This window comes from Perissodus microlepis, chromosome 13 (genome assembly GCF_051167445.1).
Source record: "Perissodus microlepis isolate ML-2025 ecotype Zambia chromosome 13, ASM5116744v1, whole genome shotgun sequence".
Lineage (NCBI taxonomy): Eukaryota > Metazoa > Chordata > Actinopteri > Cichliformes > Cichlidae > Perissodus > Perissodus microlepis.
This window is the reverse complement of record NC_140473.1, coordinates 29,523,844-29,595,932: the sequence shown is the minus strand read 5'-3', so window position 1 is coordinate 29,595,932 and position 72,089 is coordinate 29,523,844. Positions and strand designations below refer to the sequence as shown.

At 42.7% G+C, this 72,089-nt stretch overlaps 2 protein-coding genes and 2 long non-coding RNA genes across 12 annotated transcripts; 2 read left to right on the top strand and 2 right to left on the bottom strand.

Annotated features, from left to right (window-relative positions):
* Positions 1-1,399: 1,399 nt before the first annotated feature.
* On the bottom strand, positions 1,400-4,892 carry LOC146375325 (uncharacterized). 2 transcript variants are annotated; one of them, XR_014801953.1, is made up of 3 exons: positions 4,212-4,892; positions 3,328-3,485; positions 1,400-2,894 (listed from the first exon to the last, which is right to left on the bottom strand). It is a non-coding gene; the product is annotated as an uncharacterized LOC146375325 (long non-coding RNA). The 2 variants fall into 2 exon arrangements; XR_014801952.1 differs by lacking the exon at positions 4,212-4,892 and having other exon boundaries at positions 3,328-4,205.
* A 6,777-nt stretch (positions 4,893-11,669) lies between these two features.
* On the top strand, positions 11,670-19,437 carry LOC146375324 (uncharacterized). 5 transcript variants are annotated; one of them, XM_084948353.1, is made up of 5 exons: positions 11,670-12,135; positions 12,234-12,726; positions 13,216-17,300; positions 18,571-18,692; positions 18,835-19,437. In XM_084948353.1, the coding sequence occupies exon 3, from the start codon at positions 13,698-13,700 to the stop codon at positions 15,201-15,203; it is 1,506 nt and encodes a 501-aa protein (XP_084804479.1). In that variant the 5' UTR covers positions 11,670-12,135; positions 12,234-12,726; positions 13,216-13,697; the 3' UTR covers positions 15,204-17,300; positions 18,571-18,692; positions 18,835-19,437. The 5 variants fall into 5 exon arrangements, 4 of the variants coding, with proteins under 4 accessions (XP_084804479.1, XP_084804480.1, XP_084804478.1 ...); XM_084948354.1 differs by having other exon boundaries at positions 11,670-12,726; positions 13,216-13,346; positions 13,599-17,300; XR_014801936.1 differs by having other exon boundaries at positions 11,924-12,726; positions 13,216-13,346; positions 15,393-17,300.
* A 36,368-nt stretch (positions 19,438-55,805) lies between these two features.
* Positions 55,806-59,649, top strand: LOC146375323 (uncharacterized). Of its 4 annotated transcripts, none has more exons than XM_084949099.1 (3): positions 55,807-56,018; positions 56,117-56,609; positions 57,099-59,269. In XM_084949099.1, the coding sequence occupies exon 3, from the start codon at positions 57,581-57,583 to the stop codon at positions 59,084-59,086; it is 1,506 nt and encodes a 501-aa protein (XP_084805225.1). In that variant the 5' UTR covers positions 55,807-56,018; positions 56,117-56,609; positions 57,099-57,580; the 3' UTR covers positions 59,087-59,269. The 4 variants fall into 4 exon arrangements, 3 of the variants coding, with proteins under 3 accessions (XP_084805224.1, XP_084805225.1, XP_084805226.1); XM_084949100.1 differs by having other exon boundaries at positions 55,807-56,609; positions 57,099-57,229; positions 57,482-59,269; XR_014802017.1 differs by adding an exon at positions 59,276-59,649 and having other exon boundaries at positions 55,809-56,609; positions 57,099-57,229.
* Positions 59,650-68,259: 8,610 nt separating this feature from the next.
* Positions 68,260-71,862, bottom strand: LOC146375322 (uncharacterized). The gene is made up of 3 exons (XR_014802123.1): positions 71,108-71,862; positions 70,224-70,381; positions 68,260-69,790 (listed from the first exon to the last, which is right to left on the bottom strand). It is a non-coding gene; the product is annotated as an uncharacterized LOC146375322 (long non-coding RNA).
* Positions 71,863-72,089: the final 227 nt, after the last annotated feature.

The following is a 72,089-nucleotide window of genomic DNA, read 5'->3' as shown; positions in this document are numbered from 1 at the left end:
GGTTAGGGTTAGGGTTAGCAATTCAGACATATGTAATCAATATTAAACGTCTCTGACGTGGGCCACTGTCCGCAGTGTTGGGAAATCCATACCAGGCTGGGACGAGTCAAGGTAGGTGAGCATCCACGAGAAGACACAGCAGATGCATCCTACTAATACTGACAGGACCAGGAGACTCCAGAAACCGAGCATCTTCTCTTCAGTGCCATCCTCTCCTGTCACCCTCTCTGCCCGCAGCTCTTTGAGTATGGGGTAGATAAGGGCGCAGAGAAACCCTTATTACTAATTTGTATTATAATTCAATTTTCATGAAATATTCATATTCAGTATTGGTCCTTATATTAATAACCACGTATCCACCCAGGCTCATGGTGGGGCAGGGCTCTGTCCTGGGATGCTTGAGTACAAGGTAATGTACACCCTGACCAGGTATCCAGTCTGTCAGAATTGTTTTCAATATTTGGTTCAAAAACATGAGTGACAACAAAAATCCAACTAGGATTCTTGCATATGATGAATGAAGTCTGTCTTTGACTGTATTGTCCAGCTGATCCATCAAACCCCCAGCAGGTGAACCTTATTCATGACATAACACGGCAACAATGTAAAAAATGAAACAGCAACAGTCTAAATGTAAAGTGCATTCTAAACTCCTCTTCAATAAATCATATGCAAAGAGTCATTCAGGACTGTAAAACGTGAACTACAGAACCCAGAGTCTTCATCATTAAATCTCTGGTTGCTTCATTTTTCTATCCTATATCAGATACTTTAAAGGTTAGGTTAGGTAAACTTGCATTCTCATGGTGAGGCAAAGTGCTTTATGTGTGTGTGTGCGTGTCATGAACGGCTATAAAAGGCCTATAATTAAAGAACAAAGCGGGGTTTGAGTTCGAGTTGCGGCAGACTGTCACTACTTGTAAATGGAACGCAGACTTCCTACGGCGGACAGCTAATAACAGGAATCGGACGCGGTCCACCCAAGTCCACAGCAACCACCATAGCAACCGCCTAGCATGACCTTAAAAACATATTCTGTCTTCATAACTATCAAACACGTGAAATGATTTGCAAAGTGTTTAAGTGTTACAGCTGCAGAGAGCTATGGCGGTATCTTTGGAAGCTGTTTACATAGCTAATAATATACGATGTAACCATGGAGACAGTCAGTCACGTGAGCTAGCGGTGCATGTTTACTACAGTGAATAAGGTGACTGCGTGCACAGCGTCCACACGCTGCAGAGGGTAAAGACATTACTTCAATATTGTTTTATATTGATATATATTTGCCTTCTGTTGACCATCACCTCAGGTTCACCATTACAGTTTCAGCATACAGATGCACACTGTCTAAATATGAACACATTCAAAACTCATGTCTCAGAAATAAGCACAGCTGTTCATGTTTGTCATTAGAGTTTTATTTGCAAGAAAATTATGAACTTCATATTGTGCATCAAATAAAAGAACATTTCACAACTCTGAGTCAACAGAAACAGGTAACAGAAATGTCTCTAATGTAGACATGTACAGTGTAGTGTAAGCATTAAAAGATCATAAAGGAAACACTAACATTTATGTGAAACTAATTGTAATAAAAAAATGAACAGGTGGTTTATAGATGTAAAAGAAAGAATCTGAAAACAACACTTTTTTGGTCTAAGTGATCAAAGTAGAAAACAGAACTGATGTTCAAAAACAAACCGTAGCTGCACTAATATTACACATCTCCATTGTTGTGGTGAACAGACATGTTGCTTTTAAAACCACATGCAGTGTGTGACCGTGACTGTTCACTGAGACCATGAACGCCACTTCGCTGAAGCCTTCGCCTTCTTCTTCTTCTTCTAAATTGGAAGCAGAAGGAGCACGAGCTGCTTTGATCTACTGAAAGGAAAAAGCAGAACATCTGAGCTGAAACCAGTCAGCTGAAATCATTAAGACAGGAACAATCATTCAATGCAGTGTCTCAGGTGGCTTAGCCTGTTACAACTGTTGATACAAGCTAAATACGGTTAACACACAGTGTCAGGGAGCTCCAGTGTGGGAACTAGTGGCTTTAGGTTTGTAGTCATTTAACTTTCATCCATTCATTCATTTAATTCAGGAGGAAGAAATGTCAGGTTGATGCAGGCTGGTTACATGCATTTGGTCCCATGCTGTCTTTAACTAAATGACTTGGTTCATTTTATGGCTGGGCTGTATGTGGGGTTATATCATGTTATTTGGGCAGGAGTACCTGTCCTCTGTTAGACTTAGAAAGTTTCTCCATAAGTAGAGTTTCTAACTCTTATAGCACATCTGTGGCTGACAGCTTTTTGGTGGCTCTTTTTACCCCACACTGGTTGTGAGTGTGTAAATAGCCCCACTAGTTCTTTTGGGTTGCAGTTAACTTGGGAGGAAGAGGTAGGTCTGCCATGACTAGATGAATAACAATGATCTGGGATACATAAATTTCATAATGCATGCATATATCTCTATAAACCTGGCCTGAGGGCTGCCATTTTTTACATTCAGTTATTTCTTTGTTGAATCTAAATAATGAATGTGTTACAGTTAAACTGACACTGATCAGTGTAAATGGCTCATTGGGACACAGAAACCTTTAAATTAAACCCTATCACCTGATATCGAGTGTCAAACAATATCAAAGCTGTAAAAGCTGTTTACAGTCAGAATTTATAAAACTATGATTGTAAATGAATTCAAACAAGTGAGCTTTTCTCTTTGTGCTGAATATCAACACTGTGATTTCTTAGACTGTAAGCTTTACTTTAGCACAACCAGTTGTAGAAGCTGCCACTCCAAATGTCTTTTGATAACAAGAAAAAAATACCTTTTCAGTCCACGGCCTGAAGTTCTTCTCTGACATCTTCTGCCATCGGCTTTGTCTGCTGGTTTGAAGACAATAAACCACAAAAAGATGATTTAGTCACTTTGTCTGCGTCATGCAGCTCGAATGTGTCGTGTAACGATGTTGAATAGCCGTCGTTATCCCTCTGCTGTGTCAGTAGGATTGTACTGTGCAGCATCTCATTGATATGTGAGGAATGCTAATGTAACACGATAACAGACGTCTGGTCTTACATCATTAAAACATAAAGGACAGGAGATATTTAGATATTTTTATATTTATATTACATTTTATAGCTGACGGATATTACTAAATAGATAGAATTTACTAAATAGCTGGATGAACATGAAAAATATGTCTATAATAACAAATGACCATGAGAGCCAGTAGAATTAATTCAACTGGACACTCAAAAGACGTCCTTAAATGCTCTTTAAGTGGCAGAACAAACGAACAAACAGTTAATTGCTTACTTGAGATGAAATCTGCTCAGCTACTTTGAAAACAGCTTCTAAGTGGTTCCTCCTTTAACAGGATGACTGCTCAGGGGTAAGGCCATCATGCAGTCCAGCAACCTTTATGGTTCTGCTTTGATTCACCAGGAACTATTAGGGAAACCTTCCAGCGCCTCCTGTGAAAGACACAGGCATAAACACACAAACATTTATTAACATGTTCCACAGTCTTCCAGTTTGATTTTCTCATCCTGTGGACAACAACGTACATGGATGCAGGTTTAGTGTTAACTTTTGTAAGGTTTATTTAGTGAACATATCCAGCTGCAGCTCCACTGTGATCCTGAACTGGATAAGCACTTAAGAAAATGTGTCAATAAATGGACATACATCAACTTACTATATTTATCCAAACAGACGGGACCAATAATGCTTCACTGAGTTAGAGACTTTAACAGTCTCTTCTATGTAAGAATGTCTCGTGCTGATATACCTGCAAACTTGACAACAAAGGTTTTTCTGACTGCATGTAGCTGTCCTCTATGTCAGCTCACACATTTACATTCATGTCACACTTATTTCTGCTTTCCCATTTTATAATTATTACTTACATTTTGATTAGATACCTTGAGTTTGTAAATGATCAGATTACATAATTGGAATACAATGTATCCAATTCAGGGTTGCGGGAGGATGAAGCCTATCCCAGCTGATACAGGACAAAGACAGGCTGCCAGTTTATTGCAGGGCTAACACAATATGTGTAACAGAAAATCCACTTAAATGTTTGATATTTCTTATAATAATCATAATTATGACTATTATTTAAAGGTTTCTTTATAAATACATTTTGATTTTTTATAACCTCTAAAATATAAACCTGAGCTGTTTCAGATTCTGACCTCTGACCTCAGTGACCTGGCTGTGTCCTCACTGCAGCTCCCTCTTGGAAGTACGTCTGCTTCTTGTCTACCCCCAGTGTTGACCGCCTGCCCTTGATATCACGTACTGTACCTGAGGAACAAAAAAGGACAAACACTTGCCTTCATTTAAGAAGTACATTCATACAGAGGTAATCTATGGAAACACACTAGTTCAACCTTTGGGAGAAATCAGTTCCTGTGAAACATTTCTGTAAATGAACATCATGTGGAGAATGAATGAAATGAGTTCTTCAGGTGACTCAGCAGTCCCACACTGACAAATGAAATCTAGTTAAACTATTAAGCATAGTTGCTCTTCTGAAATCTGTGTTAAACAACAACAAACATAAATTAGTAACAAAAATACAGCTGAGTAGAGGCTTTACAAGCCACCAGCAGCCACAATGCTAAATTTTAATCTTCAAATGTTTCTGAGCCGTCTTCAACCTGCTTTTAACACATTAAAGTCCCACAGTCAATGCAGCCTGACTCAATCCTAGATGTTCAGCACACAGAGACACAGAGGTACCGTTTAAACTTTAGTGTTAACCTGAGTCACTGATCATTTGCAGTATTACAGAGTCTGGCAGTCTTTGCATGATGTCCACGTCACTGTACGTTTCTAGCTGACTCTCAGGTGTGACAGGTGTGCCAGCAGGAAAGAGTAATAATAACCTGCATCCTGAGGTTTGTCATGCAGGATTAAAGGATCCAGGCTTTGTTCACACAGCTAGGATTGTATTTTACACTGACCCTGGGTCAGTATAAGTATCATACAGTTTAAACGAAGCACTGAAACTTGCACATATTTATTACAGATGCACTGAAGCTAATCGACATATTTGCTGTCAGTCTGTGGCTGCGATTAAACACTTTATTAACTAGTAACTTCATCAGTCATGACAGAAGCTAATATTTCTGTGCTAACATCGTTTAACCAGTAACAGCTTTCCTCCAATATAAGCTAACGTTTACACCGTAACTTTAAGCTAGCACCACAAAGACGGTAAAACACGTAATAATATCTACAAATGCATCTTAAAGCTGTTATATTAGCACTCGGTGTATTACTAAGATAACCACATTAACATTACTGACACTCGCTGACTTTTAATAGTCATTCTATAAATGCTGTCCGTTTAAATGGTCTTACCTGTACACACTGCATATCCACCGGATTCCAGCCAGAGTGGATTCTGGAGTCTTCCCACGCTCCTGTTAGTGATCCTCCATCTGGATGGATGAGAACAACCTTCTGAACAATCTAGCAGGAGATGGCCCATATCTATGGGACTGATTTGTGCTAATAACGCCCATTGTATGGACTGATAACAGCCGAAGCGGGTGAATAAAGTCACCCAGTAGCTAGCTGTGCCATTACCCAGCATACATCACTCCCTCCATAAATGCAATAAACGATAGAAAAGTATCGTTCTACCTGTTTTTCAGGTAGTTGTTTACATTATATAATTTATTGTGTTCCGTATACGTCACTACAATGTGATTTGGAAAATGTCTAAATATACCGACAACAGGCACTTCCGCAGCAATCTCTTCAATCGGAGGAGCCTTCACGTCAATTCCCGACGCGAGGGGGGTACCCTGCGCGTCCATAAGCGAAGCAGCGGGAGCCTGACCATGCGTCACACGTTTGACGAGTTGGGAGTGAGAACGTGTTGAATTAATAGTGAATTTAGACAAAATTAAACATCTGCTACTCTAACAGCCATCTTTCTATACACACACATCCCTCTTTACAATTTAGTCACAACAAAAAGTTACTTTGACGAGGTTTAAGCATTAAAAGCTCGCTGGTCAGTCATCTCCATGTGTTCTGTCCTTGGTCTTTCTCCCATTGCTCATCTTCTTAGCTTGGCCTGGATTTACTGAAGGGCTCCTAAATGTGGATTCCATTTATGTAAAATCATACTAACTCTTCACCACAATTACATATTTTAACTGTAGGCAACACTAACTAACTGTCAGAGAGCCTGACAGATGCTTACGGCACATCAGTTGACCAATCTAGTATTTGCCAAAGCTTCACAATGACATGTTTTTGTTCTTTTTGGTTTGTTTGTATAAAAGTCAACCCGACACACTGTTATGTTGATCACTCTGGACGAGTGTTTGTTTAAGCACCACACATATGGCTTTCATGGTTTGCCAACCTGTTCACCAACTCTCCGGTTGGTCTTCTGCACATGCTCCTGCTCACTCTGGTCTCCGGCTTGACTATATAAAAAGGAAAACCTCGTTAGGAAGATCATCACCACCTGTCCCTGCAGCCTCCCTGGCACCGCCCCCTTGAGCTCACTGCATCACTCCTCCCCTGCGGCTGAGCCAGGGACCACACCTCCACCACAGTTTGGATTTCTAAATAATATTTATTGGGTGTTTATAATTCATGTAACCATTATCAGTTACAATTACCATCAATCTGCATTTTGTTATTATTCAATTCAGAACTGCCCAGACCAGACACAGTGACATTCCACCAGAATCCCTTTGATCTCTGATCTTCTTTATGACATCAGCACACTAAAACCCTTAAAGAGGGGAAAGGTTCTCATTCTTGTCAGTCTTTCAAAGATAGTGGAAGAATTCACTAGGCAGTTAAACTACTCGAAACTTCAGTTTCTGACACAGTTGACCGTATTTTTAAAAAATCTTTTAGTTAGTACAGAGATTTAACATCAACTTCAATTTGAAATATGAGTCTGTCAAATCCTGTTGTGTGCAACCTGAGAGCAGAGAACGAAAAACTTAACCAGCAAATCAAAGAGCTGAAAAATGAGAATAAAACTCTCAAAGAACAAAACTCTACCATACGTGACCTTAAAGTCGAGAACGCCGACCTTAAGGAGCAAAAAAGAGAGCTCATAAATGAGAACAAAATTCTCCAAAAAAACATTGAAGTTCTCTTCAAACGAAGTGGGTTCTCTAAAAACAAGAGGAAAAGAGACCTGCAACTAGAGAATGAAAAAATTCACTTCAAAATTCAAGACCTGGAATATTGGAACCAAATTCTAAAGGATTTAAACAGCTCCAAAACCAAAGAGATCCAGCAACAGAAAGAGGTGATGCAGGAAATGGAGGCAGAAATCAGAGAGCTGAAAAGGGACTTTGAAAAGGAAAAAGATGACATGCAACAGGAAATACGGGCTGTTAAAGATAAACTCCATCAGGCAAACACAGCCTTTAAAGAGTTACAAGAGAGTGGAGAAAGAAAAAGGATCATGAATGAGGAAAACAAAACAACGGACAGTGAACAGCTCAGACAGACCCTGGAACTCCAATGCGTTGCACGTGAAATTGACATATCGAGGCATAACGAACTTCTTGAACAGGACCTCCAGGAGCTTTCCAAAAGGAGTGGTGATTCTCAAAAAGAACTGAAACCACACGATGAGGGTGTGAAAGGAGAATCACGGATCTTCAAAGCCACTGAGAAAGACTCCGAACATGATTTTAACGTGACCAACAGAGAAAAGGAGTTGTTGTGCCATGAATTTGAGGCAGTGAAAAGAGAGCTTGAAGAGGTCAAGAAAAATCTGTGTGATGTACAGGAAGCCTTGAAAACAGAAGACATGGCGTTGCAAACCCAAGCTCAGACTCCCAAAGTTTCACAGGAAGAACATAACAATCTGATAAACAACTACGATGTCCAAGTTGACATACTCAAACAAGAAAATAAGGCCTTAGAAAATAAGGTTAGTGACCTTACCAAAAAGATGTGGAATGGACGGGAAGCGATGAGACAAATGGAAAAGAACTTTCAAGAACAAAGGAAGCTACTCGAAAATCTCCGAGGAGAATTCGAGGAAATTTAGCACAACTACGACTTTGGCCCTCCCTATTAAACCTGGTTAACGCAGGTTCAATTCATTTGATTTAATTGGCCCAAAATGAGTGACTGCACCCAGACACTCAGTAGCAAAAAAATTACAGAGATTCAAGAGAGAAAACTGTTTCTGCATAGACTCCTATAGTACTGCAAGTCGTGTCATCACTTGGTGTCCTGCATAGAGTGCAGGTTTAAGGTATTTACGTATCTTTCAGAATTAGAAGCTATGCTGCGTCAGGGGTTATAACAGCTGTGCCCCCCCCCAACCGGTCGAGGCAGATGGCCGCCCCTCACTGAGCCTGGTTCTGCCGAAAGTTTCTTCCTGTTAAAAGGGAGTTTTTCTTTCCCACCGTCACCAAGTCTAAGGAGCTTGGAGAAAAGCGCCTGGACTTCTTTAACTTAAAGAAGTCCAGGCGCTTTTCTTTCCAAGCTCCTTAGACTACTATGGCCTTGATGACTGATAACCTTCACAGACACTGTCATCAAGGGTTTGCTCACAGGGGATCATCTGATTGTTGGGGGGTTTTCTCTCTTATATTGTATGGTCTTTACCTTACAATATAAACAGCCGAGAAGCGGCTATTTTTGCGATCCGGTGCTTTAGAAATACATCTTAGCTGAACTGAACTCCATAACATCTGGACTGAAATGCCTACACACAACGGTAGGCATTTCAATCAAGAGCTCTGTCCAAAACGTTCAATGACAAGCATCAGCACCAGGATTGTTTTTTAGCTCACCAACAGTTCATGTTCCATACCCAGTTTTTATTGTAACTGCAACTTTGTAAGACTGGGTTGGGAGATGTTCTTGTGGTGAGCTTTTATTCACATAATTGGCTTCTTTAATAGTGAAATAAAATAAATTTGTATAACTGGAAACAGCGTTCTCATGTCTGATTATCACATTGTATTCTTTAAACCATGGAACAGAATATATAATATATATAATTTACTCATAGTAATATTAATATCTAATGTGATTGAGTTTCCTCATCTCTACTTATGTGCTGATGTGTTCACTGAGGCCATTGTATGGTCCATTTTGGCTGCATTTCCATGTTTTAAACATGAAATTTGCTTATTTAAAGGGTGTCTCATGTATCTCTTATGCAGAAATATGTGTTGCCTAGCTGGACAAATGTAGCACAGGTCTACTATTATTGGCCTAATGTATTTTAACAATCATTTCAGCATCCAGATAATCTCTTTCATCATCTCTTTCGATGAATTTAGCCTGGTTGTCATGAAATAGGCATTTGAAACAATAACTACCAGTATCTTTGAATGTGTGTGATTTCACTAATCCTACACATTCTTTGCAAGACAACTGGGTGCTTTTATGTAAAGAATGATCTGAGAACACTGAGGCTAATGAAGTAACAAGAGAAACATAGTAAGTAGTCTTTCAGTTTGCATGATCAATTTTGATTATTGTTCATTTACCATGTCAACATGTTTTAGAGCAACGTTTTCTGATTTTGAGCTCTTTTAGGTGTACGTCATCGTCCAACACGTTCTCACTCCCAACTCGTCAAACGTGTGACGCATGGTCAGGCTCCCTCTGCTTCGCTTATGGACGCGCAGGGTACCCCCCTCGCGTCGGGAATTGACGTGAAGGCTCCTCCGATTGAAGAGATTGCCGCGGAAGTGCCTGTTGTCGGTATATTTAGACATTTTCCAAATCACATTGTAGTGACGTATACGGAACACAATAAATTATATAATGTAAACAACTACCTGAAAAACAGGTAGAACGATACTTTTCTATCGTTTATTGCATTTATGGAGGGAGTGATGTATGCTGGGTAATGGCACAGCTAGCTACTGGGTGACTTTATTCACCCGCTTCGGCTGTTATCAGTCCATACAATGGGCGTTATTAGCACAAATCAGTCCCATAGATATGGGCCATCTCCTGCTAGATTGTTCAGAAGGTTGTTCTCATCCATCCAGATGGAGGATCACTAACAGGAGCGTGGGAAGACTCCAGAATCCACTCTGGCTGGAATCCGGTGGATATGCAGTGTGTACAGGTAAGACCATTTAAACGGACAGCATTTATAGAATGACTATTAAAAGTCAGCGAGTGTCAGTAATGTTAATGTGGTTATCTTAGTAATACACCGAGTGCTAATATAACAGCTTTAAGATGCATTTGTAGATATTATTACGTGTTTTACCGTCTTTGTGGTGCTAGCTTAAAGTTACGGTGTAAACGTTAGCTTATATTGGAGGAAAGCTGTTACTGGTTAAACGATGTTAGCACAGAAATATTAGCTTCTGTCATGACTGATGAAGGTACTAGTTAATAAAGTTTCCAGTAAAGTGTTTAATCGCAGCCACAGACTGACAGCAAATATCTCGATTAGCTTCAGTGCATCTGTAATAAATATGTGCAAGTTTCAGTGCTTCGTTTAAACTGTATGATACTTATACTGACCCAGGGTCAGTGTAAAATACAATCCTAGCTGTGTGAACAAAGCCTGGCTCCTTTAATCCTGCATGACAAACCTCAGGATGCAGGTTATTATTACTCTTTCCTGCTGGCACACCTGTCACACCTGAGAGTCAGCTAGAAACGTACAGTGACGTGGACATCATGCAAAGACTGCCAGACTCTGTAATACTGCAAATGATCAGTGACTCAGGTTAACACTAAACTTTAAACGGCACCTCTGTGTCTCTGTGTGCTGAACATCTAGGATTGAGTCAGGCTGCATCAGCTGAAGCTGTTATTTGTATATATCAGTATTTTTTATTCAGGTGTGGGGAAAATACGTAAGACTGCAGTGAAGCGATGCACCAGATTAATCCCTGGCCAAAGCTATCGTACTTAAATCAGACTACTGATCCAGCCACATCAGCCTTTTGTGAGGTCTGTTTAAAGTTGACTAAAAGTGAACTGCAGCTTCCTGAGAGGTGGACTGTGAGCACAGAAACACATGTTCATACATACAGCTGCAGCAAACTTACATTAATTTTAAATAGATTTGTTACTCTGATGTCTGTCTCTGTGTTAGTCCTCTGACAGACTGGTGACCTGTCCAGGTGTGCTCTACCTATGACTACTGGGACAGGCTCTAGCCTTTTTAATAGAAATTTTCTGTTATTCTCATTTAAAGTATTTAAGTGCTTATGCATATGCTTAGTTGTGACACTGTTATAGACTGTTCAGTGAAAGTTTCTAAAACTAGATGAACTTACTTCAGCGTCAGCAGTTTGAGAAAACAACTCCCTTTACAGGTGCTGATAAGGCCAAGGGCACAAAACAGCTTAACCATTGATCGGTTAGGTTTCATAGCGAGGCACGTGAAGTGTGGTAGGATCAGTTTGTAACTTCCTCCCTCTTCCTTGGAATGCATAAAGGAGTAGGAGCACCACTTCTGCGGCAGCGCTGACATGACTGAACTGTGATGTTTGATGTGTGTTGGCGCAGTAATAAATAGCTTGATCACAGCTCTTTCTGTGTTGCAGACTTTATTTAAAAAATTCCACGACACCTCCCACCCTCCCACTGTGAACCTAAATTGAATATTCAGAAGACATTTGTTTAAATAGTTCTACAAATCTGAGCTGTTGGTGTGTCCTTGGATTGTGTGGTAATAATATTTGAGCCTGCAATCTTTCTTACTGAATCTCTACTATGAGTCATGTTACCTGAGATTAATTCTATGTTTACCTGTCAGCCTGGACGAATGTGCTGTGTGAAGGAAATTAAATTAAATCAGATCTGAACTGCTTACATTTGAGGAACCTGTTCATATTTAATTGAAATATGAACCAGTGATTTTTTTGATTGCTGATTCCAAGAGAGTCTTTGTGGAAATCCTGTTTGGCTTTTTGTTATTTTAATTCTCTTCTCTGTTTTCCAGAACAGTTCTCCACAGTCGCTGTCCACATGGGTCAGTGGGACCAAGAAGCACTCTGCTAATGTGTGGACTCTGACCAGCAACATCCAGCAAGACCCAGACAGCGTTTTCTATCTCCCAGCTGGAGGTTTTTGTTTGTCTGTGACTGGAGAGTCAGATTTTTGTTGAGCTTCACACTTGCAGAGGTAAGTCAGTTTGCAGAGATCCCTCCCACCCTGGCTTTTATGTGCTAGATTTCTTATCTGAAAGAGTAATATTTCAGTGACTGCTGCTTATACCACAGGTTAATACACGCTACTGATCCCTGATAGGAGAATCATCAATTTTGCCAACAAAGAAGCCTGGTGGATGTTTGTTTACAGTCTGATGATGGGACATCATGCTCTGCATCTTCAAAGTTTGCCTCCTCATTATTATTCATACCCAGTAATGTGAAGTATGCTTATATCTACTATAACTGAACCAACCTGGTGCTCTTCATTTATGGAGGCTGTTGAGTCTGAATGTTGGATGTTGTGTATCTCGTGTTCTCTGGGCTTTGTTGTCCTCAGTCTTTTCGCAGGATCAGAAAACAAAACCAGGAGGTGCGTAAATGTTTCTTCTCCATGATGTTTCTTCAAATGTTTCTTCTGGATGATGATAAGACTGTGACACGGGATGCCACCTTTGGTCTTGTGATGAAGCAAAGCTCAGGAAGAAGTGTGATTAAATGGTACCCACATGTGTGCTGCTGAGAAGGATGTACAGGGGCACCTGCAGCCAAATCCAAGCTTCAGGTTAGTTGTAGTTGCAGAACGCTATAGGACTGAGACAGCTGAGGCATCAAATGTTTGATTAAACGGATGAAAAAGAGAAGTTTCTTCCCTATAATTATCACTTCTTAAAATCTGTAGCAACTTCAAGTCTGTCAGCATGCTGAGCATGCTCAGAATGTGACAATATATTTTTGTTCAATATTTAATTTCTTTCAGTTGCAATTGTTAAATGAAAAAAAAATAAAAATATATATTCTTATAATTTAGCAAACTAATTTATCAAAAAAAAATATACATATATCTGTATTAGTTTTAATAAATTAATTTGACACCTGTATTGAAAATACCATATTGTATTCATACAGAATCAGTATGGTATCATTGTTTGTCTGCTCACTGATTGCTGAAACTAAGAGCTACTTTGATCTGTTAAGATCTAAAGTATCCAAAGTTGAGCTCTGATGTTTCTTCACCCCTGTGTGTGATATGTGATTTCCTACATGCTGGCAGAGCAGAGCGGCAGTTTGTGCTCACAGATGGTGACGGTGTGGAGAGACGGTGGTGTTTCCTCAGAAGAACCAGCAGAGTCACTTGCTGACTGATGTTCGTCTGCACTGCACAGAGGAAATCAACTGACCAAGGTTTGTCCAGTGACGTGTTATGAAATGTATATTTGTTTTATGCTTACAGTTATGTTTTTCTTGACAGAGGCTCTGCAGAGGTTAGACAAAGCAGAGAAAATATGTGCTTTACATTTTACTGTGATTTATTGAGATATTTGTTGCCTGATGTTCAGCAGGAATGGAGAAATAGAATCAAAGGGAGATGTTTTTGCTGTTTTTGTAATGATGTAAGTAAATCTTCAATATTATTTATTTGCTTGGTTATATTAGGAGTGTTTCTGAGTGAGGGGGAGAGGAGTCATCATCCAGGTAAAGTGACGTAGAGCTACACACAGCATAGTGGCATACGTGAACTCACAAGCATTTAGTATGTCACCACGGGCACAACAGAGATTGAGCAAAGTCTTAGAGGCCCCAAATCTAACATTCACACATGAAGGAGCAAACATGGCAGATTTAATGGGAGCAGGGGAACCCCATGACTGCGTCAGAAGAGCACAGGTTGAAGAAAAAATTAGAGAGGACCTGAAGGCAGAACCTATACCTGGAGCTGAGGACTGGTTCACTGATGGATGTTGCCACAGAGACGAAGAAGGACTGAAAGAAGGATATGCGGTAGTCTGCAGAGTAGGAGAGGAGTATCAGGTCAAAGAAGCAGGAAGAATTGGGGGACAGCAGTCGGCACAGAGAGCTGAAGTGATAGCCCTAGCTCGAGCCTTGAGATTAGCTAAGAATAGGAGAGTGAACATCTACACTGACTCAGCGTATGCATTCGGAGCAGCTCATGTGGAGCTGGCTCAATGGAAAAGAGCAGGATTCAGAACAGCAACCAATGCACCTATCTGCCACAAAAGTGAAATGGAGGAACTGGAAAAGGCCTTGGCTGACCCAGATGAAGTGAGTATCATAAAATGCAAAGCGTACTCACAAGGAACCAGCATGGTGGCAAAAGGAAACCAGAAAGCAGATGAAGCCGCAAAAGAGGCGGCAGACTACAAAGGACGGAAACAAATGATACAGGTAACTGCAGAAGAGGAAGTATCCACTAACATGACGGAGGAAGTCAAACAGGCTCAGGAGGAGGCATCCCCAGAGGAAAAGGGGGTGTGGAAAAACAAAGGAGCCTGGCAGGATGGACACTTGTGGAGGGGGCCAGACGGGCGCCCCGTGTTGACAGCCAAAATGGCAAAACAGAAGGTGGAGGAGGCCCACGGACTTGCCCACGTGGGGGTAGCACAGATGGAGAGAAACTTGTGTCATTGGTGGCATCCTGAGTTGAAAGAAATGATAAGGGAAAAGGCCAGGATGTGTTTAATCTGTGGCGCACACAATCCCAAGCCAGCGGTCAAACCGGAAGTGGGCGTCACACCGTACGAGCTGCAAACTGGGAGACAGTTTCCGGCCCCTTGGACGGTGGGCTCGGTGGGACAGGACACCAGAGGGAACAGGTCTCACGCAGACTATTGGAACGAGTTAAAGGCGCTGGTGTCCAGTTTCACCAAACAGGTGGCTTGTGAAAAGCCCACAGGAGGAGGAGAGGTCCCGGACGCAAAGGCAGTGTGGCTGAAGGTCATCAAACGCAAGTGGAAGGAACCCCGTTGGACTGGTCCATACGAGGTGTCGGCTCGGACAGCTACAGCGGTTCAACTGAGAGGGAAAGGCGACGCCTGGTATCACTGGACGCAGTGCGCAGCGGCGCACGAGGACTTGGTGGGGAGAAATCAATCTCCACCCAACACAGGTGAAACTCAGAGGCAGAATAAACCCTCACACCTGTGCAACGGGCCAACCGGTGGTCTACCCGGGAGGTCGAAGAAAGAAGAGCAGCCTAGGAGGAAGTCGCCGCGCCAGCGAAAGGGAGCGGCACCAAACTGAGCATCTAAAAAGGGCTTTGAACTTTTTGCTACAACATAACTTACACACAACACCATGCCATCACAACAATCAGATACTCGTGACGAGAAAAGAGTTCAAAAGGCTATCACAATGTTCAATAATACCATAGGTTTAATGTCGATGATGTTTTTAATCACAGCTATATGTTTTTTGGTTTATTTTTTGCAGGCCGACAAGGGAAAACTGTCTGAGCACGGAGGTCAGGCCGGCCCGGCGCTGTTTGATACGCCACTTACACCACTCGTGATCCTTAGTGACTTCAGGCCGTGGGCGAGAACGAAGCGCGAGGTCTCTGGTAAAAAGGATGAGTGTCTCAGCACATACGGTGGAGTAGAATTAGATTATGTTAAGGGTTCCACAACTTCTTTCACGTTTGATCTGTGTGATGTTTTTAATTGTCAGGATGTAAGCAGTAGCTGGAGGGGATATAATGTGTGGGTCTGTTGGGACTATTCAGTGAGTACACACTGCGAAAGGGGAAATCGGCCTTATGACAGCTGGTGCCGTAATTGGGATCAGGTAAGGGGTTGCACTGGGGAAAATTGGGAACCGCCAGAATTAGGACCAGAAAATGAGCTTAAACTTCAAAGGGACTACAGCCCATCTAAAAATCTGTTAACCTTATCATTAGGTAATTGGCGTCGGGAAAAACCTGTATATCTAATCTTGGGGGTGGAAACAGCTGGGGTTGATCCAAAAGTGTTAATTAAAGTTAATTTTCTAGAAAAGACTAATCCCAGGTCGCCAGGTAGAGAAGAAATGACAACACACGTGATTCCCAATCCAATGAACTCTGTTGCATCTTTTACAGGGCAAGAGGGGAGCGGGTCGTCGGAGGCTGGACCAGAGGAACAGGAACCAAAAGTTAGACAAGTCGTTTCGGTGGACTACAGCACGTTAAAACCTCAAGATCTGATTGAACGCGCCACCGGGTTCAGTGACAGCAACATCTGGCTGGACTGGATGGCCCAAAACGCTAAAGAACAGAAAGTGTCTAACTGTGTAGCTTGTGCTTCCGCAAGGCCGCGTTTATTTACTGAGCCAGCACCGCTGCATCCAGAGGATCAGTGGGGCTATAACTGTATGTTGCGAATGACTAGAGAAGTTGTTAATACGGGGAACTGCACTGTGTTGTCCAGTCTATTTCCCCCTATTGACAAACTCACGCGAGCAGGACCGTTTATGCCCAGAAAAGATAACTATACGTGTTTTACTTTTTCCACAGATAAAGTTAAATATCGACTAGGGGAAATCGATCCAAATTGGTGTTCGGTCACCCGGACGGGTAGGACCACCAACAATGTGAGTGATGCAGCCACCGTAATTGGAACATGGGCTAGAAGCGGGCTGTATTACTATTGCGGGCATAGGACTCTTGTGGTTCGTGTTCCTGTGGGGAGCGTGGGTACATGCGCAATGGTGAGACTAGGGGCGCCACTTATGCTAATTGGAAACCAGGTAAAAGCGATTCCACAACACAACACGCGCACATTGGCAGCTAAACGCAAAAGACACATTTTAATGAAGACAGGCTTTGATGGCACACATGCATACGACCCTAGGTTGAATTCCCCCACCTGGATTGACTCCATTGGAGTGCCCAGGGGAGTTCCAAATGAATTTAAACTCGCTGATCAAATAGCAGCCGGTTTTGAGAATATTCCAATAATCTCTGCTTTCTTTCCAGTGACCCCAAACAAGAACGTAGATAGGATAAATTATGTTCATTATAATGTGCTGAGACTCTCTAACCTCACCAAAGATGGCATGGAGGGGTTGGCGGAGCAGGTGGGTCCGACCTCGTTAATGGGCGTGCAGAATAGGATGGCCCTTGATATGGTATTGGCAGAAAAAGGGGGCGTCTGTTCCATCTTTGGCGATCAGTGCTGCACCTTCATTCCCAACAACACTGCTCCAGATGGCTCAGTGACTTGGGCTCTGGAGGGCCTAAAGAGCCTTTCTGAAACTATGCATGATCACTCAGGTATTGACAATCCGCTGGAGGGCTGGCTGACCTCAGTGTTCGGACGATGGAAGGGGCTTATTGTGTCGGTCATGCTGGCTTTATCTGTTTCGGTATGTATTATGGTTACCTGTTGTTGTTGTCTCATTCCTTGTGCCAGAAGAGTGTTAGTGATGATGTTTAGGAGGGCAGTGGAGCCTAGAGTTATCACTCCAATGTCCATGATGCCAATGATGTACGTAGGACCTGCTGTGTAGGCCAAGGAGTGACATGACACAACTGTCAGTGTTGTGACCTCTGGATTCTCCAGAGGTCAACAGAGGGAACTGTGGGATAAAAGGGGTGTTCTTTTTCTTTTCTTTTATTATTTTGTTATTTTATCATCGGCATTATGGAAACCTCAGAATCATATAATCATAATCATATAAGAATCATATAAGCAGCCTTTAATTAACCTTTGATTAAAGCTTTTGACATTACATTGACATTTGTATTACAGTGATGGTTATAACCTCAGGTTGATTTTCCATTTACAAGTGCCAGAATAATCATATGCTCTTTCATTGCAGGTGTTACCATGATCATCTCATACATATTGCTGTTTGTTGCTCATTATAGAGTTGTGCTCAAATTAATAAGGGTTAAAAGCTACAGTCAGCGCGAATGTCTGGCTGATCTATGGAAGGGAAAGGCTTTGAGCATAGAAGGCCGCACGCGCTTACACAACACTGATATCATGTTATTCTTTGCGATTCTGTATTCAGTTATATCTTTTGTTATGTTTTAGTAGTGGCAATTGATTAAACAATATTCATTTAATATTACATACTTGATTTAGAGCATTACACACTGATCACCTTAACCAATCTGGAAATCCTTGTAGCTGCAATATTGTGTCTCCGCAGGGGACAGTTGGCTCCAGGAGATAGGCGGGAGTCAGTGCCTGTCCTCGGGAAGGAGAGAATGTTCTTTTTGCTGTGTTAAATAAAATGGTCAACATTGATTGTATTGCACCTGTCATACGCATGAAGGGGCGTTCTAATACCCTGATTTCATAAAACTATTGTGATGTGATTTTTGGGGTGAGATCTGATGCTGTCTGCGTACGGTGTCCATCTCCCACGCGTGTGATCATTAAAATCATCGTTTGACTCAACCCGGCCGGACCAGTGTTGTTATTGTGACTTTTCCTCTTGTATCCATCCCCAATATTTGAATCCGTAACAGTGGATACACTTGTCTCCCCTTTAAAGGAGACAATCCAAGTCATCCTTAAATGTTAGTGCTTTCAAATACACAAACATTTTTAAAGGACAAAAATGAACATCCAACTTTGACTGTAATACAAAATAAATCTTTGCATGTGTGTTTTCAAACTCTCAGATGGGCAGCATATCAGTCTTGGACTGTCTAACCTGCCGGAGCAGCACTGAATGACCACCACACATGAGCATGTTCCTGCAACATTCAGCATCTGATCCTTCATCTGTGTGCTTCTGCTTTTGGTAAGTAGAGTTACCCAACTCCAGTAACTCTAAACACATGCCATCCATTTCTAACGGCCTGGTTACTTCCTGTCAGTTACTTTAGAAACCATGTGGTCACCTGACCTAACACTGTTTCTTCTTCTTCCCCTTAATGTTCAAGTGTCACATGTCAAACAGCTGGAGAGGAAACTACACCAGTGTACTGAGATGTTTCACCAACACGTGCCAGATGCTGTTCCTTCATGGTGACATCACCAGAGACAGCCCCACCCACCTCAGGACCTCGCCATTGATCATGATGATTATAATGATGACAGCGAGCGGAACTAAGACTGTAAAAATCCACGACCAGAATTTTTCTTTCTAATTATTAATGAATACTGAGAGCCTCTTTCTGTGTTTTGTCTGTTTTGGGGTTGTTGTTTTTTTACCTCATTTGTTACTAACAAAGTTCACCAAACTCACACAGTTTACATTCTGTATGTTTCCATCTTTACCAGCCACACTCTAACTGCATTTAAGAAAATAATCCTTAGAAATCGTCGTTTTTCTCTTTTGTAATTGATGATAATTCAGTGAATATACTGCGCTGCTTCCTTTTATTGCGTCACACATTGCTTTAAGTTTTTCAGTGTCCAGTTATTTTTTACTGCTGTTTGAATTCTCTGTATGTTTGACCCTGTAGACTGTTTGATGGACTGCTTGTCTTCCTGTTTGTTACCGCCGCCTGTTTTTTAATAAAGATTTGGATTTCTGACTTCAACACAGCCTCTGCGTGTCCTCCCTTTGTGTCCTCTTCCTCTGTGAATGTGTTGCATGTGTCACAGATTCATTTTATTAACAGCTTTCCCACAGTGAGTTGCATCAGCATTCATTCGCAGCACATTTCAGAAGGATTCAGATTAATACAGTGATCTTACAGTCAGAATGATCCTGACAGAGTGCCACTGTAAATGATCTTTCATCAGGTTGTGAAGAGAAAAGTTATTAGAAAGGCAAATGAAGTCACACTCAGATATCTAATTTTTACATGCGCATGGGCGGTTACGGTCCGATCTGCTCTGCTGTCAAAGTGCGCACAACAGATGTGACAGAAAAACCGCCCAGGGCTCTCAGAGCATTCTTTATTTATACCAAGCAAGCTTACAGAGAAGTAGGAGTGTCATTTTCAGGATACGAAAACATTTCCTTAAAAGGAGAAAAACTGTTCGCTTATCTTCTGAAACAGGAGGTAGCTTAGTATGTATAGAAACTTAAACATTTCCTTAAAAGGAGAGTAAGAGAGGGGGGAGACCATTAGTTCAGGATGTAGTATGTATGTCACCACATTCCTCTATACATCTGGTTCCACTTTCCTTCCCTGTGGTGGTTCCAATCCACAAGCTCCTATTACCTTAAAAATGAAGCTACAACTTAAACATAATCACAATGCTAAAAAATATCTTAACATTCCCTCCTGTATGTAGCGAAATTTTAAACAATACATCAATGTGTTTCAGACACAGACCCTACATTGTGAATGCTTTCGGTCTGGTCGTCATAAAACGTGTATCATTCAAACATAATCATTCATCACATTAGTTTCATACTCATCGTCTTCTCCTTCTACCTCGTCTGGCACAGTGACATATGCAACAAGAGATTGAGATATCATTCTTGATACCATTCCTCTTACACAGGGGATAATGCATGTAGTAAAGATACAAAACATAATAAGTATTAGGCCAATAAACATTAAAACCTTAAACATCAGTGTTCTCCATGAGCCGCTCATAAACCAATCCCACCAATTACTTTGTGTATTTGCCCAATCGGTTACCTGTGCCTGTTGAACATTCCTAAGTAATTGTAGGGCATTTGTCATATTATCAGAATGCACATTGTCTGGAATATATGTGCAACAAGTTGTATTGAACAAAACACACAATCCGCCTTTTTCTGCTAAAATCATGTCCAGAGCAACTCTGTGTTGCATAACAGTTATTCTTATGGCATCAATTTCCTGATTTTGCTCGTTGTTGATGGTAGTCGATGCATTTAAAAATAGCCCAAAACGATAATCTAGAGTTTCAATACGCAGGGCATGTTTTCCAACTCCAATCCATGGAAATATTGCATGGACAATCTTTTGTCCAGTAGTCCATGTTTTGAATTCTTTCGGTACGTCACTGCCCCACACAGAATCATATGGCTTCACTTCCTGGGCTTCTCGTTTCCTTCTCGTAGGTTGAAAGCTCTCGATTGCTGTTATCTTGAATGTGTGGTCAGAGATGAATATAGGGGCGCATGTGCCTGTCCACTGCTCTGGGAGTACGAAATAGGCACGCTGTCCACATAACCATGCCATTCCCTGTACCCAATAGGTACCGTTAGATGGACCGTTGTTCCTCACTGGGCCACCAAGTGTATGTGTATACGTTCCTACACAGTTCCTGGTGGTCCCTAAAGTGATGTTTCCTTCTGTCTGGCGATAACATCTCATATGCTCCCATTTTGTTGGGTTGTCTAAGAATACCGGGAAATGCAGTGCTTCATGTCTTTGCTTAACCTTCAAGTTAACCCAAAACAATTGGTCACAGGTACCATCCCGAAGTCCAATAGTCAGGGGGTCGCTGTGGTTTAGGACAATTCCTGAATGTTGATATCCTAAACTGGCAAAGCTTGCTGCGCATGTCACTTGAGTCATGTTCATAGGTCTGCCATATAATGTAGCATGTTGTGTTGTAGCAGGCATATGTGAGCATATATAACAATCTTTGCCTTCTGTGCGATTATATATATATCTATACCAGGCATTGTTCATCCAAGGGTGGATGTGGTCCTGTGTCACTTCAGCCAGGTGTGAGTTATCATATGTCCATGCTCTTCTATGCAAGTTGACTGCTTGATCCTTTAAATGCATCAGGGTCCATGCTGTAAGCAGCAGGGCCAAGGTGGTAAGCAGAATAGTCTTCATGATGACCAGACACACCGATTTACTCTGGTGAGTAGACTGCAGGCGAGAAGTAGAAGGCGGGATATACCCAATCAGCCCTCCCTTCACCTGTAGATCACCAAAGAGTCGGGGTGGTGGCGTCTTTAGGTTGTGCTGTCACTCACTTCCACTTTTTTGCAATGACTCTGGTGGATCCAAGAGGGCCTCTCAGCGATTTTGCAAGCTGTTGGCGTTGTTAGGAGTACTTGGTATGGACCTTCCCACCGAGGTGAGTTCCAATTCTTTCTCTGAAGTACTCGTATAAGAACCCAATCGCCTGGTTTTAATCTGCAAGAGACTGGAGAGGAATCACACGGCAGTTTATTGTTTAACACGATGTCCTTGTTTTTTAGTAGCTTTGCCATCCATTCTGCTAAAGTTGTCTCTCTAACAGATTTATCTATTGGTTCACTTGTTATTGGTAGTGGAAAAGGTCTCCCATGAATTATTTCAAATGGTGTCAATTTTTGGGAGCCCTGAGTTAGTCTCATCCACATTTTTACTAGACCTATGCACTCTGGCCATGGTCTTTTTGTTTCTTCCATGCATTTCCTCAGTCTTTGTTTTATAGTGCCGTTAGTTCTTTCTACTAATCCTGCACTTTGAGGATGGTATGCACAATGATTTTTAATGTTAAAATCTAACACTTCTGAAACTTTTCTGATAACTTCGTTGACAAAGTGTGTGCCATTGTCAGATCTAATCAATGAAGGAATGCCATAAGTGGGAATGAAATGATTACATAAACATTTTGCAACGGAGATTGCATCATTCCTTTTTACTGGATATATCTCTGGCCAGTTTGAAAACACATCTATAATCACTAAAGCATATTTTGATCCTTGACATTCATTCAGTTCAATAAAATCCATGTGGATGGTGTGAAATGGATGAGGTGGTGTAGGGAACTGGCCTCTCTTAGGTCTTAAGTTTCCTTGTGAGTTGTGCTTTTGACAGATTAGACATGTTCTTACAAATTCTTTCGCTGAAGTTTCAAAATTTATAGTGTAGAAATGTGTATTAATTATCTTCAGCATCCCTCCTGTTGACACATGTGTTAATCCATGTGTCACTAAAGCTGCTGTTTTGTGTAGAGACTTTGGTAATATTGGCTTTCCAGCACAAACCATTAAATCATCTTTTAGTTGTGCTCCACATTTCAGCCACTTGTTCTGTTCAGTGGTTGTTGCAGCTTTTTGTTCGGCTCTTAGTACATCAAGTGGTATTTGTGTACAACGTTCGGATGTTAAAAGCGTTATCGTTTGTTGTGCAGCCTGCTTTGCTGTTTGATCTGCAAAGTTATTTCCTTTTGTGACAACAGAGTTGTCTTTTTGGTGTGCCGCACATTTACAAAGTGCCAATTGTTTTGGCAAGGTGATCACTTCCAATAGAGTCCTCAGTAGGTCACCATGTTGTACTGGGTTACCTGTGGATGTGACCATACCTCTATTTTGCCAAATTCTCGCAAAATGGTGTACTGCTGAGAAAACATACTGGCTATCAGTGTGAATATTTATTGACTGGCCTTTGTGTAGTTCACACGCTCTTATAACTGCTTTCAGTTCTGCACTCTGTGCTGAGTGTGAAGGCGTAAGAGGTTTTGCTTCAACCACACTGTCTGCTGTAGTTACTGCATAACCTACGCAATTTTGGCCAATACTATTTTTAGATGCTGAGCCATCTACAAAAATATCGCTGAAGCCAGGTTGTGGCGTGCTGTGGATGTCAGCACGTGGTTTGGTGTCCTCATCAAGTTTTTCTATACAACAGTGTGGGTCACCCTGTCCTGGCGTAGCTAAAAGTGTACTTGGGTTTAGCTGGCCACATTTTTCAATCTGTATATGTGACTGTGATAACAAAATGCCTACATAGGACAGTTGTCTTGCATGTGTCAGATACGATAAGTTGGCTTGCAATAGAATAGAGGTTACTGCATGCGGTACTCTAATTATTAGAGTGTGACCTAATACAATGTCAGCCGACTTTTTTACTGCTTCTGCTGCTGCAGCGCAAGCCTGTACACACGTAGGCAATCCTGCTGCAACAGAGTCTAATTTACTGGAATAAAATGCCAATGGGCGTTGTTTTTCGCCAAAAGCTTGGGTTAACACGGCTTTCATGTACCCTGCTCCACCAGCCACATGCAGGTAGAAAGGTTTGTCATAGTCTGGCAGAGCGAGTACAGTGTTTGTTTGTAATGCATTTTTTAAATCTATAAATGCCTTCTCTGCCTCTGGAGTCCACTGTATTTTATCCTTTAATGCCAAGTTTTTTCCATAAATCACGTCTTGTAACGGCTGAACTTCAGCTGCATAATTTGGAATCCAGGTTCTGCAGAAATTGCAGAGACCCAAGAAACTCATCATTTGCTGCTTTGTCAAAGGTTTTGGGGCATTTTGTACAGTCACTTTTCTACTATCTAGTAGTTTCTTCCCTTCTCCCGTGAGCGTATGCCCTAAATATGTAACCTTTGGGCTCCACAACTGCAGTTTGTGTTGCGAAACCTTGTGCCCCTGTTCAGCCAAATGTTTTAACACAGCCAAGGTGTTCACTTTGCATTGCTTCTGTGTGTGTCCTGTTATCAGGATATCATCTACGTAAAGCAGATATTGTCCCGGAGCAGGTAACGTACACAGTGACATAGATTGTTTCAATGCTTCGGCATACAATGTTGGGCTATTTTGAAACCCTTGTGGTAGCCTTGTGTATGTGTATCTTTCACCATTAAACGTGAACCCAAAAAGATGCTGTGAGTCAGGGTGCAGGGGCACTGAGAAAAAAGCGTTTGACAGGTCAATCACTGAGAACCACTGTTCTTTTGGTGTCACTTGGTTTAATATTGTATGTGGATTGGCCACCACTGGTGGTACCGTTTTTGTAATGCTATTAATAGCACGAAGGTCATGTACCAAACGAAATTTTCCTGTATTCGCCTTTTTTATTGGAAAAATGGGAGTGTTACATGTTACTTTATCTGACTTGATCAAAATTCCTGCTTGTTCCATATCCGTAATGACAGGTTTAATGCCTTCCATAGCTTCTTTAGATAATGGATATTGTGGTCTTACAGGTCTATGTGAAGTAGTTGTTTCCACTCTTATTTGATCTGCATTTTTTATTAAACCTACGTCGGTCGAACCTGAAGACCATAACTCATCAGGCAATTGCTCTAGCTCTGGGTACTTTTCTATTATTAAGGAATGTCACTCATTATCATTCTGTGTCATACAGACGTTTGCATCATCCGATAGATGAGTTGTGGGTATTGTTGTCATTACCCATCCTAATGTGTAGCGCATGCATTTTGTCCTTCTGCCTTGTAGCCAACCTTCCTGAGTTTCCCCTGTCTTCTCATATCTGTCAATTTCTACACTTCTGAGGACCCGCCCTAAGTCTCTCCAGTCTGTGTTGTCATTATGAGCCACTGACACATGTGGGTTTGGCATCCTGTTTACTTCCTGAATTTTCTCGCTCTGTATCACTGAGCACACTGCATTTCCGCTTTTTGTGACATAGAGGTGCTGCAGTGTTAAACGTTGTGGGCCCAGTCTATGGATTTGTGCATCATATTGAGAATCTGGGCCTGGGCTTAATTTATATCGTAGTGTATTGTGATACTCTGTATAAGGAAGTACAACAGATGTAGGTGGCAAATACATTTTGGCTTTTTGTTGTAATGGCTCTAATGAGGGGAGATCTAGGGTCCAGTAATAGTGGGGCTCTGGTCCCACTTTACAACCATTTGGGCGTGGTTCAATGCTTTCTATTTCTTCATCATTTAACATTAATTCTGCATGCATGCCTTGTTCTCCTGGTACTACTCCTATCTTTAGTTTTTTTAGTGCGTCTCTTCCTAACAGATTCACGGGGCACGACGGGTCATAGATGCACTGATTTTTGCATGACCTACCGCTGTCTCTTAACACTAAAAATAAGGGTTTTGTCAATCGTTGCACTGTAGTGTGACCTGATGCTGATTTTACTATTAAAGTATCTTCTGAGAATTGTACTTCCTGTGGTTTTCTGTTCAGAACGGTTTTACAAGCTCCTGTATCACATAACATCTGCACTGGCTTGCCATTCACATACACTGTCAGCGTAGGTTTGCCTTCTACTTCAGAAACTAATTGATGGACATTAAATACTTCTGCATCACTTTTGTCATTTTCATTTGGCTTTTTCCCATTTAGTCATTCATTTGAATATTGCCATTTGTCTGTTTTTTGCCTGCAATCTCTGGCGAAATGCCCTTCCTTGCCACAATTCCAACACATATTATCTCTTTCTTCACTTCTTTCGCGTAAGTCTGTCTGTCCTACGTATCTCTGGCCCTTTCCTCTAAATCCTCCTCTTCCTCTGCCTCTATTTCCTCTCCTCTGTCCCTGTCTGTTACCTCTAAATCCTCCTGAGAATGCAATAAACCCTGTTTCTGGATCTAATGTAAAAGTACCTGTGCTTGCATTTTTTTTTCTTTATTACACGGAGAGCGTGCTCGGCATGTTGCAATGCGTCGGATAATGGTCCCGTATTCATCGTGACCCAGTGTTTTTCAACATGGGATTTCACTGAGGGTAGCAGGCCATTCAGGAATGCATTTTTTAGCTGCTGTTGGTAAGGACCGTCAGGCCCTTCATTATAATCCATTCCTGAATGTTGCCTAAAAACCGGACGCAGGCGATCTAAAAAATCGGACGCTGTCTCATTTTCTTTTTGTTTCACTTCGCCAATTTTGCCATAGTCAGCCCTTGGAGCTAATTGTACTCTTACGCGATCATATAAATTTGTGACGGCGGTTTGTAGTTCTTGACTTGCAGGTGGTAAGGGTGTTCCATCAGCGGTGCTACCTGTGAAGTTTCCCCTAACCGTTCCCATTTTTAAACCTAGTACATCTTGCATTACTTGGAACATTTCATGACCATTTAAATACCACTGTCTTCTGATCATTTCTACCGCATCTCTCCAAGGTATAAAACCTTCATTAAGAGGGGGAACATCTTTTAACACATTTTGCCTATCTGTTTGTGACCACGGCCGGAATACAAATGTATATGGGTTATCGTCGCGTTGTACCTCTCCACCTTCTCCACCTTCCCCTGTGGGTTGGCCGTATCTGGGGTTTGATACTGCTATCATGGGAAAAATGCCGGGAGGACCAGGTGGATCAACATCACCTCCCATATCTAGTCCATAGCGATCTTTTCCTATGGATTTTCACCTAGTGCTATTTTATCTAACATGTTTTGTGCCTCTGCATAAGGACCAGGTTGAGGTCTGAACAGATCACAGGGTTGTTTAAGGGGGGTCGCAGCAGCGGAAGTGGGGGCTGGTTTCACAGCAACAGAAGTGGGGGTCGGCCTCGCAGCAGCGAGTGGAGCATATGGTGGGGGGTCTAATACCTCTGCCTTTTCTTTTTTCTTTTCTTGTTTCTTTTGTTTATTCGCACATCATCTATCTGCCTCTCGCTTCCATGCTTGGAAATATTCTAATTCTTGCGTGCGTTTTCCTTTTTTCTTTAAATTTTTTGTCTCTCCTACTTCCTTCAGTAATGCTTGTTTAAGTTGTAACAATGCAGATGGGCTACATTTTCCTTCCCACGTGGGATATTTGGTTTTTTTAGGATTTCTCCATCTTTGCACACTAATTTGTCCGGCGCCTGGACATTGTTTCTCTAGCCACTGTTCGTCAACAGTAAACTTAGTGGGCTGATTACCCATTAAAACAGAACTGCAGAGCCTTCTCTGGTATTAGACTGAAAGAGTGGTTACTGACTACGCCCTTCTACTCCACTCTAATTAGTGGAGCGGTGTCAGTTTTATGAGGCGGAACTCAACCGTTCTCTTTTGTCACCAGTACTTCAGCTACTGACAGGAAATAAAATGACAACAACAATGAGAGTGATTCAGCATCGTATTGTGCTGTTTAAATCAATTCACTCTCAACACACAGAAAACACAAACATTTAAACAGACATTTCACACAATCGCGCAGACCTTTTCGGAAGGCCAGTCCTAAAGCTTTTATTTTGAAAATCCTTTCGGCGGATCAGTCCAACGCTTTTATTTTGAAAATCCGTTCGGTGGATTACCCCAACGCGTTTATTTTGAAAATCCGTTCGGTGGATCACCCCAACGCGTTTATTTTGAAAATCCGTTCGGTGGATTACCCCAGCGCTTTTACAAATCCGTTCGGTGGATCACCCCAGCGCTTTTACAAATCCGTGCAGTGGATTAGACTAATTACACCCTTTCGGCGGGTGAGACCAAAGTTCGTTTTACGCGAGTGTAAATGAGTGACTTCCTTTACCTTCCCAAGATTCTCTGGCTATGTTGAAAGTCAGCCACTGGATCCCAGCGTCGTGGACCACTTGATAAAACACTGGCCAGGAATCGAATTTTAGCGTCCCTGGACTTTTTCACTCCTACCTAGAGGAGGCTCGTCGACTGATGTCAGTGCAGCTTTCCACGACGGCAGGACACAGCGGCCGATGCTTCCTCTCCGGCTCGGAGGACCAAGAAAATGTGAAGAGAAAAGTTATTAGAAAGGCAAATGAAGTCACACTCAGATATCTAATTTTTACATGCGCATGGGCGGTTACGGTCCGATCTGCTCTGCTGTCAAAGTGCGCACAACAGATGTGACAGAAAAACCGCCCAGGGCTCTCAGAGCATTCTTTATTTATACCAAGCAAGCTTACAGAGAAGTAGGAGTGTCATTTTCAGGATACGAAAACATTTCCTTAAAAGGAGAAAAACTGTTCGCTTATCTTCTGAAACAGGAGGTAGCTTAGTATGTATAGAAACTTAAACATTTCCTTAAAAGGAGAGTAAGAGAGGGGGGTGACCGTTAACTCAGGATGTAGTATGTATGTCACCACATTCCTCTATACATCTGGTTCCACTTTCCTTCCCTGTGGTGGTTCCAATCCACAAGCTCCTATTACCTTAAAAATGAAGCTACAACTTAAACATAATCACAATGCTAAAAAATATCTTAACACAGGTAAATTTTAAAGTTCAGTATTTCAAAGCAGGAGTTATGAAGAATCATATTGGCATTCGGACTAATAATATGTACTTACAAAGTCAAAGTTTTTTAGTTATGCTAGAATATTGGAAGACAATCAACTTTTAGTGTTTTCCGCATATTAATTATTCTGAAATAGAGACGGTGACCCTAACTGTACAGAAGCACTAAACAACTGACAATCTAACAGACATCATTGGCCTGAGCCGTCATGCACAGTGAGTCTGATCCTTTGCTGTGAGAGTCTGACAAGCATGTTTCTGGTCAGTTTGGAAGAAATAATATCACAATGTTGATCTTTCTTTCCAATATTCCTTCTCTTTTACAACATAAACTGTGATTGTTATGAAGGAAAGGAAGGCTCAGGGTTGAGTAATCAGCATCATGGGCTCATCCGATTAGGATAAGAATAAGCAGTCATCTAATCATTCACAGGGTTCTCCTTTTATTCTCAAATCAATAAAGCAAAGAAGGAAGGAAAGAAAGACACACATGGACTGCCAATGCTGAAAGAAAACAGAGAAGTTACTCATTACCTTAAACAACACATAAAATAAGAAAAACCAGAACAGAACAGAACCTCTGCTGCCGCCCCGTGTGGGAGTGAAGAAAGAGTGAGCCTAAAGTGAATGCAGTCCTTATATAATGTGTGACAGGTGAGTGCAATTAAGGACAAGCACCACACCCAATCAAAGGTGAGAGAACTAAACAAGGTGCATCTGGTGAAGTGAGTGGGTGTGCTGGGATGTGCTAAAAGGTGGGTCTCTACAACAGCCGCCCCCATATTTCTAGTGAGAAATATGTTGATATGATCAGGATCAGTCTTCGTCAGGAAGCGGGGGCAGGGGGATAAGACAGGAGACAGGGCGGATATAGGTTTTATCCTGTGCTAAGACTTCCACGGTTCTGATGCGTTCATCTGGGCTTTTCAGGAGGCATGTCACTCTGCCTATGGGCCAGAGGGCACGTGGAAGGCGTGAATCCATGATCATTACGACAGAGTTCAGTGTGAGATCTGGGTTCTCCTTCTGCCATTTGTGTCTTCTTTGGAGGGATGGTAGATAGTCCTTTATGAAGTGCCGCCAGAAGTGATCTGCCAATATTTGTGCATGTCGCCATCGTCGTCGACCTAGGAGGTCAGAATCAGAATAGGATACTAAGGGAAGTGACGAATCATGTCGGCCCATAATGAGAAGGTTTGGGGTTATGGGATCAATATCCGCAATGTCTGAGGATACATAGCCTAGGGGTTTTGAGTTAAGAATGCCTTCAATCTCAATTAGGACCGTTCTTAAGACCTCTTCAGTGACCATTTGTGCACCAATGGTTCTCTTCAGAGCATTCTTCACAGAACGTATCTCCCTCTCCCAGGCTCCACCGAAATGGGGTGCATGCGGGGGATTGAATTTGAAATGGATTCTTTTAGTCATCAGGACCGGCTGTAGAGTCGGAGCAAGGTTGTCAAAAGCAGCCCGTAGTTCCTTATCTCCTCCTTTGAAGTTAGTTCCTTGATCACATATAATTTCCAGGGGTGTTCCTCGTCGAGAAATGAATCGTTGGAGGGCCATGAGGAAGGAGTCGGTATCCATGCTGTTTAGGAGGTCAAGATGTATACACTGAGTCGTGAGACATTTGAATATTATTCCCCACCTTTTCTCCGATCTGCGGCCGGTCTTGACCATGTATGGTCCAAAGCAGTCTATTCCTGTGGAGTAGAAAGGTGGTTTGAATAACCTAAGACGAGCAGCAGGCAAGTCTGACATTTTTGGAATGATGGGCTGTGCTCTCCATTTCTGACATGCAACGCAGCTATACTGATGCCTGCGTACGGCTTCCCTTCCTCTGAGAATCCAAAATTTCCGACGTAGTTCAGCAAAAAGTCTTTCTGAACCAGCATGATGCAGTTTGTCATCATAATCTTGTATGATCAGTTTGGTCACTGGATGAGCAGGATCAAGTACTATTGGGTGAATGACATTCAATTCCAAGTCTGGGCTTTGCCGTAGTCGGCCTCCTACATGGATAAGTCCAGAATTCCTGCACAACACTGGTGACAAACACAATAGACGGCTGTCGGATGAGAGGGGTTTGTCTGACTGTAAACGGGCTAAATCTTCACCGAAACTGTCCAGTTGTGCCTGACGAAGGATTTCTTGTTCTGCTGTTAGATAATCAGCTGCAGAAGGAAATTTACCCTTTTGGTTGGAGAGTGAACGAGCCGTGAAATCCAATAGCTCTTGATAGATTCTGAAGCTGGGTGTGTATGTATGGGAGGGTATACTGACAATACCAAAAAAGTAGGATTTCTTTAACTCAGTCTGATCATCATCAGGATGGAGATCTGTAACTGTGGGCCAGTTATTCGGAGGTTCATGCAGAAACGAGGGACCCTCGGTCCACCTGTTTGGGCTAAGGAACTCTTTCAGGGATTTACCTCTCGTAACATCATCAGCAGGATTTGTGGCTGAATTGATGTATCTCCAGTCTTGACTGTTTGTGAGGTTTTGAATTTCTGAGACTCTGGCTCCTACGAATACCTTGAAATGGCAGGAATCTGACTGAAGCCAGTGAAGTACAGTTGTTGAGTCAGTCCAAAGGGTGGTAGTTCTGACTGGTAAGGTGAGTTCTGTTTGTATGAGCTCACAGAGGCGTGCGCCTAGTAGGGCTGCGCATAGCTCCAGTCTGGGTATTGTTAAATTCCGTTTAGGAGCAACACGTGAGCGAGCTAACAAGAAACTCAGTTCCACATGACCTTCAAGATCATCTGATCTCAAATATGCGACAGCACCATATGCTCGCTCCGAAGCGTCACAGAAGATATGAATGTCTCGAACTGTGGTAGAAACATTCATTTCCTTAGAAGTATAGCAACGTGGGATGGCAATTTGTGGAAGATAACAAAGTTCTTCTTCCCAGGACTTCCATGCCTCTAAGAGGTTGTATGGAAGGGAAGGGTCATCCCAATCTCTCTCCTTTCTCCATAGCTCTTGCACCAAGGTTTTGGCGCGTGTTGTGAATGGGAGTAAGTAGCCTAATGGGTCATACAGACGAGCAAGTACTGCATAGATACGACGCATTGTGGTGGGGTGTGAGGCTAGAGTTCTGTATTTATAGGCAAACAAGTCAGTCTCACAATTCCACAATAATCCTAATGTGCGTTCATGTGGGCCAGATGGCTTGTCTTCAGTCAGGCAAAGTTCATTACTTGCCATTCTTACCTCAGATGGTAGATGGCTAATCACAACAGGATTATTGCTGGCCCACTGGCGAAGATCGAAGCCTCCTTCTGATAGATGGTTTCTTAATTTGTCTAGGAGTGTTCGAGCTAACTCTGCTGATGGAATACTCTGCAAGCAGTTATCAACATAGAAACACTGCATTACTGAAGACTGCACATCTTTGTCAGATTGATATTCCTTCACATGTTTCTGCAGTGCATAGATTGCACAACAAGGGCTGCAGGTCGTACCGAAGGGGAGTACCTGCCACTCATACACTGAAGGGGGAGCTGCTTTGTTCATGTCACGCCACAGGAATCGGAGGAGTGGTTTATCAGGAGGCAGAAGACGGACTTGGTGAAACATGCCTTTGATGTCGCCACTTATTGCCACTGAATGTTGCCTAAAACGCAACAAAACACCGAGAAGTGTTGGCCCAAGGATTGGTCCTGGCAATAGGTACTTATTGAGACACTGACCTTGAAATGTGAAAGAGCAGTCAAAGACTATGCGATCTTTATTGTTGTGACTTGTCATATGATGAGGAATATACCAGGCTTCTTTGCTATTGTGCATCTCCTCCGGGCTAAGTTTAACTACATAGCCTGCTTGCTCCAATTTCAAAATCTGATCCTTGTAAGACATGGCTTTGTCAGGATCTTTAGCTAACCGAGCCTCAGTGTTGCGGAGTCTAGACATGACTACAGTTGGAGGGACATTCAAAGGAGGAAAGTTTGCCATCCGAAGAAGAGGAGTGGCGTAGCGATTAACACCATTGATCTCAACCCTTTTTGTGGCCTGTTCAAGGAGTTCCAGTGCCAGTTGATCTTGCTTTGATCGGATCACAGATTTCTCACTGTATTCAGGTAAAGTGTCTAGTTGCCATAGCTTCTCAACATGATAACGCAGTACGTCTGCAGATGAACTGAGAGATGTGAACAAACACTGCACATGCTCTGTACTGCTCTGGGGCTGAAAATCTGTGATCGGACCTTGAAGTGTCCATCCTAATTGGGTTTTAACTCCTGCAGGAGACCCATATGGTCCCTGTCTCAATGGAGCAGTAGGCGTGATGAGGTGAGTATGATCTGAGCCTATGAGCAGGAGTGGCGCTGCTTTATTAATAATGGGTAATGGGATACCTTGAAGATGCTTGTATCTCCGTTGGAGAGATGATACAGGGTAGGTGTGGTCTGAAAGTGCTAGGTGACTTGCAGCGAAGGCATTATTAATTGTGTAGGTTTTCTCTGGGTGTGCGATGGGTGAGATTTTGAAACTTACGGAAGAACCTTGAATAGTTTCAACTTCTTGACGGACAGTTCTAAGTGATAATCTCTCTGCTTCCCCAGTTAGGTTGAGATGCTGCGCCGCTGATGGTAGAAGAATGGTACGCTGGGAGCCATCATCAAGTACTGCATATGTTTCAAGAGTTCTTTTGCCATTTCGCAGGAGCACTTTCACAACCTTTAAAAGGACACTAGGACAATCACTAGGTCTATCAAAGTACAGTGTCCTCACTACAGGATTAGATTCAGTTGTAGATCTCTTGTTTATGTGGCAGCACGAGGTGAGAATAAAGTAAATACTCTTCACAGTTTAAGACAACGCCACTCTGGGAATTTCACCCAGAGAATACTGGAAGTAACACTAATCACCAAGGAGGCAGTTAGGTTTGTTATACTCAGTACAGAGATGAGGTTCAATGATAAAACAAGTTGACAATTTATTAAAAATTATTTAAAACACCGTATAAAAGCACAATCATAAATATCCATGTACAAATATGCTTGAAAAGGTATTCAGAGCTGAGGCTTACCAGTGGAGGGGCAGGGATGCCACGCACAAACTCCAAAAAAAAGAAAACACACCAAGACACAAGTGCAACACAAAATCACACACACTAATAAACTAAACAAGGCAGGTGTGTACACTCAAGGATCCCACCACCAAGGCACCCTAGTCTCCTCCACGTCGGCACTCCGCATCTGAATAAAAGAACAAAGAAAATTTTAATATATTACAACAAAACTAATGTAGCGCTGGGGGATAACCCAACTGCAGGACCACACTGGTGATCTGCAGCTAGAAAAAGGGCCTCCCACCAGTGGCGTAACAAAAATCAAAACTACAAATCAAAACAACAGAAAACATACAATCGGGATAAAACTTTAAAATCTGGAGCAAACGGAATCGCCGTATTGCTCCAACTTGCCGTCTGCCCGACTATAAGTTAATCATCCGGTCCATTAATATGTACGCCAGCTGACTCTCATAACCGGCATGCATATGGCCGCTGTCCACGCCGACGTCCACTTTAAAAAGCTGGCGGCAGCAGCAGGAAAAGAAACCTCACAACGGGGACAGACGGTAAAAGCAAGGCAAAGCAAAACAGCAGCACTTCTGTTAGCGTGGCGTTGCGTAAAACTAAGGCCCACACTTCCTGCAAAGCATAATAAATAATTACTATAAACGAACAGTAAAAGGCAGCGATCGTAACAAAATTGAATTACGTACCGAGTAGAGCTCGTCATGAAACATGAGCAGAGTGGCTCAAAGGAGGCTTCTACAGCTATGACCTAAAAACAATATCTGTTTACCACCAAGTAAGGTAATGTACACACTACAATGAGTAAACACCTACCAGCCGCGATGGAGGCTTCAGAATGATCTCTGCAACACCAAAGGAAGTCAGGTGACCAAAAAGGAGATCATAGGTAAGAGATACAGGGATGCTCAAATGGCCACTATTTATACTAGCGCCCCCCAATGCGCCAGGCTGAAAGTGGGCTGAACCAAGGAATAACATTCATCCTGCCACAATCTACCCCTCCTTTTTGCATCGTCGCCCCGACGATGGATTACAAGGACACCCAGGTTAATCCCAAGGCCTAAAAAATGCAGAGACAGCATGCACCCTAAGCTCAGAAATAGAGTTTGCAGCCCCTGGTGCCACCTCCCCTGTTGGTCTTGGGAGATGATGGATGTTTGAATGCTGGCCAGCCGTGGACCGTGTTGTTCTTCGCACCACCATATTTCTTGTATCAGAGCTCATAGTGGGAACAGGAAGAGAGCAAGATGGAACTGGTGCTGCCCTCGGGGTCGCTGTACAAGTGGCTGGAACGGCGGAAAGCCGGTCTTCTTGTGAGAGCAACAACTCAGAGCTACTTGGAATCACTGCCACTGGGCTATAAGATGGTAAAACATTTACTTGAGGAGCTCCTACGCTCAGGAATAGCAGGTCACTGTCACTTGATGAGTCATGTTCTGAGGATGGCATTTCTGGGCCATGTGGACTACTGCTCGGAGCAGGCCCTTCTGATGGTGTAGCTGCTATTACCACAGCCTTCAACAATGTACGATGAACATGCTTCACACTGCTGGGATCATCTGCAGGTGCAATGGTATATACTGCCCCACCTCCTTTAGGTGCCTTCAGGATCCTATATACCGCTGGTTTCCATCGATCTTGGATTTTACATCTCCCTCTTCCACTCAAATCACGCAGGAACACCAACTGCCCGTCATTCAATGGTGCCTCTTTCACCTTTTTATCATGGTGCCTCTTCCTGCGGTCGGCAGCCAGTTGCAGTCGTTCCTTGGCTCCTTCATGTACAACCTGTAGCCGAGCTTTATGCTCCTGAATCCACTCGTGCACATCTCCACTGATGGGATCCGGTACTCTGCCCAACAGAAAGTCCACTGGCAACCTGGGTTCTTGCCCAAACATCAATAAAAATGGAGTTTCCCCAGTAGCCTGATGGGGAGTGGTGTTGTAGCAATAGAGTAACTGGGGCAAACATACATTCCAGTCCCTTTTCCTGGATACTGGCAGGGTCCGCAACAAATTGTGCAAAGTCCTATTAAAGCGTTCGCACTGACCATTTCCAGCCGGATGATAAGGAGTAGTATGGGACTTCTCAATACCATAAAACTTGCAGAGCTGCTGGATCAGGGAGCTTTCAAAGTTACGACCCTGATCAGAATGAATACGCGCAGGTACACCAAACTTCGAGAACCACTCTGTTACGAGAACCTGGGCCACTGTAGCAGCACATTGGTCACGAGTGGGGACAGCCAATGTATACTTGCTGAAAACATCAGTCATTACCAAGACGTTCTCCAGCCCATTCCGGGAAGGTTCAAGCAGGGTGTAATCAATAGCCAAGATTTCATTTGGTCGAGAAGCCAACAAATGTCCCATGAAACTTTGAGCTGCTGGTTGGGTGTCTTTTGCAACTTGGCAACGTTCACATCTCTGACACCAGCGAGCTACCTCAGCAGACATACCTGGCCAGTAGCACCGTGAGCGGAGAAGCGCTAGGGTCCTTTCCACACCTTGATGGCCGTGCTCCTGATGAACATGAGTCAGCACCTGCTCCATTAGTGCACTAGGCAGCAAAAGCTGAAGTACCACCTCGGCACCGTCAGGGCGATGAACCTGACGATACAGAACTCCATCCCTTTCAATCAGACGATCCCATTGTCGTAGCAGCACCAGAACAGGTGGGGCAAGTTGCTGCCGCTCCTCGAAGCTAGGTCGCTGCTTCCGTCTCCAGAACACCAGGATCTCTTTTATCACTGGATCGATCTGTTGGAGGGCATGAAGATCAGGAGTAGTGAGATGGGGCAAAACTGTAATGGCAGCTTGGGATACCTCAGCTGGTCCCAGCTGCAAGGCTTGTTGAAGAGGTTCAGGCAAGGCTGTACCAGGAACCATGGCTTTAATTTCCTGAGGATCGGGTGGATGCTGGCGAGATAAAGCGTCTGCATTCTTATTACTCCTTCCTGACCTGTACTTTAAGTCGAAGTCAAACGAAGCAAGCTGAGCTGCCCAGCGCTGTTCAGTAGCCCCAAGTTTGGCAGAAGACAAATGACTAAGAGGATTGTTGTCAGTGTAAACAATACACTTGTGGCCCAACAAGTACTCTCTAAACTTCTCAGTCATGGCCCACTTAAGTGCCAAAAACTCCAGCTTCATTGAGCTATAATTTAGCATATTGCGCTCAGTAGGCCTCAAACCCCGACTGGCATAGGCTATTGGCCTCACCTTACCTCCCTGCTCCTGGGAGAGCACTGCTCCTAGGCCGCCATGACTGGCATCCACTTCTAAAATAAAAGGCAAAGAGAAATCTGCATAAGCGAGCACTGGTGCTGTGGTCAGTTTAATCTTTAATGCCTCAAAACTTTGAGCACATTCTGTAGTCCAGTTCTCCATTACACCATGCTCTGACCTCTTCTTTGATTTTCTGCCTCCCCACTCTGCCACCAGTCTATGCAGAGGTGCCGCCAACTTGGCAAAACCCTCTACAAAACGGCGATAATAGCTGGCAAACCCAAGAAAGGACCGCAGTTCTGAAACAGTCTTAGGAGGCTGCCAGTTAGCCACCACTTCAACCTTGCTAGGGTCCGTGGAGACACCCTGATCGGAGATGACGTGGCCCAAGTAGCGAACCTCCCGCTGGAAAAAGGCACATTTGGCAAGCTTTGCTTTCAAACCCTCCTGCTGAAGCCGACCTAGCACCACATCCAGCCGCTCAAGATGTTGCTGTACTGTTGATGAGAAGATTACAATGTCATCAAGATAGAGAAGCAGAGACTGGCACTGTTGATCACCGAAAAGGCGTTGCATTAGTCTCTGGAAGGTGCTAGGGGCATTACAGAGCCCAAATGGCATTCGGTTCCACTCAAATAGGCCAAAAGGAGTACAGAAGGCAGTCTTGGGCCTATCCTCTTCCGTAACTGGGACCTGATTGTAGCCACTGGCTAAATCCATGGTGGAAAACCAACGGGCACCAGTCAGCGCATCTAGGGATTCCTCAATGCGCGGCAGGGGGAAGGCATCTTTCCTTGTCTTGTTGTTCAATTGCCGATAATCAACACACATGCGTGGGCTGCCATCCTTTTTCTTAACGAGCACAATGGGAGAAGCATAGGGGCTGCTACTCTCTCTAATCACCTTAGCCCCTAGTAACTGGTTAATATGCTCTTTCACAACCTCATACTCTGAAGGGGGGATGCGCCTATAACGCTGCCGCACGGGGATATCATCTAAGAGCGGAATGTCATGGGAGATCAAGTTAGTGCAACCCAAATCAGTGTCATGAGCAGAAAAGACCGCGCTGTATTTCTTAAGGAGAGACCTCACCTGTCCCCGTTCCTCGGCTGACAGTTTAGACAAATCAATTCCTTCCATCTGATCCTGCACAGTAGGCGTGGCGGTGTGAGATGCCATTGTTGCTATGTTATGTGGTATTTCTGTCACACCAGCAGGCAAACTGACAACGTGAACATCCTCCAGGGTCCCCATAATGGTCCTGGGATGAAGCAAAACCGCTGTGGTCCCTACATTAACAACTGGTATGTATGCAGTACCTCTAACCACTCGAACCAATGCAGGGGACGCTAAGAGTCCAGCAGGCAAATTAACATCATTGGGTTCAAATAACACGGTGGCACCTGAATATTGCTCAGAACAGGTGGCGGCCACTATTTTCATTACACCACCCGGAATGCAACATGCTCGCTTACCTCTCACTCTCACATGGCCAGACAAATCCGGTGGGGCTCTTGTACTAACATCATGACACTTTTGCAGCGCATGCACAAGGGGTTTAGGGGCCTCTGTGACAGAGCCTAAACTAAACAATGCTTCACCATGTTGCCCAAAAAGCTCGTGGTAACACTTCCGAATCACATTCATCCCCAATACACCTGGAACCGTAGAAGGTCCTGCACCTGGCGGATCATTAACGATCAACACGCCACACTGTGGAATAAACTTACCAAAGAGCTCTACACCTAGCTCTATATAGCCATGGTAGGGAATAGACAAACCATTAGCCGCTTTAAGCTGCAACCAATGACAAGCTTGGAGATGTTCTTGACCCCAGGACTCAAAATGCTGGCGGAAAAAGCTTTCAGTAATGGTAGACACCATGGACCCTGTATCAACCAAACAAGGTACTTTTATACCGCCCATGTCCACATCTATATGTGGACAGGATGAAACTAATTTGGAGACTGCCTCTGGACCATTGGAAACAACCCTTGAGCCAATAGACACCCCACCCGAACTGTGGCTCGGCAGTACGGAGGGTGCTAGTTTTCCGAGGCCGTATTTAAAGGAGAGTGCCTGCGATTATGCGGAGGGGCCCGCGAAGGAGGCCGGGAACGAAGAACACGTTCCCCATCACATTCCCGAGCAAAATGTCCAGGTTGCTGACAACGCCTGCATATAATGGAATCGCTCCGTCCTGAGCGAGACATTCGATGGGGGCCCTGCAATCGAGCAATGCTCTGAGTGAGCTGATTAAGTTGCTCCTGCTGGCGCTTTAACAAGTCCTTCATCTCACTCATCTCAGACAGATGGGTGGACTGGGCTATTCCTGAAGGACCGCTATGGACCCCATACTGAATGCCATAGACAGAAGGGACAGAACTACTTCTATGTCTAACGCCACTAGGCAACCCTTCACGTTCCCACCTAATAGCTTCCCCTCTAATTTCTAGCAATGTCAGGGTTGGCTGCCTCCTTACTAGCTTCTTTAACTCCCGCCGCAACGTACTGTCCAAGACCTGTTCAACAAATTGATCTCTTAGTAAAACATCAGCATTGGGCATGCCATTAGGGGCACTCGATTTAACTTTTTCCATAAGACCCAAGAGGGCAAGGGAAAATTCTTGCAGTGTCTCACCTTCCTGCTGTTTTCTAGAGAAGAAAGCTTCCTGCAATGCTACATAGGAGTCTGAACAGCCATAAAGTTCTTGCAATATAGTGATGATCTTAGCGGGATCAGTCCTCTCTACACTAGAGCGATATTTGATCTCCTCACGTGCTTCCCCTTCCAGGTGGTCAAACAGGAAAAATGCCTTATCAGCCAAAGACAAATGACGTGCCCTAGCACAAACTTCTATTTCCTCCAACCATTCATTCAACCCTATACCTGATTTTCCTCTAAACATAGGGCATTTTCTGTCACGGGGCACAAAAACTAGTCTCTCTGCTACAGGGACACTAGCAGTTGGGGGGTTAACAGATGATGCAGTTGAAGTAGAAGGTGTAGCACTTGTACCTGACCCAACAGCCCTCTCCTGACGCAGCCTCTCATTGTCTGCTTTTAGCTGCGCAATCAAGTCCCTGAGTTCCTGTAACTCTTCCTCCATCTCTGTAACACAGCTGTGGAATCCAACACCAAAGTAGCTGCTGCTTTGCTTTTATCCTGTACAAAATGAATTAAAAAAAAACAAAAAAAAACAGTTTACGTTACACCAGATAATAAAAAAAAATTAAAAAAGGAACACACGTCTCTGTTTTTAAAGAGTATATCCTGTCGACAACGCCAAGTTTGTGGCAGCACGAGGTGAGAATAAAGTAAATACTCTTCACAGTTTAAGACAACGCCACTCTGGGAATTTCACCCAGAGAATACTGGAAGTAACACTAATCACCAAGGAGGCAGTTAGGTTTGTTATACTCAGTACAGAGATGAGGTTCAATGATAAAACAAGTTGACAATTTATTAAAAATTATTTAAAACACCGTATAAAAGCACAATCATAAATATCCATGTACAAATATGCTTGAAAAGGTATTCAGAGCTGAGGCTTACCAGTGGAGGGGCAGGGATGCCACGCACAAACTCCAAAAAAAAGAAAACACACCAAGACACAAGTGCAACACAAAATCACACACACTAATAAACTAAACAAGGCAGGTGTGTACACTCAAGGATCCCACCACCAAGGCACCCTAGTCTCCTCCACGTCGGCACTCCGCATCTGAATAAAAGAACAAAGAAAATTTTAATATATTACAACAAAACTAATGTAGCGCTGGGGGATAACCCAACTGCAGGACCACACTGGTGATCTGCAGCTAGAAAAAGGGCCTCCCACCAGTGGCGTAACAAAAATCAAAACTACAAATCAAAACAACAGAAAACATACAATCGGGATAAAACTTTAAAATCTGGAGCAAACGGAATCGCCGTATTGCTCCAACTTGCCGTCTGCCCGACTATAAGTTAATCATCCGGTCCATTAATATGTACGCCAGCTGACTCTCATAACCGGCATGCATATGGCCGCTGTCCACGCCGACGTCCACTTTAAAAAGCTGGCGGCAGCAGCAGGAAAAGAAACCTCACAACGGGGACAGACGGTAAAAGCAAGGCAAAGCAAAACAGCAGCACTTCTGTTAGCGTGGCGTTGCGTAAAACTAAGGCCCACACTTCCTGCAAAGCATAATAAATAATTACTATAAACGAACAGTAAAAGGCAGCGATCGTAACAAAATTGAATTACGTACCGAGTAGAGCTCGTCATGAAACATGAGCAGAGTGGCTCAAAGGAGGCTTCTACAGCTATGACCTAAAAACAATATCTGTTTACCACCAAGTAAGGTAATGTACACACTACAATGAGTAAACACCTACCAGCCGCGATGGAGGCTTCAGAATGATCTCTGCAACACCAAAGGAAGTCAGGTGACCAAAAAGGAGATCATAGGTAAGAGATACAGGGATGCTCAAATGGCCACTATTTATACTAGCGCCCCCCAATGCGCCAGGCTGAAAGTGGGCTGAACCAAGGAATAACATTCATCCTGCCACATTTACATCACATAGAATCTGTAGATGTCGTCCCATACAGGTGGCACATGCTTTCCTCAGGTCACACTTTGCGGACTGATGAGTCCTAGCACAACGCCAACACCGTTTGTTTGCTTTTATCCAGTTTATTTTCTCATCCTTTGTCTTCTGAATGAACTCGGGACACTTACTAATGTGGTGTTCAGGTGAGCGGCAATATGCATATGTTGCCTTAGTTGTTATGATCGGTTGTGCTGCCTGTACAGGATCATCAGATGTATTTGCCCCATGTAATATTGTTGTAAGTGGAGAGGTGTACTTACGGGCAGGTTGTGGCTGGCTGAAGGATGAAACAGGACTGGCCTTTCTGGGTTGACACTTGCATTCCATTTGCAACCAGGATGAGAACAAAGGCAAGGTATACGTTATTTCTCCCTGTTCCCTGTAAACGTGCCGTTTGAAGCGACTGAAATGCTCTGCAGGCAACTTCGCTAACAAGCGATCAACATGGGAGCCACAATCTAGTTCTGCACGTCCTTGTTCTCCCATAGTGCTAAGCAACCCAACTAAAGCCTGTACACGAAGAGCAAAATTATCAAGACTCTGACCATCACCTGCTCTGATAGGAGGCAGTTCCAGTATATTCTTTAGCTCTTTCAATGCCAGCTGTCTTGGTTGCCCATAACGCTCATCAAGGGCTTTGATGGCTTGAGTGTATGGGTCAGGAGCGTAGGAAAAGGCAAGAGCTAATCGTTTAGCTTGGTCTACTTTGAGGTGATCAAGAAGGACATGATATTTGAAGTGCTCTGTCTCATGAGGATCAAGAAGGTTTGTAAGGGCCATCCATAACATCCTGTATTGCATTTCGTCTTCTCTACTAAGGTCTGGAAACGAAGGACCTTCAAGCTTATATACATGTGTTCTCGTGCTAGAGGAGTGACCCGAGCTAGCAGTAACAGGTATCAAAGGTTTCTGTTCATGTGAGGCATTGGATGTAGCTGGTTGCTGCTCTAGAGGAGGGCAATACTTGTGGTCAGATATGCAAATGAGAGGTTGAACAGGGTCTTCAGCTAAAGGAACAGCAGGTTGAACACATGAAACCTGGTGGGGATCCTGCTGTGATAAGGCCAGGAAATCAAAGGGAGTCTCATCTTCTGTAGCAAGGACTGGTCTAGTTAAACCAGTTGAAGGGATTGCAGCATCTAATATTGTTGAATTAGGTAAAGGAGGGCTGGCAGCTGTAACTAAGCCAGACTGACGGCTAATCTGTGGGGGCTGGAAGGGTGATTGACAGGTTGCTGTATCAATCACTGGGAGCTGCTCATGTTGTTGATGTGTTTGAGGACTGGCTCGTAAACTGCATACTGAAGATCTGATTCCATCAGATGAGACAGTGCGAATTGAAGATCTGGAGCTACAAGAATGGGAAGGACATGATTGAATCATAAAGTGCCTAATCTCCCTCATCGTCGTCAGGAGTTCCCTCATGACCTCATCTTGGTTGGTAGGTAAAGGAGCAGGGCGGGTCTCTGGTTGACTTTCTGACTCTCCGACAGGATCCTGCAGCCCATGTGTGTCTTTGTCACTATGCTGGCATTCGGTTTGACTCTGTCTCACATGTAGCTCTTCTACTTCCATGATACTGAACGTCATACTGCTGCAGGTGGGCAGGAGGTCGACTATCACGACTGGATCTTCTCAAACCTTCAGTCAATGGCTGCTTTGAATCCATGACGCTAACACTGCTCCGGCTCGGAGGACCATGTTATGAAGGAAAGGAAGGCTCAGGGTTGAGTAATCAGCATCATGGGCTCATCCGATTAGGATAAGAATAAGCAGTCATCTAATCATTCACAGGGTTCTCCTTTTATTCTCAAATCAATAAAGCAAAGAAGGAAGGAAAGAAAGACACACATGGACTGCCAATGCTGAAAGAAAACAGAGAAGTTACTCATTACCTTAAACAATACATAAAATAAGAAAAACCAGAACAGAACCTAACCTCTGCTGCCGCCCCGTGTGGGAGTGAAGAAAGAGTGAGCCTAAAGTGAATGCAGTCCTTATATAATGTGTGACAGGTGAGTGCAATTAAGGACAAGCACCACACCCAATCAAAGGTGAGAGAACTAAACAAGGTGCATCTGGTGAAGTGAGTGGGTGTGCTGGGATGTGCTAAAAGGTGGGTCTCTACAACAGTGATCAAAGGTACTTATGTTCACAGCGTGTAATAATACTGACAGTCCAGGGCATTGTGGTCTGTTGAGCTAGGGCTAGGGTTAGGGTTAGCAATTCAGACATATGTAATCAATATTAAACGTCTCTGACGTGGGCCACTGTCCGCAGTGTTGGGAAATCCATACCAGGCTGGGACGAGTCAAGGTAGGTGAGCATCCACGAGAAGACACAGCAGATGCATCCTACTAATACTGACAGGACCAGGAGACTCCAGAAACCGAGCATCTTCTCTTCAGTGCCATCCTCTCCTGTCACCCTCTCTGCCCGCAGCTCTTTGAGTATGGGGTAGATAAGGGCGCAGAGAAACCCTTATTACTAATTTGTATTATAATTCAATTTTCATGAAATATTCATATTCAGTATTGGTCCTTATATTAATAACCACGTATCCACCCAGGCTCATGGTGGGGCAGGGCTCTGTCCTGGGATGCTTGAGTACAAGGTAATGTACACCCTGACCAGGTATCCAGTCTGTCAGAATTGTTTTCAATATTTGGTTCAAAAACATGAGTGACAACAAAAATCCAACTAGGATTCTTGCATATGATGAATGAAGTCTGTCTTTGACTGTATTGTCCAGCTGATCCATCAAACCCCCAGCAGGTGAACCTTATTCATGACATAACACGGCAACAATGTAAAAAATGAAACAGCAACAGTCTAAATGTAAAGTGCATTCTAAACTCCTCTTCAATAAATCATATGCAAAGAGTCATTCAGGACTGTAAAACGTGAACTACAGAACCCAGAGTCTTCATCATTAAATCTCTGGTTGCTTCATTTTTCTATCCTATATCAGATACTTTAAAGGTTAGGTTAGGTAAACTTGCATTCTCATGGTGAGGCAAAGTGCTTTATGTGTGTGTGTGCGTGTCATGAACGGCTATAAAAGGCCTATAATTAAAGAACAAAGCGGGGTTTGAGTTCGAGTTGCGGCAGACTGTCACTACTTGTAAATGGAACGCAGCCTTCCTACGGCGGACAGCTAATAACAGGAATCGGACGCGGTCCACCCAAGTCCACAGCAACCACCATAGCAACCGCCTAGCATGACCTTAAAAACATATTCTGTCTTCATAACTATCAAACACGTGAAATGATTTGCAAAGTGTTTAAGTGTTACAGCTGCAGAGAGCTATGGCGGTATCTTTGGAAGCTGTTTACATAGCTAATAATATACGATGTAACCATGGAGACAGTCAGTCACGTGAGCTAGCGGTGCATGTTTACTACAGTGAATAAGGTGACTGCGTGCACAGCGTCCACACGCTGCAGAGGGTAAAGACATTACTTCAATATTGTTTTATATTGATATATATTTGCCTTCTGTTGACCATCACCTCAGGTTCACCATTACAGTTTCAGCATACAGATGCACACTGTCTAAATATGAACACATTCAAAACTCATGTCTCAGAAATAAGCACAGCTGTTCATGTTTGTCATTAGAGTTTTATTTGTAAGAGAATTATGAACTTCATATTGTGCATCAAATAAAAGAACATTTCACAACTCTGAGTCAACAGAAACAGGTAACAGAAATGTCTCTAATGTAGACATGTACAGTGTAGTGTAAGCATTAAAAGATCATAAAGGAAACACTAACATTTATGTGAAACTAATTGTAATAAAAAAATGAACAGGTGGTTTATAGATGTAAAAGAAAGAATCTGAAAACAACACTTTTTTGGTCTAAGTGATCAAAGTAGAAAACAGAACTGATGTTCAAAAACAAACCGTAGCTGCACTAATATTACACATCTCCATTGTTGTGGTGAACAGACATGTTGCTTTTAAAACCACATGCAGTGTGTGACCGTGACTGTTCACTGAGACCATGAACGCCACTTCGCTGAAGCCTTCGCCTTCTTCTTCTTCTTCTAAATTGGAAGCAGAAGGAGCACGAGCTGCTTTGATCTACTGAAAGGAAAAAGCAGAACATCTGAGCTGAAACCAGTCAGCTGAAATCATTAAGACAGGAACAATCATTCAATGCAGTGTCTCAGGTGGCTTAGCCTGTTACAACTGTTGATACAAGCTAAATACGGTTAACACACAGTGTCAGGGAGCTCCAGTGTGGGAACTAGTGGCTTTAGGTTTGTAGTCATTTAACTTTCATCCATTCATTCATTTAATTCAGGAGGAAGAAATGTCAGGTTGATGCAGGCTGGTTACATGCATTTGGTCCCATGCTGTCTTTAACTAAATGACTTGGTTCATTTTATGGCTGGGCTGTATGTGGGGTTATATCATGTTATTTGGGCAGGAGTACCTGTCCTCTGTTAGACTTAGAAAGTTTCTCCATAAGTAGAGTTTCTAACTCTTATAGCACATCTGTGGCTGACAGCTTTTTGGTGGCTCTTTTTACCCCACACTGGTTGTGAGTGTGTAAATAGCCCCACTAGTTCTTTTGGGTTGCAGTTAACTTGGGAGGAAGAGGTAGGTCTGCCATGACTAGATGAATAACAATGATCTGGGATACATAAATTTCATAATGCATGCATATATCTCTATAAACCTGGCCTGAGGGCTGCCATTTTTTACATTCAGTTATTTCTTTGTTGAATCTAAATAATGAATGTGTTACAGTTAAACTGACACTGATCAGTGTAAATGGCTCATTGGGACACAGAAACCTTTAAATTAAACCCTATCACCTGATATCGAGTGTCAAACAATATCAAAGCTGTAAAAGCTGTTTACAGTCAGAATTTATAAAACTATGATTGTAAATGAATTCAAACAAGTGAGCTTTTCTCTTTGTGCTGAATATCAACACTGTGATTTCTTAGACTGTAAGCTTTACTTTAGCACAACCAGTTGTAGAAGCTGCCACTCCAAATGTCTTTTGATAACAAGAAAAAAATACCTTTTCAGTCCACGGCCTGAAGTTCTTCTCTGACATCTTCTGTCATCGGCTTTGTCTGCTGGTTTGAAGACAATAAACCACAAAAAGATGATTTAGTCACTTTGTCTGCGTCATGCAGCTCGAATGTGTCGTGTAACGATGTTGAATAGCCGTCGTTATCCCTCTGCTGTGTCAGTAGGATTGTACTGTGCAGCATCTCATTGATATGTGAGGAATGCTAATGTAACACGATAACAGACGTCTGGTCTTACATCATTAAAACATAAAGGACAGGAGATATTTAGATATTTTTATATTTATATTACATTTTATAGCTGACGGATATTACTAAATAGATAGAATTTACTAAATAGCTGGATGAACATGAAAAATATGTCTATAATAACAAATGACCATGAGAGCCAGTAGAATTAATTCAACTGGACACTCAAAAGACGTCCTTAAATGCTCTTTAAGTGGCAGAACAAACGAACAAACAGTTAATTGCTTACTTGAGATGAAATCTGCTCAGCTACTTTGAAAACAGCTTCTAAGTGGTTCCTCCTTTAACAGGATGACTGCTCAGGGGTAAGGCCATCATGCAGTCCAGCAACCTTTATGGTTCTGCTTTGATTCACCAGGAACTATTAGGGAAACCTTCCAGCGCCTCCTGTGAAAGACACAGGCATAAACACACAAACATTTATTAACATGTTCCACAGTCTTCCAGTTTGATTTTCTCATCCTGTGGACAACAACGTACATGGATGCAGGTTTATTGTTAACTTTTGTAAGGTTTATTTAGTGAACATATCCAGCTGCAGCTCCACTGTGATCCTGAACTGGATAAGCACTTAAGAAAATGTGTCAATAAATGGACATACATCAACTTACTATATTTATCCAAACAGACGGGACCAATAATGCTTCACTGAGTTAGAGACTTTAACAGTCTCTTCTATGTAAGAATGTCTCGTGCTGATATACCTGCAAACTTGACAACAAAGGTTTTTCAGACTGCATGTAGCTGTCCTCTATGTCAGCTCACACATTTACATTCATGTCACACTTATTTCTGCTTTCCCATTTTATAATTATTACTTACATTTTGATTAGATACCTTGAGTTTGTAAATGATCAGATTACATAATTGGAATACAATGTATCCAATTCAGGGTTGCGGGAGGATGAAGCCTATCCCAGCTGATACAGGACAAAGACAGGCTGCCAGTTTATTGCAGGGCTAACACAATATGTGTAACAGAAAATCCACTTAAATGTTTGATATTTCTTATAATAATCATAATTATGACTATTATTTAAAGGTTTCTTTATAAATACATTTTGATTTTTTATAACCTCTAAAATATAAACCTGAGCTGTTTCAGATTCTGACCTCTGACCTCAGTGACCTGGCTGTGTCCTCACTGCAGCTCCCTCTTGGAAGTACGTCTGCTTCTTGTCTACCCCCAGTGTTGACCGCCTGCCCTTGATATCACGTACTGTACCTGAGGAACAAAAAAGGACAAACACTTGCCTTCATTTAAGAAGTACATTCATACAGAGGTAATCTATGGAAACACACTAGTTCAACCTTTGGGAGAAATCAGTTCCTGTGAAACATTTCTGTAAATGAACATCATATGGAGAATGAATGAAATGAGTTCTTCAGGTGACTCAGCAGTCCCACACTGACAAATGAAATCTAGTTAAACTATTAAGCATATTTGCTCTTCTGAAATCTGTGTTAAACAACAACAAACATAAATTAGTAACAAAAATACAGCTGAGTAGAGGCTTTACAAGCCACCAGCAGCCACAATGCTAAATTTTAATCTTCAAATGTTTCTGAGCCGTCTTCAACCTGCTTTTAACACATTAAAGTCCCACAGTCAATGCAGCCTGACTCAATCCTAGATGTTCAGCACACAGAGACACAGAGGTGCCGTTTAAAGTTTAGTGATAACCTGAGTCACTGATCATTTGCAGTATTACAGAGTCTGGCAGTCTTTGCATGATGTCCACGTCACTGTACGTTTCTAGCTGACTCTCAGGTGTGACAGGTGTGCCAGCAGGAAAGAGTAATAATAACCTGCATCCTGAGGTTTGTCATGCAGGATTAAAGGAGCCAGGCTTTGTTCACACAGCTAGGATTGTATTTTACACTGACCCTGGGTCAGTATAAGTATCATACAGTTTAAACGAAGCACTGAAACTTGCACATATTTATTACAGATGCACTGAAGCTAATCGACATATTTGCTGTCAGTCTGTGGCTGCGATTAAACACTTTACTGGAAACTTTATTAACTAGTACCTTCATCAGTCATGACAGAAGCTAATATTTCTGTGCTAACATCGTTTAACCAGTAACAGCTTTCCTCCAATATAAGCTAACGTTTACACCGTAACTTTAAGCTAGCACCACAAAGACGGTAAAACACGTAATAATATCTACAAATGCATCTTAAAGCTGTTATATTAGCACTCGGTGTATTACTAAGATAACCACATTAACATTACTGACACTCGCTGACTTTTAATAGTCATTCTATAAATGCTGTCCGTTTAAATGGTCTTACCTGTACACACTGCATATCCACCGGATTCCAGCCAGAGTGGATTCTGGAGTCTTCCCACGCTCCTGTTAGTGATCCTCCATCTGGATGGATGAGAACAACCTTCTGAACAATCTAGCAGGAGATGGCCCATATCTATGGGACTGATTTGTGCTAATAACGCCCATTGTATGGACTGATAACAGCCGAAGCGGGTGAATAAAGTCACCCAGTAGCTAGCTGTGCCATTACCCAGCATACATCACTCCCTCCATAAATGCAATAAACGATAGAAAAGTATCGTTCTACCTGTTTTTCAGGTAGTTGTTTACATTATATAATTTATTGTGTTCCGTATACGTCACTACAATGTGATTTGGAAAATGTCTAAATATACCGACAACAGGCACTTCCGCAGCAATCTCTTCAATCGGAGGAGCCTTCACGTCAATTCCCGACGCGAGGGGGGTACCCTGCGCGTCCATAAGCGAAGCAGAGGGAGCCTGACCATGCGTCACACGTTTGACGAGTTGGGAGTGAGAACGTGTTGAATTAATAGTGAATTTAGACAAAATTAAACATCTGCTACTCTAACAGCCATCTTTCTATACACACACATCCCTCTTTACAATTTAGTCACAACAAAAAGTTACTTTGACGAGGTTTAAGCATTAAAAGCTCGCTGGTCAGTCATCTCCATGTGTTCTGTCCTTGGTCTTTCTCCCATTGCTCATCTTCTTAGCTTGGCCTGGATTTACTGAAGGGCTCCTAAATGTGGATTCCATTTATGTAAAATCATACTAACTCTTCACCACAATTACATATTTTAACTGTAGGCAACACTAACTAACTGTCAGAGAGCCTGACAGATGCTTACGGCACATCAGTTGACCAATCTAGTATTTGCCAAAGCTTCACAATGACATGTTTTTGTTCTTTTTGGTTTGTTTGTATAAAAGTCAACCCGACACACTGTTATGTTGATCACTCTGGACGAGTGTTTGTTTAAGCACCACACATATGGCTTTCATGGTTTGCCAACCTGTTCACCAACTCTCCGGTTTGTCTTCTGCACATGCTCCTGCTCACTCTGGTCTCCGGCTTGACTATATAAAAAGGAAAACCTCGTTAGGAAGATCATCACCACCTGTCCCTGCAGCCTCCCTGGCACCGCCCCCTTGAGCTCACTGCATCACTCCTCCCCTGCGGCTGAGCCAGGGACCACACCTCCACCACAGTTTGGATTTCTAAATAATATTTATTGGGTGTTTATAATTCATGTAACCATTATCAGTTACAATTACCATCAATCTGCATTTTGTTATTATTCAATTCAGAACTGCCCAGACCAGACACAGTGACATTCCACCAGAATCCCTTTGATCTCTGATCTTCTTTATGACATCAGCACACTAAAACCCTTAAAGAGGGGAAAGGTTCTCATTCTTGTCAGTCTTTCAAAGATAGTGGAAGAATTCACTAGGCAGTTAAACTACTCGAAACTTCAGTTTCTGACACAGTTGACCGTATTTTTAAAAAATCTTTTAGTTAGTACAGAGATTTAACATCAACTTCAATTTGAAATATGAGTCTGTCAAATCCTGTTGTGTGCAACCTGAGAGCCGAGAACGAAAAACTTAACCAGCAAATCAAAGAGCTGAAAAATGAGAATAAAACTCTCAAACAACAAAGCTCTACCATACGTGACCTTAAAGTCGAGAACGCCGACCTTAAGGAGCAAAAAAGAGAGCTCATAAATGAGAACAAAATTCTCCAAAAAAACATTGAAGTTCTCTTCAAACGAAGTGGGTTCTCTAAAAACAAGAGGAAAAGAGACCTGCAACTAGAGAATGAAAAAATTCACTTCAAAATTCAAGACCTGGAATATTGGAACCAAATTCTAAAGGATTTAAACAGCTCCAAAACCAAAGAGATCCAGCAACAGAAAGAGGTGATTCAGGAAATGGAGGCAGAAATCAGAGAGTTGCAAAGCAGCAAGACAGGCTTGGTTATAAAAGTGGGAGACATGGAAAAGGACAACCAGTCTTTAAGAAAGGAAAATGATGTGACGATAAAACGCATGTGTGAGCTGAAAAGGGACTTTGAAAAGGAAAAAGATGACATGCAACAGGAAATACAGGCTGTTAAAAATAAACTCCATCAGGCAAACACAGCCTTTAAAGAGTTACAAGAGAGTGAAGAAAGAAAAAGGATCATGAATGAGGACAACAAAACAACGGACAGTGAACAGCTCAGACAGACCCTGGAACTCCAATGCGTTGCACGTGAAATTGACATATCGAGGCATAACGAACTTCTTGAACAGGACCTCCAGGAGCTTTCCAAAAGGAGTGGTGATTCTCAAAAAGAACTGAAACCACACGATGAGGGTGTGAAAGGAGAATCACGGATCTTCAAAGCCACTGAGAAAGACTCCGAACATGATTTTAACGTGACCAACAGAGAAAAGGAGTTGTTGTGCCATGAATTTGAGGCACTGAAAAGAGAGCTTGAAGAGGTCAAGAAAAATCTGTGTGATGTACAGGAAGCCTTGAAAACAGAAGACATGGCGTTGCAAACCCAAGCTCAGACTCCCAAAGTTTCACAGGAAGAACATAACAATCTGATAAACAACTACGATGTCCAAGTTGACATACTCAAACAACAAAATAAGGCCTTAGAAAATAAGGTTAGTGACCTTACCAAAAAGATGTGGAATGGACGGGAAGCAATGAGACAAATGGAAAAGAACTTTCAAGAACAAAGGAAGCTACTCGAAAATCTCCGAGGAGAATTCGAGGAAATTTAGCACAACTACGACTTTGGCCCTCCCTATTAAACCTGGTTAACGCAGGTTCAATTCATTTGATTTAATTGGCCCAAAATGAGTGACTGCACCCAGACACTCAGTAGCAAAAAAATTACAGAGATTCAAGAGAGAAAACTGTTTCTGCATAGACTCCTATAGTACTGCAAGTCGTGTCATCACTTGGTGTCCTGCATAGAGTGCAGGTTTAAGGTATTTACCTATCTTTCAGAATTAGAAGCTATGCTGCGTCAGGGGTTATAACAGCTGTGCCCCCCCCCAACCGGTCGAGGCAGATGGCCGCCCCTCACTGAGCCTGGTTCTGCCGAAAGTTTCTTCCTGTTAAAAGGGAGTTTTTCTTTCCCACCGTCACCAAGTCTAAGGAGCTTGGAGAAAAGCGCCTGGACTTCTTTAACTTAAAGAAGTCCAGGCGCTTTTCTTTCCAAGCTCCTTAGACTACTATGGCCTTGATGACTGATAACCTTCACAGACACTGTCATCAAGGGTTTGCTCACAGGGGATCATCTGATTGTTGGGGGGTTTTCTCTCTTATATTGTATGGTCTTTACCTTACAATATAAACAGCCGAGAAGCGGCTATTTTTGCGATCCGGTGCTTTAGAAATACATCTAAGCTGAACTGAACTCCATAACATCTGGACTGAAATGCCTACACACAACGGTAGGCATTTCAATCAAGAGCTCTGTCCAAAACGTTCAATGACAAGCATCAGCACCAGGATTGTTTTTTAGCTCAGCAACAGTTCATGTTCCATACCCAGTTTTTATTGTAACTGCAACTTTGTAAGACTGGGTTGGGAGATGTTCTTGTGGTGAGCTTTTATTCACATAATTGGTTTCTTTAATAGTGAAATAAAATAAATTTGTATAACTGGAAACAACGTTCTCATGTCTGATTATCACATTGTATTCTTTAAACCATGTAACAGAATATATAATATATATAATTTACTCATAGTAATATTAATATCTAATGTGATTGAGTTTCCTCATCTCTACTTATGTGCTGATGTGTTCACTGAGGCCATTGTATGGTCCATTTTGGCTGCATTTCCATGTTTTAAACATGAAATTTGCTTATTTAAAGGGTGTCTCATGTATCTCTTATGCAGAAATATGTGTTGCCTAGCTGGACAAATGTAGCACAGGTCTACTATTATTGGCCTAATGTATTTTAACAATCATTTCAGCATCCAGATAATCTCTTTCATCATCTCTTTCGATGAATTTAGCCTGGTTGTCATGAAATAGGCATTTGAAACAATAACTACCAGTATCTTTGAATGTGTGTGATTTCACTAATCCTACACATTCTTTGCAAGACAACTGGGTGCTTTTATGTAAAGAATGATCTGAGAACACTGAGGCTAATGAAGTAACAAGAGAAACATAGTAAGTAGTCTTTCAGTTTGCATGATCAATTTTGATTATTGTTCATTTTCATTTACCATGTCAACATGTTTTAGAGCAACGTTTTCTGATTTTGAGCTCTTTTAGGTGTACGTCATCGTCCAACACGTTCTCACTCCCAACTCGTCAAACGTGTGACGCATGGTCAGGCTGCATGGTCAGGCTCCCTCTGCTTCGCTTATGGACGCGCAGGGTACCCCCCTCGCGTCGGGAATTGACGTGAAGGCTCCTCCGATTGAAGAGATTGCTGCGGAAGTGCCTGTTGTCGGTATATTTAGACATTTTCCAAATCACATTGTAGTGACGTATACGGAACACAATAAATTATATAATGTAAACAACTACCTGAAAAACAGGTAGAACGATACTTTTCTATCGTTTATTGCATTTATGGAGGGAGTGATGTATGCTGGGTAATGGCACAGCTAGCTACTGGGTGACTTTATTCACCCGCTTCGGCTGTTATCAGTCCATACAATGGGCGTTATTAGCACAAATCAGTCCCATAGATATGGGCCATCTCCTGCTAGATTGTTCAGAAGGTTGTTCTCATCCATCCAGATGGAGGATCACTAACAGGAGCGTGGGAAGACTCCAGAATCCACTCTGGCTGGAATCCGGTGGATATGCAGTGTGTACAGGTAAGACCATTTAAACGGACAGCATTTATAGAATGACTATTAAAAGTCAGCGAGTGTCAGTAATGTTAATGTGGTTATCTTAGTAATACACCGAGTGCTAATATAACAGCTTTAAGATGCATTTGTAGATATTATTACGTGTTTTACCGTCTTTGTGGTGCTAGCTTAAAGTTACGGTGTAAACGTTAGCTTATATTGGAGGAAAGCTGTTACTGGTTAAACGATGTTAGCACAGAAATATTAGCTTCTGTCATGACTGATGAAGGTACTAGTTAATAAAGTTTCCAGTAAAGTGTTTAATCGCAGCCACAGACTGACAGCAAATATCTCGATTAGCTTCAGTGCATCTGTAATAAATATGTGCAAGTTTCAGTGCTTCGTTTAAACTGTATGATACTTATACTGACCCAGGGTCAGTGTAAAATACAATCCTAGCTGTGTGAACAAAGCCTGGCTCCTTTAATCCTGCATGACAAACCTCAGGATGCAGGTTATTATTACTCTTTCCTGCTGGCACACCTGTCACACCTGAGAGTCAGCTAGAAACGTACAGTGACGTGGACATCATGCAAAGACTGCCAGACTCTGTAATACTGCAAATGATCAGTGACTCAGGTTAACACTAAACTTTAAACGGCACCTCTGTGTCTCTGTGTGCTGAACATCTAGGATTGAGTCAGGCTGCATCAGCTGAAGCTGTTATTTGTATATATCAGTATTTTTTATTCAGGTGTGGGGAAAATACGTAAGACTGCAGTGAAGCGATGCACCAGATTAATCCCTGGCCAAAGCTATCGTACTTAAATCAGACTACTGATCCAGCCACATCAGCCTTTTGTGAGGTCTGTTTAAAGTTGACTAAAAGTGAACTGCAGGTTCCTGAGAGGTGGACTGTGAGCACAGAAACACATGTTCATACATACAGCTGCAGCAAACTTACATTAATTTTAAATAGATTTGTTACTCTGATGTCTGTCTCTGTGTTAGTCCTCTGACAGACTGGTGACCTGTCCAGGTGTGCTCTACCTATGACTACTGGGACAGGCTCTAGCCTTTTTAATAGAAATTTTCTGTTATTCTCATTTAAAGTATTTAAGTGCTTATGCATATGCTTAGTTGTGACACTGTTATAGACTGTTCAGTGGAAGTTTCTAAAACTAGATGAACTTACTTCAGCGTCAGCAGTTTGAGAAAACAACTCCCTTTACAGGTGCTGATAAGGCCAAGGGCACAAAACAGCTTAACCATTGATCGGTTAGGTTTCATAGCGAGGCACGTGAAGTGTGGTAGGATCAGTTTGTAACTTCCTCCCTCTTCCTTGGAATGCATAAAGGAGTAGGAGCACCACTTCTGCGGCAGCGCTGACATGACTGAACTGTGATGTTTGATGTGTGTTGGCGCAGTAATAAATAGCTTGATCACAGCTCTTTCTGTGTTGCAGACTTTATTTAAAAAATTCCACGACACCTCCCACCCTCCCACTGTGAACCTGAATTGAATATTCAGAAGACATTTGTTTAAATAGTTCTACAAATCTGAGCTGTTGGTGTGTCCTTGGATTGTGTGGTAATAATATTTGAGCCTGCAATCTTTCTTACTGAATCTCTACTATGAGTCATGTTACCTGAGATTAATTCTATGTTTACCTGTCAGCCTGGACGAATGTGCTGTGTGAAGGAAATTAAATTAAATCAGATCTGAACTGCTTACATTTGAGGAACCTGTTCATATTTAATTGAAATATGAACCAGTGATTTTTTTGATTGCTGATTCCAAGAGAGTCTTTGTGGAAATCCTGTTTGGCTTTTTGTTATTTTAATTCTCTTCTCTGTTTTCCAGAACAGTTCTCCACAGTCGCTGTCCACATGGGTCAGTGGGACCAAGAAGCACTCTGCTAATGTGTGGACTCTGACCAGCAACATCCAGCAAGACCCAGACAGCGTTTTCTATCTCCCAGCTGGAGGTTTTTGTTTGTCTGTGACTGGAGAGTCAGATTTTTGTTGAGCTTCACACTTGCAGAGGTAAGTCAGTTTGCAGAGATCCCTCCCACCCTGGCTTTTATGTGCTAGATTTCTTATCTGAAAGAGTAATATTTCAGTGACTGCTGCTTATACCACAGGTTAATACACGCTACTGATCCCTGATAGGAGAATCATCAATTTTGCCAACAAAGAAGCCTGGTGGATGTTTGTTTACAGTCTGATGATGGGACATCATGCTCTGCATCTTCAAAGTTTGCCTCCTCATTATTATTCATACCCAGTAATGTGAAGTATGCTTATATCTACTATAACTGAACCAACCTGGTGCTCTTCATTTATGGAGGCTGTTGAGTCTGAATGTTGGATGTTGTGTATCTCGTGTTCTCTGGGCTTTGTTGTCCTCAGTCTTTTCGCAGGATCAGAAAACAAAACCAGGAGGCGCGTAAATGTTTCTTCTCCATGATGTTTCTTCAAATGTTTCTTCTGGATGATGATAAGACTGTGACACGGGATGCCACCTTTGGTCTTGTGATGAAGCAAAGCTCAGGAAGAAGTGTGATTAAATGGTACCCACATGTGTGCTGCTGAGAAGGATGTACAGGGGCACCTGCAGCCAAATCCAAGCTTCAGGTTAGTTGTAGTTGCAGAACGCTATAGGACTGAAACAGCTGAGGCATCAAATGTTTGATTAAACGGATGAAAAAGAGAAGTTTCTTCCCTATAATTATCACTTCTTAAAATCTGTAGCAACTTCAAGTCTGTCAGCATGCTGAGCATGCTCAGAATGTGACAATATATTTTTGTTCAATATTTAATTTCTTTCAGTTGCAATTGTTAAATGAAAAAAAAAAATAAAAATATATTCTTATAATTTAGCAAACTAATTTATCAAAAAAAAATATACATATATCTGTATTAGTTTTAATAAATTAATTTGACACCTGTATTGAAAATACCATATTGTATTCATACAGAATCAGTATGGTATCATTGTTTGTCTGCTCACTGATTGCTGAAACTAAGAGCTACTTTGATCTGTTAAGATCTAAAGTATCCAAAGTTGAGCTCTGATGTTTCTTCACCCCTGTGTGTGATATGTGATTTCCTACATGCTGGCAGAGCAGAGCGGCAGTTTGTGCTCACAGATGGTGACGGTGTGGAGAGACGGTGGTGTTTCCTCAGAAGAACCAGCAGAGTCACTTGCTGACTGATGTTCGTCTGCACTGCACAGAGGAAATCAACTGACCAAGGTTTGTCCAGTGACGTGTTATGAAATGTATATTTGTTTTATGCTTACAGTTATGTTTTTCTTGACAGAGGCTCTGCAGAGGTTAGACAAAGCAGAGAAAATATGTGCTTTACATTTTACTGTGATTTATTGAGATATTTGTTGCCTGATGTTCAGCAGGAATGGAGAAATAGAATCAAAGGGAGATGTTTTTGCTGTTTTTGTAATGATGTAAGTAAATCTTCAATATTATTTATTTGCTTGGTTATATTAGGAGTGTTTCTGAGTGAGGGGGAGAGGAGTCATCATCCAGGTAAAGTGACGTAGAGCTACACACAGCATAGTGGCATACGTGAACTCACAAGCATTTAGTATGTCACCACGGGCACAACAGAGATTGAGCAAAGTCTTAGAGGCCCCAAATCTAACATTCACACATGAAGGAGCAAACATGGCAGATTTAATGGGAGCAGGGGAACCCCATGACTGCGTCAGAAGAGCACAGGTTGAAGAAAAAATTAGAGAGGACCTGAAGGCAGAACCTATACCTGGAGCTGAGGACTGGTTCACTGATGGATGTTGCCACAGAGACGAAGAAGGACTGAAAGCAGGATATGCGGTAGTCTGCAGAGTAGGAGAGGAGTATCAGGTCAAAGAAGCAGGAAGAATTGGGGGACAGCAGTCGGCACAGAGAGCTGAAGTGATAGCCCTAGCTCGAGCCTTGAGATTAGCTAAGAATAGGAGAGTGAACATCTACACTGACTCAGCGTATGCATTCGGAGCAGCTCATGTGGAGCTGGCTCAATGGAAAAGAGCAGGATTCAGAACAGCAACCAATGCACCTATCTGCCACAAAAGTGAAATGGAGGAACTGGAAAAGGCCTTGGCTGACCCAGATGAAGTGAGTATCATAAAATGCAAAGCGCACTCACAAGGAACCAGCATGGTGGCAAAAGGAAACCAGAAAGCAGATGAAGCCGCAAAAGAGGCGGCAGACTACAAAGGACGGAAACAAATGATACAGGTAACTGCAGAAGAGGAAGTATCCACTAACATGACGGAGGAAGTCAAACAGGCTCAGGAGGAGGCATCCCCAGAGGAAAAGGGGGTGTGGAAAAACAAAGGAGCCTGGCAGGATGGACACTTGTGGAGGGGGCCAGACGGGCGCCCCGTGTTGACAGCCAAAATGGCAAAACAGAAGGTGGAGGAGGCCCACGGACTTGCCCACGTGGGGGTAGCACAGATGGAGAGAAACTTGTGTCATTGGTGGCATCCTGAGTTGAAAGAAATGATAAGGGAAAAGGCCAGGATGTGTTTAATCTGTGGCGCACACAATCCCAAGCCAGCGGTCAAACCGGAAGTGGGCTTCACACCGTACGAGCTGCAAACTGGGAGACAGTTTCCGGCCCCTTGGACGGTGGGCTCGGTGGGACAGGACACCAGAGGGAACAGGTCTCACGCAGACTATTGGAACGAGTTAAAGGCGCTGGTGTCCAGTTTCACCAAACAGGTGGCTTGTGAAAAGCCCACAGGAGGAGGAGAGGTCCCGGACGCAAAGGCAGTGTGGCTGAAGGTCATCAAACGCAAGTGGAAGGAACCCCGTTGGACTGGTCCATACGAGGTGTCGGCTCGGACAGCTACAGCGGTTCAACTGAGAGGGAAAGGCGACGCCTGGTATCACTGGACGCAGTGCGCAGCGGCGCACGAGGACTTGGTGGGGAGAAATCAATCTCCACCCAACACAGGTGAAACTCAGAGGCAGAATAAACCCTCACACCTGTGCAACGGGCCAACCGGTGGTCTACCCGGGAGGTCGAAGAAAGAAGAGCAGCCTAGGAGGAAGTCGCCGCGCCAGCGAAAGGGAGCGGCACCAAACTGAGCATCTAAAAAGGGCTTTGAACTTTTTGCTACAACATAACTTACACACAACACCATGCCATCACAACAATCAGATACTCGTGACGAGAAAAGAGTTCAAAAGGCTATCACAATGTTCAATAATACCATAGGTTTAATGTCGATGATGTTTTTAATCACAGCTATATGTTTTTTGGTTTATTTTTTGCAGGCCGACAAGGGAAAACTTTCTGAGCACGGAGGTCAGGCCGGCCCGGCGCTGTTTGATACGCCACTTACACCACTCGTGATCCTTAGTGACTTCAGGCCGTGGGCGAGAACGAAGCGCGAGGTCTCTGGTAAAAAGGATGAGTGTCTCAGCACATACGGTAGAGTAGAATTAGATTATGTTAATTCAGTGAATATACTGCGCTGCTTCCTTTTATTGCGTCACACATTGCTTTAAGTTTTTCAGTGTCCAGTTATTTTTTACTGCTGTTTGAATTCTCTGTATGTTTGACCCTGTAGACTGTTTGATGGACTGCTTGTCTTCCTGTTTGTTACCGCCGCCTGTTTTTTAATAAAGATTTGGATTTCTGACTTCAACACAGCCTCTGCGTGTCCTCCCTTTGTGTCCTCTTCCTCTGTGAATGTGTTGCATGTGTCACAGATTCATTTTATTAACAGCTTTCCCACAGTGAGTTGCATCAGCATTCATTCACAGCACATTTCAGAAGGATTCAGATTAATACAGTGATCTTACAGTCAGAATGATCCTGACAGAGTGCCACTGTAAATCATCTTTCATCAGGTAAATTTTAAAGTTCAGTATTTCAAAGCAGGAGTTATGAAGAATCATATTGGCATTAGGACTAATAATATGTACTTACAAAGTCAAAGTTTTTTAGTTATGCTAGAATATTGGAAGACAATCAACTTTTAGTGTTTTCCGCATATTAATTATTCTGAAATAGAGACGGTGACCCTAACTGTACAGAAGCACTAAACAACTGACAATCTAACAGACATCATTGGCCTGAGCCGTCATGCACAGTGAGTCTGATCCTTTGCTGTGAGAGTCTGACAAGCATGTTTCTGGTCAGTTTGGAAGAAATAATATCACAATGTTGATCTTTCTTTCCAATATTCCTTCTCTTTTACAACATAAACTGATTGTTATGAAGGAAAGGAAGGCTCAGGGTTGAGTAATCAGCATCATGGGCTCATCCGATTAGGATAAGAATAAGCAGTCATCTAATCATTCACAGGGTTCTCCTTTTATTCTCAAATCAATAAAGCAAAGAAGGAAGGAAAGAAAGACACACATGGACTGCCAATGCTGAAAGAAAACAGAGAAGTTACTCATTACCTTAAACAATACATAAAATAAGAAAAACCAGAACAGAACAGAACCTCTGCTGCCGCCCCGTGTGGGAGTGAAGAAAGAGTGAGCCTAAAGTGAATGCAGTCCTTATATAATGTGTGACAGGTGAGTGCAATTAAGGACAAGCACCACACCCAATCAAAGGTGAGAGAACTAAACAAGGTGCATCTGGTGAAGTGAGTGGGTGTGCTGGGATGTGCTAAAAGGTGGGTCTCTACAACAGCCGCCCCCATATTTCTAGTGAGAAATATGTTGATATGATCAGGATCAGTCTTCGTCAGGAAGCGGGGGCAGGGGGATAAGACAGGAGACAGGGCGGATATAGGTTTTATCCTGTGCTAAGACTTCCACGGTTCTGATGCGTTCATCTGGGCTTTTCAGGAGGCATGTCACTCTGCCTATGGGCCAGAGGGCACGTGGAAGGCGTGAATCCATGATCATTACGACAGAGTTCAGTGTGAGATCTGGGTTCTCCTTCTGCCATTTGTGTCTTCTTTGGAGGGATGGTAGATAGTCCTTTATGAAGTGCCGCCAGAAGTGATCTGCCAATATTTGTGCATGTCGCCATCGTCGTCGACCTAGGAGGTCAGAATCAGAATAGGATACTAAGGGAAGTGACGAATCATGTCGGCCCATAATGAGAAGGTTTGGGGTTATGGGATCAATATCCGCAATGTCTGAGGATACATAGCCTAGGGGTTTTGAGTTAAGAATGCCTTCAATCTCAATTAGGACCGTTCTTAAGACCTCTTCAGTGACCATTTGTGCACCAATGGTTCTCTTCAGAGCATTCTTCACAGAACGTATCTCCCTCTCCCAGGCTCCACCGAAATGGGGTGCATGCGGGGGATTGAATTTGAAATGGATTCTTTTAGTCATCAGGACCGGCTGTAGAGTCGGAGCAAGGTTGTCAAAAGCAGCCCGTAGTTCCTTATCTCCTCCTTTGAAGTTAGTTCCTTGATCACATATAATTTCCAGGGGTGTTCCTCGTCGAGAAATGAATCGTTGGAGGGCCATGAGGAAGGAGTCGGTATCCATGCTGTTTAGGAGGTCAAGATGTATACACTGAGTCGTGAGACATTTGAATATTATTCCCCACCTTTTCTCCGATCTGCGGCCGGTCTTGACCATGTATGGTCCAAAGCAGTCTATTCCTGTGGAGTAGAAAGGTGGTTTGAATAACCTAAGACGAGCAGCAGGCAAGTCTGACATTTTTGGAATGATGGGCTGTGCTCTCCATTTCTGACATGCAACGCAGCTATACTGATGCCTGCGTACGGCTTCCCTTCCTCTGAGAATCCAAAATTTCCGACGTAGTTCAGCAAAAAGTCTTTCTGAACCAGCATGATGCAGTTTGTCATCATAATCTTGTATGATCAGTTTGGTCACTGGATGAGCAGGATCAAGTACTATTGGGTGAATGACATTCAATTCCAAGTCTGGGCTTTGCCGTAGTCGGCCTCCTACATGGATAAGTCCAGAATTCCTGCACAACACTGGTGACAAACACAATAGACGGCTGTCGGATGAGAGGGGTTTGTCTGACTGTAAACGGGCTAAATCTTCACCGAAACTGTCCAGTTGTGCCTGACGAAGGATTTCTTGTTCTGCTGTTAGATAATCAGCTGCAGAAGGAATGTTACCCTTTTGGTTGGAGAGTGAACGAGCCGTGAAATCCAATAGCTCTTGATAGATTCTGAAGCTGGGTGTGTATGTATGGGAGGGTATACTGACAATACCAAAAAAGTAGGATTTCTTTAACTCAGTCTGATCATCATCAGGATGGAGATCTGTAACTGTGGGCCAGTTATTCGGAGGTTCATGCAGAAACGAGGGACCCTCGGTCCACCTGTTTGGGCTAAGGAACTCTTTCAGGGATTTACCTCTCGTAACATCATCAGCAGGATTTGTGGCTGAATTGATGTATCTCCAGTCTTGACTGTTTGTGAGGTTTTGAATTTCTGAGACTCTGGCTCCTACGAATACCTTGAAATGGCAGGAATCTGACTGAAGCCAGTGAAGTACAGTTGTTGAGTCAGTCCAAAGGGTGGTAGTTCTGACTGGTAAGGTGAGTTCTGTTTGTATGAGCTCACAGAGGCGTGCGCCTAGTAGGGCTGCGCATAGCTCCAGTCTGGGTATTGTTAAATTCCGTTTAGGAGCAACACGTGAGCGAGCTAACAAGAAACTCAGTTCCACATGACCTTCAAGATCATCTGATCTCAAATATGCGACAGCACCATATGCTCGCTCCGAAGCGTCACAGAAGATATGAATGTCTCGAACCGTGGTAGAAACATTCATTTCCTTAGAAGTATAGCAACGTGGGATGGCAATTTGTGGAAGATAACAAAGTTCTTCTTCCCAGGACTTCCATGCCTCTAAGAGGTTGTATGGAAGGGAAGGGTCATCCCAATCTCTCTCCTTTCTCCATAGCTCTTGCACCAAGGTTTTGGCGCGTTGTGAATGGGAGTAAGTAGCCTAATGGGTCATACAGACGAGCAAGTACTGCATAGATACGACGCATTGTGGTGGGGTGTGAGGCTAGAGTTCTGTATTTATAGGCAAACAAGTCAGTCTCACAATTCCACAATAATCCTAATGTGCGTTCATGTGGGACAGATGGCTTGTCTTCAGTCAGGCAAAGTTCATTACTTGCCATTCTTACCTCAGATGGTAGATGGCTAATCACAACAGGATTATTGCTGGCCCACTGGCGAAGATCGAAGCCTCCTTCTGATAGATGGTTTCTTAATTTGTCTAGGAGTGTTCGAGCTAACTCTGCTGATGGAATACTCTGCAAGCAATTATCAACATAGAAACACTGCATTACTGAAGACTGCACATCTTTGTCAGATTGATATTCCTTCACGTGTTTCTGCAGTGCATAGATTGCACAACAAGGGCTGCAGGTCGTACCGAAGGGGAGTACCTGCCACTCATACACTGAAGGGGGAGCTGCTTTGTTCATGTCACGCCACAGGAATCGGAGGAGTGGTTTATCAGGAGGCAGAAGACGGACTTGGTGAAACATGCCTTTGATGTCGCCACTTATTGCCACTGAATGTTGCCTAAAACGCAACAAAACACCGAGAAGTGTTGGCCCAAGGATTGGTCCTGGCAATAGGTACTTATTGAGACACTGACCTTGAAATGTGAAAGAGCAGTCAAAGACTATGCGATCTTTATTGTTGTGACTTGTCATATGATGAGGAATATACCAGGCTTCTTTGCTATTGTGCATCTCCTCCGGGCTAAGTTTAACTACATAGCCTGCTTGCTCCAATTTCAAAATCTGATCCTTGTAAGACATGGCTTTGTCAGGATCTTTAGCTAACCGAGCCTCAGTGTTGCGGAGTCTAGACATGACTACAGTTGGAGGGACATTCAAAGGAGGAAAGTTTGCCATCCGAAGAAGAGGAGTGGCGTAGCGATTAACACCATTGATCTCAACCCTTTTTGTGGCCTGTTCAAGGAGTTCCAGTGCCAGTTGATCTTGCTTTGATCGGATCACAGATTTCTCACTGTATTCAGGTAAAGTGTCTAGTTGCCATAGCTTCTCAACATGATAACGCAGTACGTCTGCAGATGAACTGAGAGATGTGAACAAACACTGCACATGCTCTGTACTGCTCTGGGGCTGAAAATCTGTGATCGGACCTTGAAGTGTCCATCCTAATTGGGTTTTAACTCCTGCAGGAGACCCATATGGTCCCTGTCTCAATGGAGCAGTAGGCGTGATGAGGTGAGTATGATCTGAGCCTATGAGCAGGAGTGGCGCTGCTTTATTAATAATGGGTAATGGGATACCTTGAAGATGCTTGTATCTCCGTTGGAGAGATGATACAGGGTAGGTGTGGTCTGAAAGTGCTAGGTGACTTGCAGTGAAGGCATTATTAATTGTGTAGGTTTTCTCTGGGTGTGCGATGGGTGAGATTTTGAAACTTACGGAAGAACCTTGAATAGTTTCAACTTCTTGACGGACAGTTCTAAGTGATAATCTCTCTGCTTCCCCAGTTAGGTTGAGATGCTGCGCCGCTGATGGTAGAAGAATGGTACGCTGGGAGCCATCATCAAGTACTGCATATGTTTCAAGAGTTCTTTTGCCATTTCGCAGGAGCACTTTCACAACCTTTAAAAGGACACTAGGACAATCACTAGGTCTATCAAAGTACAGTGTCCTCACTACAGGATTAGATTCAGTTGTAGATCTCTTATTTACATCACATAGGATCTGTAGATGTCGTCCCATACAAGTGGCACATGCTTTCCTCAGGTCACACTTTGCGGCCTGATGAGTCCTAGCACAACGCCAACACTGTTTGTTTGCTTTTATCCAGTTTATTTTCTCATCCTTTGTCTTCTGAATGAACTCGGGACACTTACTAATGTGGTGTTCAGGTGAGCGGCAATATGCACATGTTGCCTTAGTTGTTATGATCGGTTGTGCTGCCTGTACAGGATCATCAGATGTATTTGCCCCATGTAATATTGTTGTAAGTGGAGAGGTGTACTTACGGGCAGGTTGTGGCTGGTTGAAGGATGAAACAGGACTGGCCTTTCTGGGTTGACACTTGCATTCCATTTGCAACCAGGATGAGAACAAAGGCAAGGTATACGTTATTTCTCCCTGTTCCCTGTAAACGTGCCGTTTGAAGCGACTGAAATGCTCTGCAGGCAACTTCGCTAACAAGTGATCAACATGGGAGCCACAATCTAGTTCTGCACGTCCTTGTTCTCCCATAGTGCTAAGCAACCCAACTAAAGCCTGTACACGAAGAGCAAAATTATCAAGACTCTGACCATCACCTGCTCTGATAGGAGGCAGTTCCAGTATATTCTTTAGCTCTTTCAATGCCAGCTGTCTTGGTTGCCCATAACGCTCATCAAGGGCTTTGATGGCTTGAGTGTATGGGTCAGGAGCGTAGGAAAAGGCAAGAGCTAATCGTTTAGCTTGGTCTACTTTGAGGTGATCAAGAAGGACATGATATTTGAAGTGCTCTGTCTCATGAGGATCAAGAAGGTTTGTAAGGGCCATCCGTAACATCCTGTATTGCATTTCGTCTTCTCTACTAAGGTCTGGAAACGAAGGACCTTCAAGCTTATATACATGTGTTCTCGTGCTAGAGGAGTGACCCGAGCTAGCAGTAACAGGTATCAAAGGTTTCTGTTCATGTGAGGCATTGGATGTAGCTGGTTGCTGCTCTAGAGGAGGGCAATACTTGTGGTCAGATATGCAAATGAGAGGTTGAACAGGGTCTTCAGCTAAAGGAACAGCAGGTTGAACACATGAGACCTGGTGGGGATCCTGCCGTGATAAGGCCAGGAAATCAAAGGGAGTCTCATCTTCTGTAGCAAGGACTGGTCTAGGTAAACCAGTTGAAGGGATTGCAGCATCTAATATTGTTGAATTAGGTAAAGGAGGGCTGGCAGCTGTAACTAAGCCAGACTGACGGCTAATCTGTGGGGGCTGGAAGGGTGATTGACAGGTTGCTGTATCAATCACTGGGAGCTGCTCATGTTGTTGATGTGTTTGAGGACTGGCTCGTAAACTGCATACAGAAGATCTGATTCCATCAGATGAGACAGTGCGAATTGAAGATCTGGAGCTACAAGAATGGGAAGGACATGATTGAATCATAAATTGCCTGATCTCCCTCATCGTCGTCAGGAGTTCCCTCATGACCTCATCTTGGTTGGTAGGTAAAGGAGCAGGGCGGGTCTCTGGTTGACTTTCTGACTCTCCGACAGGATCCTGCAGCCCATGTGTGTCTTTGTCGCTATGCTGGCATTCGATTTGACTCTCTGTCTCACATGTAGCTCTTCTACTTCCATGATACTGAACGTCATACTGCTGCTGGTGGGCAGGAGGTCGACTATCACGACTGGATCTTCTCAAACCTTCAGTCAATGGCTGCTTTGAATCCATGACGCTAACACTGCTCCGGCTCGGAGGACCATGTTATGAAGGAAAGGAAGGCTCAGGGTTGAGTAATCAGCATCATGGGCTCATCCGATTAGGATAAGAATAAGCAGTCATCTAATCATTCACAGGGTTCTCCTTTTATTCTCAAATCAATAAAGCAAAGAAGGAAGGAAAGAAAGACACAGATGGACTGCCAATGCTGAAAGAAAACAGAGAAGTTACTCATTACCTTAAACAATACATAAAATAAGAAAAACCAGAACAGAACAGAACCTCACCTCTGCTGCCGCCCCGTGTGGGAGTGAAGAAAGAGTGAGCCTAAAGTGAATGCAGTCCTTATATAATGTGTGACAGGTGAGTGCAATTAAGGACAAGCACCACACCCAATCAAAGGTGAGAGAACTAAACAAGGTGCATCTGGTGAAGTGAGTGGGTGTGCTGGGATGTGCTAAAAGGTGGGTCTCTACAACAGTGATCAAAGGTACTTATGTTCACAGCGTGTAATAATACTGACAGTCCAGGGCATTGTGGTCTGTTGAGCTAGGGTTAGGGTTAGGGTTAGCAATTCAGACATATGTAATCAATATTAAACGTCTCTGACGTGGGCCACTGTCCGCAGTGTTGGGAAATCCATACCAGGCTGGGACGAGTCAAGGTAGGTGAGCATCCACGAGAAGACACAGCAGATGCATCCACTCCCTGTACTGACAGGACCAGGAGACTCCAGAAACCGAGCATCTTCTCTTCAGTGCCATCCTCTCCTGTCACCCTCTCTGCCCGCAGCTCTTTGAGTATGGGGTAGATAAGGGCGCAGAGAAACCCTTATTACTAATTTGTATTATAATTCAATTTTCATGAAATATTCATATTCAGTATTGGTCCTTATATTAATAACCACGTATCCACCCAGGCTCATGGTGGGGCAGGGCTCTGTCCTGGGATGCTTGAGTACAAGGTAATGTACACCCTGACCAGGTATCCAGTCTGTCAGAATTGTTTTCAATATTTGGTTCAAAAACATGAGTGACAACAAAAATCCAACTAGGATTCTTGCATATGATGAATGAAGTCTGTCTTTGACTGTATTGTCCAGCTGATCCATCAAACCCCCAGCAGGTGAACCTTATTTATGACATAACACGGCAACAATGTAAAAAAATGAAACAGCAACAGTCTAAATGTAAAGTGCATTCTAAACTCCTCTTCAATAAATCATATGCAAAGAGTCATTCAGGACTGTAAAACGTGAACTACAGAACCCAGAGTCTTCATCATTAAATCTCTGGTTGCTTCATTTTTCTATCCTATATCAGATACTTTAAGGTTAGGTTAGGTAAACTTGCATTCTCATGGTGAGGCAAAGTGCTTTATGTGTGTGTGTGCGTGTCATGAACGGCTATAAAAGGCCTATAATTAAAGAACAAAGCGGGGTTTGAGTTCGAGTTGCGGCAGACTGTCACTACTTGTAAATGGAACGCAGCCTTCCTACGGCGGACAGCTAATAACAGGAATCGGACGCGGTCCACCCAAGTCCACAGCAACCACCATAGCAACCGCCTAGCATGACCTTAAAAACATATTCTGTCTTCATAACTATCAAACACGTGAAATGATTTGCAAAGTGTTTAAGTGTTACAGCTGCAGAGAGCTATGGCGGTATCTTTGGAAGCTGTTTACATAGCTAATAATATACGATGTAACCATGGAGACAGTCAGTCACGTGAGCTAGCGGTGCATGTTTACTACAGTGAATAAGGTGACTGCGTGCACAGCGTCCACACGCTGCAGAGGGTAAAGACATTACTTCAATATTGTTTTATATTGATATATATTTGCCTTCTGTTGACCATCACCTCAGGTTCACCATAACAGTTTCAGCATACAGATGCACACTGTCTAAATATGAACACATTCAAAACTCATGTCTCAGAAATAAGCACAGCTGTTCATGTTTGTCATTAGAGTTTTATTTGTAAGAAAATTATGAACTTCATATTGTGTATCAAATAAAAGAACATTTCACAACTCTGAGTCAACAGAAACAGGTAACAGAAATGTCTCTAATGTAGACATGTACAGTGTAGTGTAAGCATTAAAAGATCATAAAGGAAACACTAACATTTATGTGAAACTAATTGTAATAAAAAAATGAACAGGTGGTTTATAGATGTAAAAGAAAGAATCTGAAAACAACACTTTTTTGGTCTAAGTGATCAAAGTAGAAAACAGAACTGATGTTCAAAAACAAACCGTAGCTGCACTAATATTACACATCTCCATTGTTGTGGTGAACAGACATGTTGCTTTTAAAACCACATGCAGTGTGTGACCGTGACTGTTCACTGAGACCATGAACGCCACTTCGCTGAAGCCTTCGCCTTCTTCTTCTTCTTCTAAATTGGAAGCAGAAGGAGCACGAGCTGCTTTGATCTACTGAAAGGAAAAAGCAGAACATCTGAGCTGAAACCAGTCAGCTGAAATCATTAAGACAGGAACAATCATTCAATGCAGTGTCTCAGGTGGCTTAGCCTGTTACAACTGTTGATACAAGCTAAATACGGTTAACACACAGTGTCAGGGAGCTCCAGTGTGGGAACTAGTGGCTTTAGGTTTGTAGTCATTTAACTTTCATCCATTCATTCATTTAATTCAGGAGGAAGAAATGTCAGGTTGATGCAGGCTGGTTACATGCATTTGGTCCCATGCTGTCTTTAACTAAATGACTTGGTTCATTTTATGGCTGGGCTGTATGTGGGGTTATATCATGTTATTTGGGCAGGAGTACCTGTCCTCTGTTAGACTTAGAAAGTTTCTCCATAAGTAGAGTTTCTAACTCTTATAGCACATCTGTGGCTGACAGCTTTTTGGTCGCTCTTTTTACCCCACACTGGTTGTGAGTGTGTAAATAGCCTCACTAGTTCTTTTGGGTTGCAGTTAACTTGGGAGGAAGAGGTAGGTCTGCCATGACTAGATGAATAACAATGATCTGGGATACATAAATTTCATAATGCATGCATATATCTCTATAAACCTGGCCTGAGGGCTGCCATTTTTTACATTCAGTTATTTCTTTGTTGAATCTAAATAATGAATGTGTTACAGTTAAACTGACACTGATCAGTGTAAATGGCTCATTGGGACACAGAAACCTTTAAATTAAACCCTATCACCTGATATCGAGTGTCAAACAATATCAAAGCTGTAAAAGCTGTTTACAGTCAGAATTTATAAAACTATGATTGTAAATGAATTCAAACAAGTGAGCTTTTCTCTTTGTGCTGAATATCAACACTGTGATTTCTTAGACTGTAAGCTTTACTTTAGCACAACCAGTTGTAGAAGCTGCCACTCCAAATGTCTTTTGATAACAAGAAAAAAATACCTTTTCAGTCCACGGCCTGAAGTTCTTCTCTGACATCTTCTGCCATCAGCTTTGTCTGCTGGTTTGAAGACAATAAACCACAAAAAGATGATTTAGTCACTTTGTCTGCGTCATGCAGCTCGAATGTGTCGTGTAACGATGTTGAATAGCCGTCGTTATCCCTCTGCTGTGTCAGTAGGATTGTACTGTGCAGCATCTCATTGATATGTGAGGAATGCTAATGTAACACGATAACAGACGTCTGGTCTTACATCATTAAAACATAAAGGACAGGAGATATTTAGATATTTTTATATTTATATTACATTTTATAGCTGACGGATATTACTAAATAGATAGAATTTACTAAATAGCTGGATGAACATGAAAAATATGTCTATAATAACAAATGACCATGAGAGCCAGTAGAATTAATTCAACTGGACACTCAAAAGATGTCCTTAAATGCTCTTTAAGTGGCAGAACAAACGAACAAACAGTTAATTGCTTACTTGAGATGAAATCTGCTCAGCTACTTTGAAAACAGCTTCTAAGTGGTTCCTCCTTTAACAGGATGACTGCTCAGGGGTAAGGCCATCATGCAGTCCAGCAACCTTTATGGTTCTGCTTTGATTCACCAGGAACTATTAGGGAAACCTTCCAGCGCCTCCTGTGAAAGACACAGGCATAAACACACAAACATTTATTAACATGTTCCACAGTCTTCCAGTTTGATTTTCTCATCCTGTGGACAACAACGTACATGGATGCAGGTTTATTGTTAACTTTTGTAAGGTTTATTTAGTGAACATATCCAGCTGCAGCTCCACTGTGATCCTGAACTGGATAAGCACTTAAGAAAATGTGTCAATAAATGGACATACATCAACTTACTATATTTATCCAAACAGACGGGACCAATAATGCTTCACTGAGTTAGAGACTTTAACAGTCTCTTCTATGTAAGAATGTTTCGTGCTGATATACCTGCAAACTTGACAACAAAGGTTTTTCTGACTGCATGTAGCTGTCCTCTATGTCAGCTCACACATTTACATTCATGTCACACTTATTTCTGCTTTCCCATTTTATAATTATTACTTACATTTTGATTAGATACCTTGAGTTTGTAAATGATCAGATTACATAATTGGAATACAATGTATCCAATTCAGGGTTGCGGGAGGATGAAGCCTATCCCAGCTGATACAGGACAAAGACAGGCTGCCAGTTTATTGCAGGGCTAACACAATATGTGTAACAGAAAATCCACTTAAATGTTTGATATTTCTTATAATAATCATAATTATGACTATTATTTAAAGGTTTCTTTATAAATACATTTTGATTTTTTATAACCTCTAAAATATAAACCTGAGCTGTTTCAGATTCTGACCTCTGACCTCACTGCAGCTCCCTCTTGGAAGTACGTCTGCTTCTTGTCTACCCCCAGTGTTGACCGCCTGCCCTTGATATCACGTACTGTACCTGAGGAACAAAAAAGGACAAACACTTGCCTTCATTTAAGAAGTACATTCATACAGAGGTAATCTATGGAAACACACTAGTTCAACCTTTGGGAGAAATCAGTTCCTGTGAAACATTTCTGTAAATGAACATCATGTGGAGAATGAATGAAATGAGTTCTTCAGGTGACTCAGCAGTCCCACACTGACAAATGAAATCTAGTTAAACTATTAAGCATATTTGCTCTTCTGAAATCTGTGTTAAACAACAACAAACATAAATTAGTAACAAAAATACAGCTGAGTAGAGGCTTTACAAGCCACCAGCAGCCACAATGCTAAATTTTAATCTTCAAATGTTTCTGAGCCGTCTTCAACCTGCTTTTAACACATTAAAGTCCCACAGTCAATGCAGCCTGACTCAATCCTAGATGTTCAGCACACAGAGACACAGAGGTACCGTTTAAACTTTAGTGTTAACCTGAGTCACTGATCATTTGCAGTATTACAGAGTCTGGCAGTCTTTGCATGATGTCCACGTCACTGTAAGTTTCTAGCTGACTCTCAGGTGTGACAGGTGTGCCAGCAGGAAAGAGTAATAATAACCTGCATCCTGAGGTTTGTCATGCAGGATTAAAGGAGCCAGGCTTTGTTCACACAGCTAGGATTGTATTTTACACTGACCCTGGGTCAGTATAAGTATCATACAGTTTAAACGAAGCACTGAAACTTGCACATATTTATTACAGATGCACTGAAGCTAATCGAGATATTTGCTGTCAGTCTGTGGCTGCGATTAAACACTTTACTGGAAACTTTATTAACTAGTACCTTCATCAGTCATGACAGAAGCTAATATTTCTGTGCTAACATCGTTTAACCAGTAACAGCTTTCCTCCAATATAAGCTAAC

Bases quoted from the DNA above. Each gene is read 5' to 3' on its own strand.
- LOC146375324 (XM_084948353.1), top strand. From the start codon at position 13,698: ATGTCACCACGGGCACAACAGAGATTGAGCAAAGTCTTAGAGGCCCCA.
- LOC146375323 (XM_084949098.1), top strand. From the start codon at position 57,581: ATGTCACCACGGGCACAACAGAGATTGAGCAAAGTCTTAGAGGCCCCA.